Source organism: Notolepis coatsorum (genome assembly GCF_963971535.1).
Source record: "Notolepis coatsorum genome assembly, chromosome: 15".
NCBI lineage: Eukaryota > Metazoa > Chordata > Actinopteri > Aulopiformes > Paralepididae > Notolepis > Notolepis coatsorum.
In genome coordinates, this window is record NC_140179.1 from 19,838,528 (window position 1) to 19,899,475 (window position 60,948).

The 60,948-nt window shown below is 45.2% G+C and overlaps 1 protein-coding gene across 1 annotated transcript; it reads left to right on the plus strand.

Annotated features, from left to right (window-relative positions):
* Window positions 1-28,498: 28,498 nt before the first annotated feature.
* LOC311241773 (uncharacterized protein) lies at window positions 28,499-60,620 on the plus strand. The gene is made up of 2 exons (XM_084330680.1): window positions 28,499-28,746; window positions 58,881-60,620. The coding sequence occupies exons 1-2, from the start codon at window positions 28,554-28,556 to the stop codon at window positions 60,119-60,121; spliced, it is 1,434 nt and encodes a 477-aa protein (XP_084186806.1). The 5' UTR covers window positions 28,499-28,553; the 3' UTR covers window positions 60,122-60,620.
* The last annotated feature ends 328 nt before the right edge of the window (window positions 60,621-60,948 follow it).

Here is a 60,948-nt window from a genome sequence, read left to right on the forward strand (position 1 = left end):
TACCCTGCCCATACCTGTACCTCCCCTCCCCCCTCCTGCTATTACCCTGCCCATGCCTGTACCTCCCCTCCCCCCATGCTGCTATTACCCTGCTCATACCTGTACCTCCCCTCCCCCCTACCCCCATACATGTACCTCCCTCCCTCCATGCTACTATTACCCTGCCTGTTGTGAAGGATCAGATTAAACCGAATATATATATTTATTTATGGATATATATTTAATAGTATTTGTATATCGTTTGATATCCCTTGTATATTCCTTGTACATATACACTGAATATCCCTTTAGTCTACTAACAGCCCATAATAGTTTCATTCTCTCATTGGACAAGAACCTGGCGCCAGCAGCCAAGCCCCTTGGTTCAAGTTCAATCGTGCCGACGAACATGTCGTTACTAGCCCCGGTTCCGCGTAGGAATACGTCTGCCGAAATACGAATGGTACTATTTGTTCACAGCGCATATATATATGGCGCAAGTAAAGTAGAACTTCCCTTAGCCCTTAGTTCTTTACCCTCCAACCTAGTGGCAAGACGTTAAGCCTCACCCACGATACACGTGTGGTGCAGTATGGTCAACTTGGCCTCAGAATGGCATTGAGACATCGTGTGGATTAATAGTTGAATTGTCATAGTTTGGCACTATACCGTCGAGTGGGACGTATTTCTATTAAGTTAATAATAGTCTATTATGTATGGTGCATCGTTCGGTTAGAGTTATAAAGTGAGCAGTACCCCCATCGTTTCCTCGCGTTATCTAGAGTCTTAACCAGGCTGGGCAGACCACGTGTGGTGCTTTCATCCGAGGAGTTCTGGGCAAGGACGAGTGGACCTGCACATTGGATTACCTTACCCGGGCGACGGCGAGCCCTACACGGCTTGGATTATCTACTTGCTTTGGGTGCTTTGATTATGCCATGGATAACAGCCAACACTGGTGAGTGTTGGAACTACCCCCCGAGAGGAGTCTAGGTGAGACGGCGCTCTACCCCGAGTGAGGTCGCCTCACGTCTCTTCGTTGTGGACCGGCAGCTACCGTCTACAAGAGGGCCCAACTGTATTCATCTGTGGACCAAGGTTCTGTGGGCACCGTGTTCAGCACTCTGAATTCTCCCAAGAAATCGTTGGCCAGATGGGATATCGCCAGCGGCTCTCCTAACCCCCCCCCCCCTACTGACTTACAACCAGCGGGACCCCCTTTAGTATATCCAGCTATAATCATTGAGTACCATCGCTATAGTTCCCTAAAGAACCAGGTTGTATACTTGCTTCCTGCGTAACCAGAGATTGGACATTCAATGTTGATTGCCTACGAATACTCATTTGCCTTACAAGTGCATTCAAATCATAAATGTCATTAAGTGAACGTTGTATATACCCTTTGCTATATATTAAATATTCGATTTATACATTTGTGTGGACTTGGTTTCATGGTGGGAAAGTGTTCATCATATCTATATCATGTACTGTGTGGCCAGTAGTTAAAGTACATAAAGCGGTAGTGGTTTAATGATACCATACTTATCAATACAGTCAGGGAATTGTACCCCTCAGTTACAATTGGTCCTTCGAGCCGGAGGGTAACTAGTGTAATATTAATATAGTGTTATTAATATTGAAATGGCCTATGATGAACACTCCACGAAACGGTCCTCCTAACGTAGAACGCCCGCGGCGCAGACGACAGCCACCTCCGTACTTAGAGGATTACGCTGTCAGTCAACTACCTAGCCTTCTACAAACGGTAAACGCGGTAAAAGTAGAAAGTAAAATTATGTCTGACCTTAACGACCAGGTTACCCCGACCACAGAGGCCCTAGTGGGTTCTAATGTAACTGACCAAGCTCACGGTGGGGACCAGGAGGGAGCTGACATGCCTTTACCCCCCGCCAATACCGAAGAAGTAGTCCCCGACCAGCCCCGGGAGGAAGACAACCCTACAGAGAGAGAACTCTGCACGGAACAAGATGAGGAGAGCGCCGAGGAGATAGAGCTCCAGGACTCCCCAACGAGTACAGCCAGGAGCGGCTCACCTCTACAACCGTCTTCCCCCAGCGAAGCGGAGAGGATGCTATCACAGGCGTTCCTCGTCAGCCTGACAGCCTCTACCGAACGCGATCGACTCCAGGGTGAACGCGATCGACTTCAGGGTGAACGCGATCGACTCCAGACACAGCAACGGAGCGAAGAAGAGCGCATACGCCTGGAGATGAGACGCCTTCAGACGGAAGAGAATATGGCAAGAGACCGAGCAGACACCCAGCGTGCCGCTGCCGGTGCCCAAAGAGAAACAGAGCGCGACCTCGCTCTCATCCAGCGCGAAACCGAGCGCGACAGACTACAGGGCGAGCGCGACAGACTACAAGCCGAGCGCGACAAGTTACAAGCGCAGCTAATGGAGCAGCTGATCCTCAAGGCAACACCCTCTCCCTCCGCCAGGGGTTCAAGGAACTCGTCGAGACAACAGTCAAGGGCAGCGTCTCCTAACCGAGCAAGCGACCCTGAACTTGACCAACAGACCAAGCCTATACCCCCCGCAGACCCCCTTCCCCGACCGGTCCAAGCGAGACCCAGCTACAAGGAAGGAGCGGCATACACTGCGGAGAAGCTAAATAAACGACTACAGGATCTAGAGGACCTGATAGAAGAAGAAGAGGGAGAGGAGGAGAACCAAGCCTGACGACCGCACAGTACTCCACCGGACCAGGAGGTCCAGTACAGCCCAGGCTATACCCCCGCGGCGCTGCGCTACAGACCCCCGACTCTATTCACGGGTGAGCATGACGCACGACCAGCCCCGAGGAATAGCACCTGGACCAGCGGGCCATGGTACCCTGCCGGTACCAGCCCACAGAGAGGCGCAAGAGGAGACTCGCCTAGGAGGCCTCTCCCCCAACGCTCGCCGATGTATCAGCCATCCACGGCGTCATACATTGGTACACCGACGTTTCCAGACTTCACCTATGAGAATCGAGCACAGTACACGGAGCTCCGGATGTGCTTAGAGACAATGATGGTGGATGTCGCTGATGAACGCCACAAGTATGCAATATTACTGAAGCACCTGAAAGTACCCCGAGCGCACAATATAGCGCTAGCCTATGCCACCTCTACAACCCCATACACCGCGGCTCTAGCAGCGCTGGACCAGAGATATGGACGTATATGGGATTACGTAATCCAAGAGATAAGGCATATTGACCGCCTACCCCCAGCAACAGACAATCGCTCATTAGACGACCTGTCTATAAAAGTGCAGTCCCTGGTAGGGATGCTGGGAGCGCAACGAGAAAAGGGTATGCACGAGCTATACGCCAACTCTAACGTCGAGAGGATTTTAGAGAAGCTGCCACCCGCCAGACAAGAGCGCTTCAGGCGGCAGAGAGACCACCGTGATCCTAACGGTCCCGAACCATCCCTCCTCGATCTAGCCGACTTCCTGGCGAGAGAAGTCAGCAGCTTACGACTGGATACGTTCGTGCGGAGCACACCAAGCTCCAGAGAGGGACCCAGGAGAATAAACGATGGAAGAAGATCGGTGACTGTCATGCACCAATCAGAATCAGTACCGAGCAGTAAGAACCACAGTACCCCCTCGAGGAAAGAGAAGTGGAAGATGGTGTGCCCGTACTGCGAGAAGGAACACTGGCTGTCACAATGTGACCTGTTCACCAAGATGAATGCAGAAGAAGTGAGTCAATGGATAAAGTCCAACAGGCGCTGTTACCGATGTGCGCGCAGTCACATGGCAGCCGAGTGCCGCCTAAAGAAGAGGTGCAGTCGGTGTGACGGAGCCCACCTAGATGTCCTACACGACAGTAACAGAAGAAAGCCTGCACCTGCACCATCGAGCAGCACCAAGGCAAGTGTCATGTACATTGACCCCGCCAGCAGCAGCGGCGCCCAAGTGCTCTTAAAGGTAGTCCGTGTAACATTGAGCTACCAAGATAAAGTCATGGACACTTACGCCGTCCTTGATGACGGGTCAGAGAAGACCCTTCTGCTCGCGTCCGCTGCGGCCCAGCTGGGACTGCGGGGGAGCGAGAACCAAATGACGATTCGGACAATAAGAAGAGATTTAAAGACGATAAAAGGCGAGAATGTCTCCTTCACTATCGCAGCAAGCGGGCAGCCAGAGCGACGGTATAGGATTACAAATGCTTTCACCAGCCAAGAAATAGGACTATCACAGTACACCTACCCCATCGCCAAACTGATGGATAAATATGTGCACCTGCGTCAACTACCTATCCCGCTCATAGACGGCGCCACCCCGACCCTGCTGATAGGCTCCGACCATGCAGACCTCATAGTCCCGATAGACCGGGTCCATACAGGACCCAGAGGCTGTCCTGCAGCAGTCGAGACCCGCCTGGGATGGACACTACAAGGCCCCCTCGCTAAATCTCTCAACCGAACAGCAGCCACTAGCTGCCTCCACTCCAGAGTGACAGAAGAAGACACCACTCTCCTGCAGCATGTCGAGAGGCTATGGACACTAGAGACAATGCCCTTTAAGAACGAAAAGAAAGACATTCGTTCTAAAGAAGACATTTACGCCATAAACCTCCTCGAGCAAGGGACAAAGAGAGTCACAGTCGGCGGAGTGATGAGATACGCAACTCCACTCCTGAGGCGAGAGGGAATGCCCACCTTTCACGCAAAGAAAGACGCTACGGAGCGGTATCTATTGAACACAGAGCGGCGCCTAGCCAAAGACCCCGCTCAAGAGAGTGTGTACCGCGCTGAGATTGAGAAGCTAATCACAGCGGGACACGTGACAAAGATTGACATTAAAGAGGCCGATCAGACGACCGAATCATGGTATGTGCCGCACCACAAGGTCCACCACAACGGCAAGGATCGCATTGTGTTTAACTGCAGCTACCAGATCGGATCCCAAAATCTGAATAAAGAGCTCTTGCCCGGCCCCACACTCGGCCCCTCTCTACTAGGCGTGCTACTACGCTTCCGCCAGGACAAGGTGGCTATCAGCGGGGATATCAAAGGGATGTTCCTGCAGGTGAGACTAGTGGAGGAGGATAAGCCCCTACTGCGGTTCCTATGGAGAGAGAGGACCGGAGATGAGCACCCAGCCATCTACCAATGGGAAGTCCTCCCCTTCGGAACCACATGCAGCCCGTGCTGTGCTACATTTGCACTACAGAAACACGTCGCAGAGGACCCAGCAGCAGATGAAGAGGTCCGACACAGTGTGAAGAACAGTTTCTACGTGGACAACTGTTTACAAAGCGTTTCGACTCAAGAAGAAGCCGAGGTTCTCCTACTCAAGCTACACGCCTCCCTGATCAAAGGCGGCTTTGATCTCAGGCAGTGGGCCAGCAGCGACCCGCACGTATTGCGCAGCCTCTCCCCCGTGGACAAGGCTGCCAGCAGCGAGACCTGGATGGCGACCATCCCAGGAGAAGCCCAAGAAATGACACTAGGACTAGTCTGGCGCTTCAAAGCAGACTCGCTCCACTATAGACACAAACCCCTGACCACGGAGCAGGGAAGGTCGACGGCGATACCGACCACCAGACGGAGTGTGTACAGAACACTCGCCAGACAATATGACCCGTTGGGATGTATTCTACCTTACACCACCAGGGCAAAGATGATTGTACGAGCACTATGGGACAAGGACCAGGGCTGGGACGACCCAATACCCGCACACCTTGCCTCCACATGGAGAGAGTGGGAGACGGAACTCTGCTCACTCCCAGGCGTCAATATACGCCGCAGCTACTTCCCACCCACAGTGAGGCCAGAGACATGCAAGATGGATCTACACGTCTTCAGCGACGCCTCCGAAGTAGCCTATGGATCTGTGGCCTACTTGCGTGCCCAAGAGAAGGGAGGAGAGATACACACCGCTTTCATCCTGGCTCGCTCAAGAATAGCCCCACAAAAGCAACAATCTATCCCGCGTCTAGAGCTCTGCGCAGCCCTAGCAGGAGCGCATCTAGCCACGTTAATCCAACGTGAACTCACCATTCCGGTGCACAGAACAATCTTGTGGTCAGATTCCACGACAGTACTCACATGGATCAAGTCTGATTCATGCAGATACAAGGTCTTCGTGGGAGTCAGAGTCACAGAGATTCAAGAGTTAACAGAAGCAGCGAGCTGGCGGTATGTGGACACCAAACACAACCCAGCTGACGTCATCACCCGGGGAATGTCCCTAGATGACCTCACCCGTCGCAACATCTACAGTGACGGACCAGAGTTCCTCAAGCTCCCGGAAGAAGAGTGGCCTACGCCCACCCCACGGGAAGCGAGTAAAGAGGAGGCTGAGAACAAGAAACCTATGTTCTGTGGACTGAGCACAGTCGCCTCCACAGACCCCAACATAGATGATTGCCTCACCCTACAGAGTGCGCAACTAAAGACATTTCTGCGGCACCACCCAGAGATTCAGCCCACTGCCGACATTTCAGCAGCTGACTACGAAGAAGCAGAACTTCTTCTACTACAACGAGCCCAGAGAGACTCGTTCCCTGACGAGCTAGACTGTCTACAGGGAGGAAAGCCCGTCCCATCAGACAGCAGATTGCTCCACCTGGCACCCGAGAGCGACGCCCATAATCTCATCAGAGTGGGTGGTCGTCTGCGGAGAGCCCCCGACCTACCGGATGACGTTAAGTACCCGATAGTCTTGAACAGCCGACACAAGGTCACAGAGCTGATCATAAAGAAATACGACGAGGATGTGCACCACGCAAGGGCCGAGAGAGTCTTCGCGGAGATCAGACGTCGCTATTGGATACTTCAAGGAAGAGAAGCGGTGCGACGCTTCCAGCGAACCTGTCTAGACTGCCGAAAGTGGCGCGCGCAGCCCAGCATACCCCGGATGGCTGACCTACCCCCCTGTCGCCTCCGACTCGGCGACAAGCCCTTTCACTCCACAGGCATGGACTGTTTTGGCCCGTTGTATATAAAGAAAGGAAGAGGAACCGAGAAGCGGTGGGGTATTGTATTCAAATGCATGACCACCAGAGCGATACATATCGAACTCCTTCCAACCATGAGCACAGACTCATTCCTTATGGCCTTCCGAAGATTCACATCACGGAAAGGAAAACCGTCTACATTGTTGTCTGATCACGGGACAAACTTCAAAGGCGGAGAAAGAGAGCTGAGAGAGAGCTTCCAAGCTATGGGCCCAGAACTTAAGACCCACCTCGCTCCATCCCAGATTGACTTCCAGTTTAATCCCCCGAACGCACCCCACTTCGGTGGAACCTGGGAACGAGAAGTACGTTCTATAAAGACAGCCCTGTACGCCGTGCTTGGGGCCCAGACTGTAGCGGAAGAAGTCCTAATGACAGTCCTCACGGAGATCGAGGGAGTATTGAACTCCAAGCCCCTCGGCTACGTCTCCAGTGATATAGCAGATGTCGACCCAGTCACCCCCAACACACTCTTGATGGGGCGGCTGGACCCCGCGCTACCCCAGACAATGTACAGGCCTGAAGAAGCGAACGGCCGAAGAATGTGGAGGTACAGTCAAGTACTAGCTGACAAGTTTTGGAACAGCTTTCTACTCCACTACCTACCGTCTCTACAGACCCGCCAGAAGTGGGTAAAAGAGAGAGACAATTTGACAGAAGGAACAGTCGTCATGATTATCGACCAGTCACTACCCAGAGCTATGTGGCCGGCTGGCCGCGTAAGCAAAGTGATCACCGGTGCCGATGGCAAGGTCCGAGCAGCTGAGGTGCTCGTCCAAGGGCGAACTTACACACGACCCGTGGCGAGGCTAATAGAACTGCCCAGACTCCCAGACACTATCGATGACGACCATGACCCCATGACTTTGTGAGTTGACTGACCCTTACAGCGGACCTTGAGTGGTAGACAGTGCGGTTAATCTGTCTCTGCTTAGCTAATTAGGTGGGCCTAATTAGGGGGCGGCTGTTGTGAAGGATCAGATTAAACCGAATATATATATTTATTTATGGATATATATTTAATAGTATTTGTATATCGTTTGATATCCCTTGTATATTCCTTGTACATATACACTGAATATCCCTTTAGTCTACTAACAGCCCATAATAGTTTCATTCTCTCATTGGACAAGAACCTGGCGCCAGCAGCCAAGCCCCTTGGTTCAAGTTCAATCGTGCCGACGAACATGTCGTTACTAGCCCCGGTTCCGCGTAGGAATACGTCTGCCGAAATACGAATGGTACTATTTGTTCACAGCGCATATATATATGGCGCAAGTAAAGTAGAACTTCCCTTAGCCCTTAGTTCTTTACCCTCCAACCTAGTGGCAAGACGTTAAGCCTCACCCACGATACACGTGTGGTGCAGTATGGTCAACTTGGCCTCAGAATGGCATTGAGACATCGTGTGGATTAATAGTTGAATTGTCATAGTTTGGCACTATACCGTCGAGTGGGACGTATTTCTATTAAGTTAATAATAGTCTATTATGTATGGTGCATCCTTCGGTTAGAGTTATAAAGTGAGCAGTACCCCCATCGTTTCCTCGCGTTATCTAGAGTCTTAACCAGGCTGGGCAGACCACGTGTGGTGCTTTCATCCGAGGAGTTCTGGGCAAGGACGAGTGGACCTGCACATTGGATTACCTTACCCGGGCGACGGCGAGCCCTACACGGCTTGGATTATCTACTTGCTTTGGGTGCTTTGATTATGCCATGGATAACAGCCAACACTGGTGAGTGTTGGAACTACCCCCCGAGAGGAGTCTAGGTGAGACGGCGTTCTACCCCGAGTGAGGTCGCCTCACGTCTCTTCGTTGTGGACCGGCAGCTACCGTCTACAAGAGGGCCCAACTGTATTCATCTGTGGACCAAGGTTCTGTGGGCACCGTGTTCAGCACTCTGAATTCTCCCAAGAAATCGTTGGCCAGATGGGATATCGCCAGCGGCTCTCCTAACCCCCCCCCCCCCCCCTACTGACTTACAACCAGCGGGACCCCCTTTAGTATATCCAGCTATAATCATTGAGTACCATCGCTATAGTTCCCTAAAGAACCAGGTTGTATACTTGCTTCCTGCGTAACCAGAGATTGGACATTCAATGTTGATTGCCTACGAATACTCATTTGCCTTACAAGTGCATTCAAATCATAAATGTCATTAAGTGAACGTTGTATATACCCTTTGCTATATATTAAATATTCGATTTATACATTTGTGTGGACTTGGTTTCATGGTGGGAAAGTGTTCATCATATCTATATCATGTACTGTGTGGCCAGTAGTTAAAGTACATAAAGCGGTAGTGGTTTAATGATACCATACTTATCAATACAGTCAGGGAATTGTACCCCTCAGTTACACTGCCCATACCTGTACCTCCCCTCCCCCCATGCTACTATTACCCTGTCCATACCTGTACCTCCCCTCCCCCCATGCTACTATTACCCTGTCCATACCTGTACCTCCCCTCCCCCCCATGCTACTATTACCCTGCCCCATACCTGTACCCCCTCCCCCCTCCCCCATACCTGTACCCCCCTCCCCCATGCTGCTACCCGTGTCATCGCCCCACTGACCGGTGTCAGTTAACCCTTTCACTGCAACGATTCACAGAAGGTTAACCCTTTCACTGCCACACGACAGAAGGTTAACCCTTTACTATCACACAACCGACGGCGACTATATGACAACGTGTCACATAATATCACAGGACTGTTGGGTTGTGTGGTCAGGAACTGAGAACTGTTAGGACTGTCTGACTCTTAATAACAAACACTGAGAACTGTTAGGACTGTCTGACTAACAAACACTGACACACTGCAGTGCGTTACTACGGTTTGGACCATGGACTATTACTAATGTCTGATTACACATCCTGCCACTAGCTACTGTTCACTACTACTACTATCATTATCACTATTATCATTATTACTTGCACTTTGTTCTATGTTCTATTATTATTACTACCTATCCTACCTGTACCCCCCCCCCCCCCCCCCCATGCTGCGATGACACTTGAATTTCCCCCCAAGGTGATTATTAATAAAGGAACGTTTGACTTGACTTTGGGGGGGGGGGGTGTCTTTACATCTCTCTCTCGTAAGACCACAGTTTGGTTGCGTCATTCACGGGTGATTCCCACTAGGGGTCAGAGCCCAGCTGACGTGCCCCCCCCTCGTGCCCCTCCCCTTCCCCCTCCCCCTCGACAGATCAGGTGTCCGGAACGAAATGCTGAGAGCAGGGAACACTCGTTGGGGCCCTGAATTCATAATGCTTCTCAGAGTAGGAGCGCTGATCCGAGGTCAGTGACCAGGACCGATCGTCTTTGTGACCTTCGTTGAGCGGACAGATGTGAATGAAACTGAATCTAGATCTTTGAGAGCCTTCGTGAACAGAGTCAAGATTACATTTTGCCACATGAAGCAAGTACAGTGGCATACTTATTAACTCCCAGAGAATAACATTTTAGATTACATTACATTACATTCAAATGTTGTTAGGGTTTGTAACCGACCTCAAACGCAACGGCACAGAGAGGAAGTTCAGAGTTAGCCAAAGCAAGGGCGTATTTATTTACAGAGTCACAAGATGGAATGAAGTAGAGCAATCGAACAAACGGGGAATCTGGCATGTGAAGATTGTTGCGGCTCTGCAGATACTCCCAGTAGGTAGTGGTGAGGAATTAGCTAGTGACGTTTGAAGCGGCTCTGCAGATCCTCCCAGCTTTCACTCCCGGTGGAAACGGAGAGAGAGAGAAATCAGAGTTAGCCCAGCGCACACACAGAGGCAGAGAGGTGACTGATCCAGTATAAATCCAAGTGACTTGATCCTCGGTGTACCACACACAAGTTAGCAGAGTCCAGAGAAAAAACAATACGGTATCTTCAGTGTTAATCTAACACAAAAACTAGGTGAGTCCAGTACAAACAAAAACGGGATCTCTTCGGTGTTCACCAAACACACAAAAAACTGATAATCCAAAAGATAGTTTCCAAAAACTCACCAGAGCGCAACGCGAGAAGCGGGCAGATTACGAGGCGTAGCTCCGAACGGGGAACCAGGTTCTCCACAGCAGTTCTCCACAAAAGATCCTGGAGAGCAAAAGACAGCAACAGCGACGGGGAAGGCAGGTATATGCAGGTGTAATTCAAAACGACCCAACATCGATAGTAAGGGGGTCTGAGCATATAAAGCCTACAGGGGCGCTGATTACAAGCTGTGACAGCTGCGGGATGAGATTGATACTTGCTTCAAAAGCGTGTAGCGGGGAAAGCACCAATCAACACGGCACACATTAATCACATAGTACCTTAAAGGAACCGAGCGTGTGGCAGGGAGCGGACCAAAACCTCACAGTACCCCCCCCTCCACGGGAGCCACCCGGCGACCAGCCCGACCCGGCTCGCCCGGATGGGCACGATGGAAGTCGGTGATCAGGCCGAGATCCATGATGAGCTGGCGGGAGACCCAGCTCCGTTCTTCCGGGCCGTACCCCTCCCAGTCCACCAGGTACTGGAAACCTCGACCCCGACGTCGAACGCCCATCAACCGGCGGACCTGCCACTGGGGGTGACCGTCCACCATCTCGGGAGGAGGCGGGTCCGGAGCAGGAGGCATCAGGGGACTGAGAGAGACAGGGTGGGTGTCTTAGTCTAGTGGTGAGAGCTGTGTTTGTATCAGGGTGGGTGTCTTAGTCTAGTGGTGAGAGCTGTGTTTGTATCACCGTGACCACAGTCATTGTTGATTCGACTCCCGCACTATTTGTTTTGGACCTTCGCCAATATGAAATGTAAATATATTACTTATGGCTATAACATAACGTACAGTATGTACCTTTTTTCCTGTAGTGGCGATTATTACTTTATTTAAGTTTTTGAACGAGAGCATGTTGGTCTGAACCTCACCTGTCCAGAGAGAGAGGCCTGTCGGGTCGATACCGGCCCCCTTCACTGTCATAACATTTACATTCCTACACACTACAGGATTCTGGGTCGACCCTTACATAACACACACACACACACACACACACACACACACACACACACACACACACACACACACACACACACACACACACACACACACACACACACACACACACACACACACACACACACACACACACACACACACACACACACACACACACACACACACACACACACACACACACACACACACACACACACACACACACTGATATGTCTATAATCCTCTGAGTCTGCATGAGGTCGCAGGCTTTTCTCACAAGGCAGTTCCTTGTTATTTATCCGTTTCTCTTTCCTTAAGGTGACAGTGAGATGGGTCTTTACCATGCCAGCTGTCAAGGGGGCGTAGTATTGTCCCAATTGAAGGTGAAATTGTCCCAGTTCCAAGCTCAAGAATGGCTGAGGTTCCATGGCTGACATGCGTCCTCGTAGAGTGCTCTGAAAGAGAGAAATCAAGCTGAATTCCGGTGTATTAACTCACAGAATTGATTTCAATCCATATCGGCTATGGAGTTCAATTGTTTTTGCCAGTGACAAAAACACCCCCATAAATCATATAATTGTAATCTACTGTCTGGCTGTAGTTAAGTTTCTTTATTAGTTGTCATACAGAATACAGAATACTTTGCATGAAATGTTTTTTTCTGTGTTGCTCCTGAGAGTGTGCTAGATAATAACAAGATAGTATAAAATAAGTTTATAGTAAGTTTATAGTTTGTGGCTATACTGTAGTTTGTTTCGGTTCAGTGGGCTACTGGTGTGGATTACACCCCTGAATGGCCCTTGAGCGCCCCCTGCTGGTGTAGTGTGAATTACACCCCTGAATGACCCTTGAGCGCCCCCTGCAGGTGTAGTGTGAATTACACCCCTGAATGGCCCTTGAGTGCCCCCTGCTGGTGTAGTGTGAATTACACCCCTGAATGACCCTTGAGCGCCCCCTGCATGTGTAGTGTGAATTACACCCCTGAATGGCCCTTGAGCGTCCCCTGCTGGTGTAGTGTGAATTACATCCCTGAATGGCCCTTGAGCGCCCCCCTGCTGGTGTAGTGTGAATTACACCCCTGAATGGCCCTTGAGCGCCCCCTGCTGGTGTAGTGTGAATTACACCCCTGAATGGCCCTTGAGCGCCCCCTGCAGGTGTAGTGTGAATTACACCCCTGAATGACCCTTGAGCGCCCCCTGCAGGTGTAGTGTGAATTACACCCCTGAATGGCCCTTGAGAGCCCCCTGCTGGTGTAGTGTGAATTACACCCCTGAATGACCCTTGAGCGCCCCCTGCTGGAAACAACAATCTACAGTCCATCAATAGTACTTGGTCACTAATGAGTGGCTTTAACCCTTTCACTGCCGCACTACCAAACGGTTAACCCTTTCACTGCGCCAATACACAGAAGGTTAACCCTTTCACTGCCACACGACAGCAGGTTAACTAAACAAGGTGGTACAGTATAGTTGGAATGGGTTGTAGTTGTCTGGTGTGGTAACTGGTGTGGTAACTGGTCTGGTCTGGTAACTGGTCTGGTAACTGGTCTGGTCTGGTAACTGGTCTGGTAACTGGTCTGGTCTGGTAACTGGTCTGGTAACTGGTCTGGTAACTGGTCTGGTCTGGTAACTGGTCTGGTAACTGGTCTGGTAACTGGTCTGGTAACTGGTTTGGTAACTGGTCTGGTAACTGGTCTGGTAACTGGTTTGGTAACTGGTCTGGTAACTGGTTTGGTAACTGGTCTGGTAACTGGTCTGGTAACTGGTTTGGTAACTGGTCTGGTAACTGGTCTGGTAACTGGTTTGGTAACTGGTCTGGTCTGGTAACTGGTCTGGTAACTGGTCTGGTAACTGGTTTGGTAACTGGTCTGGTCTGGTAACTGGATGGATTGTGCCGAGAAAGGACTCTACCATCAACACCATGATGGTAATTAAATACGCTATGGTTCTAAAAATCTGAACTATCCCTTTTAAGTGGAGTCGTTTACTGTGGACGAAAGATTGAGTTGTACTTGTACAACCACTGGCTGCCAGCCTGGAACCGCAAACCCTCAACATAAGAGAAGATATGTGTAACGGATATTCTAATACCAGAACCCAAGCGCTGCAGACACAAACAAGATGAGAAGAGGAAAATATAGAAAACCCAACAGCAGGTATATTTACTTTACATAGGTCAATGGAACATGTGAATAATAGGGCTAGGGGTGAACAGGTCAAAATACAAAAAGGAATTTAAAAAAAGGAATAATGTCCAAACAAAAAGCAACGCAGAGCGTTGTCAAAAGCTAAATAAACGAAGTAACAAAATAAACCGCAGGAATAATAAAAGTCCAATTGCCTGGGAACATAAAATATACAAAAACTCACGGCGCAAAATCAAGGAGTATCCAGGTCCAACAAGAGGGGACAGGCAGGAGGAGGAGGAGAGGCTATAAGGACTGGTAGAGAGAGAGAGGGGTAGAGAGAGAGAGGGGGGTAGAGAGAGAGGGGTAAAGAGAGAGAGATAGACTTCACCAAATGGGACAAACACCCAATTGAGACTCTACATGCAGAATTTTGCAAATCCATTCTCCGCACCCAACGGAAAACACCAAATAATGCATGCAGAGCAGAACTAGGAAGATACCCCCTAATTATCAAAATCCAAAAAAGAGCATTTAAATTCTATAATCACCTAAAAGAAAGTGACCCAGACACACTCCACAACATAGCCCTCACCTACAGTGAGACCATTGAGAGATGCCCACTCAGCCAGATGGTTCTGGGACTCTGCTCACAAACACAAGCAGAGCCACCAGACAGAAACCACACTGGACTCAACCAAATGATAAGAAAACAAAAAGAAAACTATCTGACACATTGGAAAGAATCAACCCAAAACCAGAGCAAATTGAAATGCTATTTGGCTCTAAACAGAGAGTACACAGTGGCAGAATACCTGAGCACTGTGACTGACCCAAAACTAAGAAGATCTTTGACTAGGTACAGACTCAGCAAGCACAGCCTAGCCATCGAGAAAGGCCGCCATAGGCAGACCTGGCTCCCAAGAGAAGACAGACTGTGCATAAGAAGAGGTGGAAACCGAGCTCCACTTCTTAACAACCTGCCCACTATACCAAGACATCAGAGACATATACTTCAACCTGCCCACTATACCAAGACATCAGAGACATATACTTCAACCTGCCCACTATACCAAGACATCAGAGACATATACTTCAACCTGCCCACTATACCAAGACATCAGAGACATATACTTCCCACAAATTGCAAACACCCAAAGAGACTTTGAAAACATGGAAAACAACTTAAAACTCCCATACCTACTGCGAGAAATACAACAATGTGCAAACACAGCAGCAAGATTTGTGAGCTGCTGTGACAAGAAAAGGACATCCAACGGAATACAACCACCATAAAGACTGTCAATCACACAAGAAATTCCTTCTGTAATTTTTTTTGTTTTCTCTGTTTGATTGTTTTGTTTGGTTTTGGCAATGTAAACATATCAATGTTTCCCATGTCAATAAAGCCCATTTGAATTTAATTGAATTTAATTGAGAGGGGTGGAGAGAGAGAGGGGGAGGGGGAAACAAAGCGATACAGTGGACAGAAGCCTGGAGGACTGGAGGTGCATGACAATATTCCTTTATTGATCCCCTGGGAGAAATCCGGGCGTCATAGCAGCATGGGGGAGGGGGGAGGGGAGGTATGGGCAGGGTAATAGATGAAAGACATAAATATAGGCAATACAATTAAATCTGAATATAAAAAGAAAAGAAAAAGAAACAGTAATACAAGGTGCAGGTGAGGGTCTGTACGTATGATATACGTCACTCATTGTAGTCCGAGCAGGTTCCGGTGGTTAAGAGTCAGACACACTTAGAGGTCAGACATTCCTAGTAGTTCTGGAGTTCTGTAGCCGTTAGTTCTCCAGCTGCTGGCAGCGATCCAGGCCCACGGTGGTGGAGCCTGATGGCCACCGGCATGAAGGACTGGCCAAGGTGGTTAGTGGAGTGTCGGGGGGTATAAGTCTGTGGCTGATCAGTCTTAACTACCCGGTTTCAACCTCATCACACTCCCTTTACTTTCACTAGAGTAAAAAGTAGGAGAAAATACATTAAAAGGTAACTAGTAATTGTATTGAATTACTCTCCACCTCTGTGCAAGAGCGATCTGCATATCACATACAAAAAGTAATCTTACCAGGGAGCTGATGGGGTGTCTATAACCTTGTGATTCACAAAGGAGAAAACTGCAGCACGTGAGGTCTGGGTAGTACCGTGGTGAGCGGTTTGATACAGTGTCCGTCTGTACAAGATGTCACCGACTTTTCCCACCGTAGACATACCGTGTGAACAATGGCGATCTGTCATCGTAGAGATTAGAACAGAGTTGGGGGTTTTTGCCTTGAGTCTGAAACACACCGATAACAGAGGAGAAATAGAGATTTCTCTTAAATCAAATCAAATCAAATCAAATGTATTTGTAAGGCCCGACAACACACGTTAATGTCCCCATGAGCCGGACACGTCTTCTTTAAACAAGTCAAGAAGAAACATCACAATAAATCAAGAACAAAGACAAAAACACCATGAAATCCAAAATAGAATGTAAAATAAATAAATAAAATGTATGCAACACTCCCAGACATATCCCACGCGAAGGTAAGGAAAAACTCACTAGGAAAAAAGCACCACAGGCAATGTGGAGGAGAGAAACCGTTCAAGGGGGGGATCTCCCTTCTTAGATGTCGGTGATAGTAGTGTTGCTATAAAACAGGCGAAACAGTTGATAAGCATGTACATATACGTGTAATGAAACACAAATAAGTACATGCATTAGCAACTGAACATTTTGAAAGATTCACCTCTCCTCTCACTACCTCTCACCTTCACAACTCCGAATTCAACAATCTCTCTCTCTCTCACTAACAACAACTCCAACCTCAGCTGCACTCAACTTACTCCTGACTAACCTAGTGGCTTTGTAGTGTGTGTGTCTGGGGCGTGTGCACGTGCGATGTGGGTGGACTAATGATGCGCAGGTGTGTTCTATCAGTACTAATCAGCTACCTTATTGTCTCTACTCTTTCCGTGGCAAAACTATCTTCCATCCTTCACATATCCATGAGAAGGGGGGTGAGATCTGCCACAATACACACACACAGACACACACACACACACACACACACACACACACACACACACACACACACACACACACACACACACACACATACATACACACACACATGCACACACACACACACACACACACACACACACACATACATACACACAAATACATACACACACACACACACACACACACACACACACACACACACACACACACACACACACACACACACACACACACACACACACACACACACACACACACACACACACACACAGCACCTCAATTTAGAGTTAAAACAAACAACTTTGTAATTGCCATTTGACGCACCTTAAGTTGCATGTGTATATATAAACTTGCAGTGCACACAACCCACAAGCATTATGTATGTGTACTGTACACACACACACACACACACACACACACACACACACACACACACACACACACACACACACACACACACACACACACACACACACACACACACACACACACACACACACACACACACACACACACACACACCACACACACACAAAGAGAGAGCGGGACCACCTCATTTTCAAGAGTTAACACAAACAATTGTGTTATTATGTAATTGCCATTTGACGCAAGTTGCATGTAGAGTGTGTATACAGTGTACAATAAACACACACACACACACACACACACACACACACACACACACACACACACACACACACACACACACACACACACACACACACACACACACACACACACACACACACACACACCAATCCCTGCTGTCATGTTTAATGCAGCAGAGGGAGAGCAGACTACAGGGAGGTGTAGTCTGACGTCACTTTAGACTACAGCTGTATGTTCACCTGTATCAGGGGAGGCGGGTTGACTTGAATCTGCAGTGATCCTTCAGTAAAGCATGGTTTTCCTCAGTAAACTCAGTCTGATCCCTGAGAGTGGAAACAAATTTTTCATGTCGGGGAGAAAGAAGGCTTCTGGAAGCTCAACAGCCGAGGAGGCTTTTCTTAACCCTTTCACTACCACACTACAGAAGGTTAACCTTCTGTAGTGTGGTAGTGAAAGGTTAACAGTAGGTTATGAATATAACCGTGTTCTATGAGTATAGTGACGCTCAGCGTCTACTGCACATATCTCTCTCCAGTGTTGTGCACTGAATAAAAACTCACAAAATGTACCTTTACATACCAACATCCGTCTGGCCACACCCACATCTGCTACCTATATAAGCAGGGGTGTGGCCACAATCTTTCACCACAAGGCAAGATCAAGGGCCGCAGTGGCGTCTAGACGCTGAGCGTCACTATACTCATAGAACATGGTTATATTCATAACCTACTGTTCTATGTCGTATAAGCTTCCGCTCAGCGTCTACTGCACAACGGGAGCTGAGCGGGAGCTGATGCTCGACAAATGTACCCCACTGAGGCCCCCCACAACCATCAGAACCGGGGAGGACCGAGCCCCTCGACCCTCCCTAATGGAGGGATACCCTCCCTATTGGAGGACGGGAGGGAGACGGATCCGACCGTGCGAAGAGGAACTCACACACACACACACACACACACACACACACACACACACACACACACACACACACACACACACACACACACACACACACACAACAATGGAAATTGTGCTGTTTTCAGTTGACCCCTTTGGCGTCTGTCTCGTCAGCAGTGCTCCAGGCTCGGGTCAAGGGCCTGCTGCCTGGATTGAGGGATCGACCTCTTCTGGTGGTCGTCTCCCCGGTGCGCTGCCTGCTCCCGCTGTAGTGTAGCCTCTTGAGTGCTTCGAGTTACAGCCATGCTGACTGCCTGAGTATGCCAGGGTCAGTGTGCCAGGCGGCGTGCTAGTGGGGGAAGGGCCCGCTCTTGGATGGGCCCTGTCCGAATACGCTGGCGATGTGGGGGGCGGTGTCACTAGTGACCGCCTGGTGAGGTCTTGATGATGTGGCGTCGTTGACCTCTCCGGTCCCCCTTTTTCCGGGGGGATCCAGTCCCTTCTGCTCCGCTGCTACGGCCTTGCCATGGGGTTGAGTTTGCTCATGACCCCGTGATTTTGGGGGCGGTAACAAGGTTTGTTCCTTCCGTTCGTTCCCTGGTGGCATGCGGGTTGTGCGTGTGCGTAGTCGTGGGGTCAAGCCACGGTCTGCTCACCCTGTGCGTTGAGTTGCTCGAGTTCCTCTTCGCACGGTCGGATCCGTCTCCCTCCCGTCCTCCAATAGGGAGGGTATCCCTCCATTAGGGAGGGTCGGGGGGCTCGGTCCTCCACGGTTCTGATGGTTGTGGGGGGCCTCAGTGGGGTATTTGTCGAGCTTCAAGCTCCCGCTCAGCTCCCGTTGTGCAGATGACGCTGAGCGGAAGCTAGTATGAGAACGATCACAGTTCTATGAATACTAGTGACGCTCAGCGTCTAGACGCCACTGCAGCCTTTGATCTTGCCTTGTGGTGAAAGATTGGGAAGGAGGCGAGTGTGGGGCCACACACCTGCTTATGAAGGTAGCGGATAGGGGTGTGGCCAGACGAATGTTGGTATGTAAAGGTACATTGTGAGTTTTTATTCAGTGCATATGCACGAAGTGAGATTAGTGCAGATGACGCTGAGCGTCACTAGTATTCATAGAACTACGGTTATATTCATAACCTATCGTTATGGATGTTATGATCATAGCGTGTGGTTATGGATGTTATGAACATAGCGTGTGGTTATGGATGTTATGAACATAGTGTGTGGTTATGGATGTTATGATCATAGTGGGAATAGTGTCGATGGGGGTGAGCACCCTTTTCTTTTTGTTCAGGCCCCAAAATATCTGAGCACGGCCCTGGTAAGTTGACAACAAAGTCAATCTTCTTCAAATCATCTTCTTGACTGAGCTTTGAGTTATGTTTCTGTATGGATTAATAGATCTGGCTGCCTAAGACCATGTTTATCACTGGGCTTTGACTTATGTTTCTGTATGGATTAATAGATCTATATAACCCTAACCCTAAGACCATGTTTATCAAAGACTGGGCTCCGGGCCTAAAGGTTGACTGTGGGAAAACAGAAGGGGGTCGTGGATTGACCCTGGACTAATTAGAGATGGAACTCATTACATTTACTTTAGCTACTGTCATTAAGTAGAAATTATTCTAATATTCGTTTCTACAGGAAGCCTTGGGACTCATATGTACCCATCAAAATATGCACAAAGACTAGGCCAAAAAAGATGACTCAGGTGATTATATTATTCATTAAGAATAATGAAACATGCATACAATCTTTATGATTTTCATTCAAAAGTAATGCACATAGTAAGTACTTCACTCATACTTTGACTTGAGTCATTTTCTAGACAAGTAACTCCAATTGAAGTAAAAACAAATTATTAACAAAAGAAAAACAGATGTAACAGCTCTCCTCATCATTAAGTAAAACATTACTTTCCAAGTCGGGAAATGAGTTTCTAAAGCTACCGGCTATGATGCCAAAAGGCCCTGCGCTGCAAGACGATGATGCTGGATGAAATACTGAGGAGGCTAGCTGGCCGGCCAGCGCTTTAAAACAAAGGGGACGTTCATCTGCATAATGGCTTGTAAAAAAAGCAGCTTTAGGTCACAAGGAAAGCAGAAAAGTATAGAAGGAATAATCCATAAACAATCCAATATTGTCACAAGGAAAGAAGATATTACCTACCTGGGTTCCATCCTAGAGGCAAATCTTTCCTGTGACAAAATGGCATCCAATGTAATAAAAAAAGTCAACCAACGAACTCGATTCTTGTACCGGATCTCCTCACTGGTAAACAAGAATACCCTGAAGACTCTAACAGGAGCACTCATTCAAGGGTACTACGACTATGCTTGCACCTCATGGTACCAAAGCACCTCAAAGGCGCTAAAAACAAAATTACAAACATCTCAAAACAAACTGGTCAGACTACTGCTTGACCTTACTCCTAGAACCCACCTCACCCCTGCCCACTTTGACAACCTAGGATGGCTTAGAGTAGACGACAGAGTACAGCAACTTGCAATGGGCCTGGTCTACAAGATACACTACACGACCAAGGTACCCATGTACATGTCAAAATACTTCCCAAAGATCAGTGAATACCACGATCACAACACCAGAGGGAGCTCCACAAATCATGTTAAACCCAGATTCGGCTCAAACAAGGGACTAAACACGTTTTGCAATTATGCCACATCAATGTGGAACGCCCTACCCAAAGCTGTAAAGGAATGTGAATCACTACCCACTTTCAAAAACACTCTCAAAAAACACCTAAGGGAGACTGCAACTCGAAACTGGCCCCTGTAAATGTCCGAACACAACCCCCTCCAATGTACAGTAAATTACCAAGTATGGTCTTGTCAATAATCCAATGTACAGTTTTGTTTGTACAGTTGTACAGTGTCGCCCACCCACCCCTCCTACCCAACCCCCCCCCCCCCCCCCCCCCCGCCACTCCTACCCAACCCCCCCCCCCCCCACTCCTACCCCCCCCCCCCCCCACCCACCCAACCACCTCCAATGTACAGTCCCCCCCCACCCCCACCTACCCAATCCAATGTACAGTTTCTACGTCAAATGTATATACTTTTTTTTCTGGACTCTTTTTGTATCACAAACAGTACTGTAATTGCAAATCTGATATGTCATAAATGTATAGATGTAGCAGTTCTGTCTATCTGTATGTCATGTATGTCATATATGTTACGATGAATTGAAAATGGGGGACCCTGATGTAAACAAGACGAAAGTCTTTCTCTGGTCTGCATCCCCTTAACAATTGTATGTATTGAGCTGTACTGTACTGTACCCATTCTGCAATCTGTTAATAAAGTTTTCAAGTTTTCAATCAATCCATTACAGCCGTCGCTTATTGTGTGAGGTCTTGAGAGCTGTAACTAGAGTTGTCTCTGAATGGTTTTCTAAATGACTCCATATGACATTTTGGAACAGGGTCAGACTGTGGTCGTACTGGGCAGATCCCAGGTTTGTGTGTGTGTGTGTGTGCGTGTGCGTGTGCGTGTCCGTGTGCGTGTGCATGTGTGTGTGTGTGTGTGTTTTAGAGTTAGGGTTCACTGTAATGCATTAATGCTTGGTTCTGTATGAGCCTTCTGAGATTGTGCTTCATACAGTAATAAAGACCAAACACTATACAAAATATACAATGTACAAAACTAAAGTACAAAATGCAAAAATGTAATTTAGTAATAAATAGATAAAATATGGTGTAGTGTTAAAACGTGTTTAAAGTGTCTAAAGTGAATGTTTAACTAAAGTGAGTGTGTGCACGTGTGTGTGTGTGTGCGTGTGTGTGTGTGTGTGTGTGTGTGTGTGTGTGTGTGTGTGTGTGTGTGTGTGTGCGTGCGTGTGTGTGTGTGTGTGTGTGTGTGTGTGTGTGTGTGTGTGTGTGTGTGTGTGTGTGTGTGTGTGTGTGAGTGTGTGTGTGTGTGTGTGAGAGAAAGAACTGTGTGTGTGTGTGTGTGTGTGTGTGTGTGTGTGTGTGTGTGTGTGTGTGTGTGTGTGTGTGTGTGTGTGTGTGTGTGTGTGAGAGAGAGAGATTGTTATTTGTGACTTTGACCATACAGATTGGTATTTGTGACTTTGACCATACAGATTGTTATTTGTGACTTTGACCATACAGATTGTTATTTGTGACTTTGACCATACAGATTGTTATTTGTGACTTTGACCATACAGATTGTTATTTGTGACTTTGACCATACAGATTGTTATTTGTGACTTTGACCATACAGATTGTTATTTGTGACTTTGACCATACAGATTGTTATTTGTGACTTTGACCATACAGATTGTTATTTGTGCAGAACATGTCACCAGAGCGCCTTTTTCACATTCTTTCCCCTGGAGAGAGAGAGAGAGAGAGAGAGAGAGAGAGAGAGAGAGAGAGAGAGAGAGAGAGAGAGAGAGAGAGAGAGAGCGTCTCTGTACTTCCCTGAAATCTGACTTGCATGTGTGATGTCACAAATAGGTCCAACCTATCGTGGTCCAATGTGTGGTAACTTGACACCTTTCCCATCAGCATACGTGGAAAGCTGAGTAGTGTCTATATGTCTTGAAGACTATATGTATCCCTCCGCGCAGGCACGTGCATACATAGAGCCCAAGGGGTGCTTGAGCATCTGCCTTTTTGAGCCTCATCAAAAAAGTGCAATTTTTTGAAAAAAAGAATAAAAAAACGTTTTTTTTCGCATATAGACTGCCCTTCCAACTGAAAAATGTCAGGATAGAATCAAAATATTAGGTAAAGAGAGAGAGATGCCCCATATTCCATTGCAGTTTGCACGGCCTCCTCAGCGTGCCTCTTCGCGGACCTATATTTTATGCATAGCGTGGGTGGTGATGATGATGATGATAGAAACCGCTGTGGCGCATACAGTTGAATGCTGGTATTACACTCATTGAGGGACACGAAGAAGTCAAGTCCGATGGGATTTGGGAATCGCAAAAACAAATCGGGATTGGAATAAAAAATGCATTTATATTAAACAATACAGAATATACAGCACTTCTTGGGGTCTGTAGGGTAAGCACGTATTTCCTCCCCCCTGAACATTTATGGAGATGTATGGGCCTTTTAAGTCAGTGATAAAAGTGTCTTTCAAGGATAAGTGAGCTCCTGCACTGATTATTATAGTTCAATATTCAATATTTGATCACCAAAACCCCCCAAAAAGCATAAAAAGGCCCCCCCCCCCCCGCCCGAAAAGGGCCCTTAAAAATCGGGCTTGTGCGCTATGCGCGCTCGGTTAAAACACACACAGGTATAGTGCCCTTTTCAGCCTTTGAGCACCTGCCCCTCTAAAGTCCTGTGCATGTCCCTGAGGCGCCACACGGTTGTTCTATTAATAAACATTGATTTCACAGCGGTGTGCTCCGCCCCTCCCCCAACAGTAGTTTGAGCTGGTGTTGAGAGGGATGAGGGAGCCACGGCGCGTCTCTCCGGTTATTTTGAAACAATTTGGTGGAAAAAAACATATTTATACAAATTGTTACTCAATATAGAACATTTAAGGGTTTAGAATACATCTGGAGGAGACAGTACTGCGTCCCTGTAAATCATGTAGTTTGTGACTATCAGTGTACTGTCCATGCAAAGCACTTGGTTCATTGGGGAAAAGGTTAACTACAGTATATTGTTTGCACTGTTTATTTGTCTCATATTTTATATTCAGATCTAATTCTCATATTCTTTATCCCTTCTCATATTCTTTATATTCTTTATCCCGAATATGAAGTTCTTCCCTCGGGGAGATGGTTCAGAGCAAGTAGATATAAGAGCAAGCGCTACAAGCTATCCTTCCTTCCTACATCCATTGCTCTCCTAAATAACACTAGAGTCAAGTCAAGTCAAGAGTTTTATTTGTCACGGCATACAAGTATACAATGAAATGCGGGTGGTCTTGCCCGCAACGATGTCCAAATACAATAGTAATAATATATAATAGAATCCAATAGAACGACATTGTGCAATAAAACAAGTAAACAGAATAGGGCATATTATCGGTATATGTACATGAGTTATTTACAGAGCATGGTAGGGCATGCTGGGTTCCTGTGGTAGTGCAATACACTGTTAGCTACGGAAGAGGCACTGGGTCTTTATGTACATGCTATATTATACAATCTCAAGTTATACTATACTATTCTTAAAGTGACCTTTCCTTTCGTAAAGTGGCCATAAGTGTGAGCGTGTGCAGCACGAGTGTGTGCTTGCTCATGTTAAAGTGGCTGCTAGTGTGTGAGCGTGTACAGTGTGTGGAGAGTTCAGTGTTCAAGGCTCTGATGGCCTGGGGGAAGAAGCTGAGCCGAAGTCTCTCTGTCCTAGTAGCTGGTGTTCGCAGGCGTCTGCCTGACCTCAGCAGCATGAACAGGCTGTTGTTGGGGTGGTGAGGGTCTTTCATTATTCTGCAGGCTCTGGATTTGCACCTCTTGTTGTATAGAACCTGCAGGGGTGGTAGTGCAATACCCGTCGATTCCTTTGACAGTGGGCTGTCACCTCTTTCTTTCTTGTCCAAGTCCTAATCTGTTGTAATTTAATTAGGGCAGGGTGCAATATGAAGCTTTTTGAAGCTTGTATTATGGTTGCACGTCTCTATGTATTGTCATATTTGTCTGAAGTCCTTTTTACTAACTGAATGAATGAATGATTGTATATATATTATATACAATCTGTTATTGCAGAATGATGCAGCACTGATGTTCCAAGTAAAAAAAAAGTGTATTCTTATCTTATCTTAATTGTATTGCCTATATGTATGCATTTCTACTATTGCCCTGCCCTGTCTGTAGAGATCTGAGAGACTTTTCTGAGACACATCTGGAGGAGCATTTTAAACCTGTCTCACACACATCTGGAGGAGCATTTTAAACCTGTCTGACACACATCTGGAGGAGCATTTTAAACCTGTCTGACACACATCTGGAGGAGCATTTTAAACCTGTCTGACACACATCTGGAGGAGCATTTTAAACCTGTCTGACACATCTGGAGGAGCATTTTAAACCTGCCTGACACATCTGGAGGAGCATTTTAAACCTGTCTGACACACATCTGGAGGAGCATTTTAAACCTGTCTGACACATCTGGAGGAGCATTTTAAACCTGTCTCACACACATCTGGAGGAGCATTTTAAACAGCATCCAAATGTGCTTTGGATCCGATTTGCAAAAATCCCATTTCATGTGGTTTTCTGCTGACTTTGTAAAATCAATCTGGATACAATATGGATATTCCAGAAAACGGATTTGGATTTGTAATATGAGTTTTTCATTGTATTTCATTGTATTTTCTGTCTGTAAACGGTTTGTTTACACCCGGGTTGTTGACGTTGTTTGTAAACACAGGAGTAAAACAGATCTGTTTTTCATCTACAGTTCAGTATCCAAAACGGATTTTATTTATTTAAAATGTTTCATACATTCTTCTTATTTGTCATCTTGTCAATCAGTTTGAATACAGACGTTCCTGTCCTGAATAAAGACTAAACTATTTCTAAATAGATTTCATCCAAATTACTTGTTTTTAATTAATCTAAAGTTCACATTATTTTATAAAAAAATATATATTTTCTGAGCTGATAATGGAGGATTTACCTATAACCTCTTCTGAAAGTGCATCTATGGTTGGACTCTACCTATCTGGCGCCACCAGCTGGAGAAGGACCGGTGGTGCAAGTACTTGTGGTCTACACTCAGCTCAACTGACAGCATGGGCATGTTTCCAGAAGCCAGTCATCTGACAAGTAACCTAAAAAGGTTACTCTTGCTTTTAGCTGATTTTTAAATCCATATTGTCATGTTAATCATGTTTTGCTATTTAAAATAGTTTTTGTGATTTTAAACTCCTGCTTTTCTTTTCTTTACATTCTTTTTGCTTTATTGTCAAATTTTGCTCTGTTAAGCACTTTGAGCTGCATTTTATGTATGAAAGGTGCTATATAAATAAAGATGATTATTAATACATACTACATACTCTCTGTCTCTCTGTCTCTCTGTCTCTCTCTCTCTCTCTCTCTCTCTCTCTCTCTCTCTCTCTCTCTCTCTCTCTCTCTCTCTCTCTCTCTCGCTCATCTTTCTCTCTCTTACACACACATACACACACACACACACACACACACACACACACACACGCACGCACGCATGCACGCACGCACGCACGCACGCACGCACGCACGCACGCACGCACGCACGCACGCACACACACGCACACACACACACACACACACACACACACACACACACACACACACACACACACACACACACACACACACACACACCTCGACATGTACACACTCACAAGCCATAGCCTTCACTCTCTTCAACCCCCCCCCCCCCCTCTCTCTCTCTATCACACATGCACAAACACACACACACACACACACACGCACGCACGCACGCACGCACGCACGCACACACACACACACACACACACACACACACACACACACACACACACACACACACACACACACACACACACACACACAAACACACACATACACACACTTACATGTAACCTATAGGTCTTTATGTTCTACAGAGAGACAGGACACAGATGTGCCCAGTCCCATAAGTCCAAGGTTATTTCATGTAGCACATCCCTTTCATGTTGCACTGTCCTGTAGGTTGTGACCACATTGCTATCCTGCTTGTGAAGTAGGCTTATTGAATGTGGTACAAATTAGTTTTGGAATCTTTTCAGTTTCCACTTAGGGGATCTGAAGAGTCTATGTGAGGCTAGCAGCTGGTATTCTGTGTGTAATACATGTGACAAATAACAAACTCAGCAAGACCGACGGCTTCTCAGTTACAGTGGGTGACAATATTGTCACAAGGAAAGATGAAATTACCTACCTGGGTTCCATCCTAGAGGCTAATCTTTTCTGTGACAAAATGGCATCTAATGTAATAAAAAAAGTCAACCAACGAACTAGATTCTTGTACCGGATCTCCTCTCTGGTAAACAAGAATACCCTGAAGACTCTGGCAGGAGCACTCATTCAAGGGTACTACGACTATGCTTGCACCTCATGGTACCAAAGCACCTCAAAGGCGCTAAAAACAAAATTACAAACATCTCAAAACAAACTGGTCAGACTACTGCTTGACCTTACTCCTAGAACCCACCTCACCCCTGCCCACTTTGACAACCTAGGATGGCTTAGAGTAGACGACAGAGTACAGCAACTTGCAATGGGCCTGGTCTACAAGATATACTACACGACCAAGGTACCCATGTACATGTAAAAATACTTCCCAAAGGTCAGTGAATACCATGATCACAACACCAGAGGGAGCTCCACAAATCATGTTAAACCCAGATTCGGCTCAAACAAGGGACTAAACACGTTTAGTAATTATGCCACATCAATGTGGAATGCCCAACCCAAAGCTGTAAAGGAATGTGAATCACTACCCACTTTCAAAACCACTCTCAAAGAACACCTACGGGAGACTGCAATTCGAAAATGGCCCCTGTAAATGTCCTAACCCAACCCCCTCCAATGTACAGTAAATTACCAAGTATGGTTTTATCAATATTCCAATGTACAGTTTTGCTTGTACAGTGTCCCCCACCCACCCCTCCTACCCAACCCCCCCCCCCACCCAACCACCTCCAATGTACAGTGAGCTGTACTGTACTGTACCCATTCTGCAATCTGTTAATAAAGTTTTCAATCAATCAATCAATCAATCAATCAATCAATCAATCAATCAATCAATCAATCAATCAATCAATCAAACGCCCACACTACATGTTCTAGTTGTGTAATACACAACTTGACAAGCGGGTGGCAGAGCGTCGTTTTGTAGCTACGTCCAAACACCGTACGTTGAACTACTTCCGGTAGCTAGCTCTGTTGTTAGCCAGCCAGCTCGCTGCTGGAAGAAGCTCCATGTTTTAACAACAACTAGGCCTTTCATTTATCATTTCTTTTACAAATTAATGTTCAAAATGCATCAAATGAAGGCGCTGGTCGCGGAGCGGCTGACCGCAGCCGTCCAGGACATCCTGGGGATCGTGGAGAACGTGATAACTTATTACGAGGAGAGAGAGTCCCAGTCCCAGTCTGAGATCGAGCGTCAGAGCAGAATACTGGACCTCCTGCTGAAACCAAACATCACCTTACAGAGAGCAGGTCTGTGGTTTAAAACATCACCTTACAGAGAGCAGGTCTGTGGTTTAAAACATCACCTTACAGAGAGCAGGTCTGTGGTTTAAAACATCACCTTACAGAGAGCAGGTATGTGGTTTAAAACATCACCTTACAGAGAGCAGGTCTGTGGTTTAAAACATCACCTTACAGAGAGCAGGTCTGTGGTTTAAAACATCACCTTACAGAGAGCAGGTCTGTGGTTTAAACATCACCTTACAGAGAGCACGCATGTGGTTTAAACATCACCTTACAGAGATCAGGTCTGTGGTTTAAACATCACCTTACAGAGAGCAGGTCTGTGGTTTAAACATCACCTTACCGAGATCAGGTCTGTGGTTTAAACATCACCTTACAGAGATCAGGTCTGTGGTGTTTTAAATAGATCACCTTACAGAGAGCAGGTCTGTGATGTTTTAAATAATAACCTTACAGAGAGCAGGTCTGTGATGTTTTAAATAGATCACCTTACAGAGAGCAGGTCTGTGGTTTAAAACATCACCTTACAGAGAGCAGGTCTGTGGTTTAAAACATCACCTTACAGAGAGCAGGTCTGTGGTTTAAAACATCACCTTACAGAGAGCAGGTCTGTGGTTTAAAACATCACCTTACAGAGAGCAGGTCTGTGGTTTAAAACATCACCTTACAGAGAGCAGGTCTGTGGTTTAAAATTTAAATATCACCTTACAGAGAGCAGGTCTGTGATGTTTTAAATAGATTACCTTACAGAGAGCAGGTCTGTGGTTTAAAGATCACCTTACAGAGAGCAGGTCTGTGGTTTAAAACATCACCTTACAGAGAGCAGGTCTGTGGTTTAAAACACCTTACAGAGAGCAGGTCTGTGGTTTAAAGATCACCTTACAGAGAGGAAGCAGGTCTGTGGTTTAAACATCACCTTACAGAGAGCAGGTCTGTGGTTTACAGATCACCTTACAGAGAGCAGGTCTGTGATGTTTTAAATAGATCACCTTACAGAGAGCAGGTCTGTGATGTTTTAAATAGATTACCTTACAGAGAGCAGGTCTGTGATGTTTTAAATAGATCACCTTACAGAGAGCAGGTCTGTGATGTTTTAAATAGATTACCTTACAGAGAGCAGGTCTGTGATGTTTTAAATAGATCACCTTACAGAGAGCAGGTCTGTGATGTTTTAAATAGATCACCTTACAGAGAGCAGGTCTGTGATGTTTTAAATAGATCACCTTACAGAGAGCAGGTCTGTGATGTTTTAAATAGAGTTTACAGTTTATTATAACTCTTAACCGTCAAGTAACGGAGCAGGTTAGGCCATGTAATATAATAATATATAAATATCTATTCAGGGTTAGAAAATTCAAGGGCTTTTTTTGCCCCCCCCTTAATTGATTTTCGGGTGCTTTTTTTATTTATTTCGGGGGCACTGAATTTTTATGATAAATTGTTATTAAACATCCTTACATCCAAATGTTTTTACAGTCTTCGTCCTGTGGACAAAAAGATCCACACAAGCTCCTCGAACACTAGCCGTGTTTGCAGCCGGAGTCTCACGACAAGCTTTGCAATAAATGATATGTTGACCGGTAGCATCCTCCTCAACCCCTACCCAGTCTAATCCCCACGACTCCATCGTACTCCGCTTTAAAAAAAAATTATTTGAGGACCTGGGGAATCTGCTTTATGTCAGTTTATTGAGCTTAAAAACAATTGATAGGCAGGCTATATAAAGAATGACATCCTCAAGGCATGTAGATTTATAATATTTTAACTTAAAACTAGGCTACTTTTGCGTATATACAGTCATTAATATATTCCAAATAAAATAAGTCCCTCGAGACTCCGTGCTGCTTCTGACTTGAAATCAAATAGGTGTCTGTGGGCAGTCGGCCCGACATTAACAGCAGTCTGTTATAATCACATTTTTATGAGCTAACGAATTCCGTTATATTTCAGATAATGAAATTAAATGTTTATATCATCAACTATCCAGTTAGTATTTATACTGTCTGTAACGTTTGGCTACTTTAAATCATTGAATGTAGAGAGAGAGCGAGGGGGCGAGAACGAACGAGAGAGCCAGCCCCCCCCCCCTCGGGTTTTGTTCTAGGTTCGCGTTTTGATCGTCTAAGCTGCCGTAGGTGATGACGTCACACTCTAATGTAAACAAGAAGAGTTTAACACACGGAGATGGAAAGTGGATGATATACAGAAACGAATAACCAATAAATATGAAGTTATGTTTAAACTTCTGTTGTCAAGCGTTGTCAATATAACCCACCCCCTTTCCTCACGAATGGAACTAGTGTTGTGGAGTCCGCTTTGACCGGTGTCCAGGGTTAGCTTAGCATAGTCCTAATGTATACCGTGGATAGCAGCTAACGTTAGCCCATTGCTCGTGTCAATTAAATTGCATGTTATTAAAGGTCCGCGCTGGTCTGTCTAATGAAATTACAACTGCAACATTATGCCCTGGTTGTAGGCTAATCATCTCATCGCAGTGTACATCCCTGAAGCGATAAACTCATCCCAATAGTATGCAACTGCAGAGCCGCAGAGCCAGCGGCGCTATCAGGTCCGGTCTGGGGACCGCTCCGCAGCGCCACCCACCCAATGGCTGAATTGCCAATGGCTAAATTGGAGTACTGCACTGTGCGGGCACAACTGTGAGCTCTGCGGCTCTGCAGCTGCACGACTCTCGCTAATCCAGCACCAAGCTCCCGCACCAGTAAACTGTCGGGGGCATTTTGTGCCCCCCTTAAATGATTTTCGGGGGCATTTTGTCCATTTTCATGGGCATTTTGCCCCGAGCCCCCGTTAATTTCGCACCCTGTATGGGTTAGGCAGCATACAGCTCTGTTAATTAAAGGGACAGTTCGGGACATGTTTTACTTTTCAGGGCGCGTTCATTGATTGATTGATTGAATGAAAACTTTATTTAACAGATTGCAGAATGGGTACAATACAGTTCGGCTCAATACACACAATTGTTAAGGGGATGCAGACCAGAGAAAGACTTTCGTCTTGTTTACATCAGGGTCCCCCATTTTCAATTCATAATGGAAGTCCATTCACACGGGGGGACCCTGATGTAAACAAGACAAAAGTCTTTCTCTGGTCTGCATCCCCTTAACAATTGTGTGTATTGAGCCGAACTGTACTGTACCAATTCTGCAATCTGTTAATAAAATGTTCACTCACTCACACCTAAGTCCGTTACGAACAGTATGCTGTGAAAAGGGGGCTTCAAACTTGCAGGAATATTTCTTTTTTTTAAAGCAAAAGTTTTTATTGGTGAAGCAAGTTTGTACAATTACAAAGTCAGAATTATTCATTCACCCTTTTTTCCCTTTTTTTTGTATAATCTACCCCACCCATCCCACCCCCAAACCCACCCCCAAACCCACCCCACGAATCAACAGGTAGGGTTACATACATAACATGCAACCAGAGAAAAGGTTAAATTACAGACAATAATAACAATTGCTACTTACAATGATACAATTAAATTTCTTTCATTTTGGTAATGTTTGTCCTTTTCATCTGAGACCGGAGCTGAAGAGCTGTAGCTTACTTTCACTCTGGGTTCCTGCAGCTGCAGGAATAAAAGTGTAGTGTATGGAGTTATGAGAGACTTCTCAAGCTAAGCTGGCAACACGTATCCATTGATTGAACATTTTATTATCAGATTGCAGAATGGGTACAATACATCAGTACAACTCAATACACACAATTGTTAAGGGGATGCAGACCAGAGAAAGACTTTCGTCTTGTTTACATCAGGGTCCCCCATGTTCAATTAATAATAATAACATATATGACATACACGACATACAGATATACATTTACATTTACATTTACATTTAGTCATTTAGCTGACGCTTTTATCCAAAGCGACTTACAAGTTCTGTACGACAAGCCATCAGGAAGGGCACAACTCTATCAGCTGAGTAACAATGTTCATCCAAGTGTTGAGTGCTACAGTGTAGGTTAGTTTATTAGGACAAGTGCATGACAGTATGGTTAGTTAGGGTTAGGTTTTTTTTTTTTTTTTTTTTTTTTTTTTTTTTTTTTTAATTCAGATAATGGTTGAAGAAGTGCGTCTTTAGTCGACGGCGAAAGATTGGACGTGTTTCGGCTGTCCTAACTGGGGTGGGTAGTTCATTCCACCATTGTGGGGCAAGGACTGAGAATAGGCGACTTCTCTTTGATGACCCTCCCGGAGCTTGGATAGGAGTAGGTCTGAGGCGGCCAGAAGATGCAGAGCGTAGGGGTCTTGAGGGTGTGTAGTTAGAGACCATTGACCGGAGGTAGGCGGGAGCAGTTCCCTTTGCCGCACGGTATGCTAGGTCGAGGGCCTTGAAGCGGATTCGTGCAGCAATGGGGAGCCAGTGCAGGTCCCTAAGAAGTGGGGTGACATGGGCCGACTTCGGTAGGTTTGAGATCAGGCGGGCCGCTGCGTTCTGAATGAGTTGAAGAGGCTTAGTGGCAGTGGCCGGGAGGCCAGCGAGCAGTGCGTTGCAGTAGTCGAGGCGGGAGATGACTGTTGATTGGACGAGGAGTTGGGTGGCTTCTTTTGTCAGGAAGGGGCGGATCCTTCTGACGTTGCTCAGGAGGAATCGGCAGGTTCTGGTTGTCGCTGCGATGTGAGCAGAGAAGTTCAACTGGTCGTCGAGGACAACACCAAGGTTCTTGGCGGTCGGGGACGCGGTCACAGCTGCATTCTCGACTGTGATGGAAAGGTCGGTCAGGGGGGAGGATTTGGCCGGCAGGTGGAGCAATTCTGTTTTGCTTAGGTTCAGTTTGAGGTGGTTGGTCGTCATCCAGGCGGAGATGTCGGACAGACAGGCCGAGATCCGCTCAGAGACGTGGATATCTGAGGGAGGGAAGGAGAGGAAGAGTTGAGTATCGTCGGCATAACAGTGGTAGGAGAAGCCATGAGACGTGATAATGTTACCCAGTGATTTAGTGTAGAGGGAGAAGAGAAGGGGTCCTAAAACCGAGCCCTGGGGGACACCCGTCCGCAGGGGGCGGGTGGCCGACAGGGTCCCTCTCCATGACACTTGGTAGGAGCGGTCATTGAGGTATGATGACAACCATGTCAGCGCAGAGCCAGCCACTCCCATTCCTGCGAGGGCCGCGAGGAGGATCTGGTGGTTGACTGTGTCGAAGGCTGCAGATAGATCTAGGAGAATCAATCATATATACAGATATATATCATGACATTTATGACATTACAGGTATACAGTACTGTTACATTTGTGACATACAAGATATGCAAATATACAGTACTGTTAAACAGAGATCCTAACAGAAAATATATACATAATAATACGAGGGGGAGGGAACTGTACATTAGGAGGGGGTGGGTTCGGACATTTACATGGGGCCAGTTTCGAATTGTAGCCTCCCGTAGGTGCTCTTTGAGAGCGGTTTTGAAGGTGGGTAGGGATTCAGATTGATGTTGGTGACAAATGTTCATTGATTTAATTAATGTCACTACAAATATTCAAATTTAAGTTTTGTTTTATTTGTCACATAAGGTACATGTACATTATAGTGAAATTATTGGTTCTGTATGAGCCTCCTGAGAGTGTGCTTCATACAGAAAAAAAGTTAAAGAATAAAGACCAAAACACTATACAAAATATACAATATACTGTACATATACATACAATATACTGTACATATACTGTATATATGTATGTATGTATATTGAAAATTTTTGTTTTGGTTACACTTGTTTACGTACTTGACTTTCTATTTTACACTATCTTGTTATTTTATCTAGCACACTCAGGAGCAAAACAGAAAGAAGCATTTCATGCAAAAGTATTCTGTATTTCTATAACTACCGGTAATAAATAAACTTGAAACTTGAAACAATGTACAAAACTAAAATGTACAAAATGCAAAAAAACAAAATGAAATGCTCAAATTAGGTAGAATAACTGTGTAAATGTATAATATAATCAATAGATAATAAATAGATCATATGGTCAGGTGTAATGTTTAAAGTGACCATGTTCCAATTAACTTTCAGTAATTAATTACGCCCATTGTCTAGGTCAGGAGGTTATTGTCACCTGAATCATGAATAGAATAGAAATACTTTATTCATCCTGAGGGTGCATGCACAATATTGGTTTAGTATCACTCACATTATTTGGCTATTTTGAACAATACCAGCTGTGAAAATAATATGATGAGTATGATTCTATGGCAATTTAAAAATAGACAGTAATAAAAGAGTAAAATTGAATAGACAGTAAAATAATGCAATAGTGCAGTGCAATAAAATAATTCTCATCTACAGTACTCTCATTTACAGTACAATAAATCAATACAAATAAAATAGCCCTCATTTACAATACATTTACATTACATTTTTTACATTACATTTAGTAATTTAGCTGACGCTTTTATCCAAAGCGACTTATAAGTTCTGTACGACAAGTCATCAGGAAGGGCACAACTCTATCAGCTGATGTAACAATGTTCATCAAAGCGTTAAGTGCTACAGTGTAGGTTAGTATATTAGGACAAGTGCATGACAGTAAGGTTAGTTAGGGTTATATTTTTATTAAAAAAAAATCAGATAATGGTTCGCGTCTTTAGTCGACGGCGAAAGATTGGACGGGTTTCGGCTGTCCTAACTGGTGGGTACTGTAGTTCATTGTGGGGCAAGGACCGAGAATAGGAGGCTTCTCCTTGATGACCCTCCCGGAGCTCGGATAGGAGTAGGTCTGAGACGGCCAGAAGATGCAGAGCGGGGTCTTGAGGGTGTGTAGTTAGAGACCATTGACCGCACGGTATGCCAGATCGAGGGCCTTGAAGCGGATTCGTGCAGCAATGGGGAGCCAGTGCAGGTCCCTAAGAAGTGGGGTGACATGTTTGGGACCGGCTTGGTTGACATTAGCAGCCAACGTTAGTTTAGGTCATCAAACTGTCATATGTGCTCCTAAATAATTTTCGATACCGGTACCCAACAGTACCCTTTTTCTGTACTTTAGTCTCTAAAAATGCTGGGGGCTTGCATTTTTTCGCATAAAAAACACTACGCTCGTCTCCTCAGCTTTCAGAAATATGCTGGGCTTGACCGTATGCTGTGCTTGACCGTAAACCGTTCCAGTTCGACTGATTGTGTGTGCGTATTGGCTTCGGTGATTCGGTACAGGGGTTTAACGGCTTCAGCTGGGTTTTGATGATCAGTTAATCAATGCAGATAACATTTTGTGCGTTTATGTGTACTGTCGTGAGTTTGTGAGTCACGTTGGTCTTATTTCAGCCTCCGTTATACGTTATTTGTTCCGTATTTCGTTTCATATCCGTGTGTCTCGTATGTGCGCGCTGTGTAGTTTGTTTGTTTACGTTGGTAACACAGGTCGCTAAGGAATTCGAGTTTACGTGCAGCCATTTTAGATGACAGTATTTCCTAGTGGTGGGGGAAAATACTTTGCGTGCCGATACTGTATCGATACAGGGACGCCAAGTATCGGTATTTAATTATTTATTAAAACATTTAAAAAAAGATTTTTAATTTTTTGTATTTCTTTTTTTTTTAATAAGGAAGTTGCATTGTTCATTTCAATACCTGTAATAGTACAGTAGTCCGCACACATGTGCATTCAGTTATGTTGGAATATGACTGTACAAACAGTTCAGTTTGTCAGGTACATGCAACAGAGATTACAGTGTTTACATCTGTCTGCTTGACCATGTTCTGCAATAAAAATGATTGAAGTGAGATGAACAGACTGAACAGACTTTATTAGATAAAACATGTTGACAAAGTTTTACTTTGCAGTTGAAAAAAGGTAATGAATCGCAATATATCGCAATATTAATATTGCAATACTCAGCATATCGCAATATATTTAGTATCGCAATACTATCGTATCGTGACTCAAGTATCGTGATAGTATCCAGGGGAGGAAATTAGGCCACTTTACTGGCCAAATGCTAGTATTTTTTACATTTGGCTGGTAAAAAAAATCAGATACCCGCCAGTTGGCTGGTAAGCCAAAAAGTTAGTTTCCTCCCCTGCTAGCGAGTATACAAAAAAATAAAACATTCTGCAATCACTGCACTGGCAAACGGTGCGCGTCTTCTGAGTGTTCGCTTTAGTTGACAGTGCCACGAGAGCACTGCACAAGACCCGCGGACATATAATGTTTAATAAACGTTTGCGCAGTACTGGCCAACCCGCGGACATATAATAATAAAAGTCCCGCGGTACTAGGCTAGCCATCAGGAGCACTTGCAAACAGATAACGTTAAACACAGCAGAAGATGGAAAACAGACAGACTGACCAACGGGGAACTGCATCCAACCCTAGTACAACCCTCGAGTATAAGTTACTAAGGACACATTTAAATCACAGAGGTGTAATGTTAGTCTACTGGAACTGTATACAGTGGTTAGCTTCTAGTTAGCGTTTTAGCTATAGCTGCTTGCTAGCTAACGTTAGCCCCGTGTGCTCAAAGCAGCCAGCTAGGTGTATCTGTTATGACTATAATGTTTCCAAAAAAGCACCGGACTAAGACGTAAGGTTAGACATTTTATTTCATGCTCAAAAGCCCCTGGCTTGCACATCGCAGTCACGAAAGGGGCTAGCTCAACCAGTGCACTGTGCACAACAGCAGACCAACCCAACTGACGTTACCACAACACTTGACGGTACTTCACAGCACTGTCGTAAGACCACCGTGCTGTCTTAAAGGCACAGTGTGCCTACCCAGATGCATACACAACATTGACGCGGCTTGACATACAAAGAAGTAATTATCACAATTAGCGATTTTTTTTGTCTGGTAAAAAATCTGTTTGGCTGGTAAAAAAAAATCAGATACTCGCCAGTTGGCTGGTAAGCCAAAAAGTTAGTTTCCTCCCCTGATAGTATCGTATCGTGAGGCCTCTGGTGATTCCCACCCCTAGTATTTCCGGGTTCACAGAGGATTGTGCGGTGACGTAATGAGAAGTGCGCCGTGCCGTATCAAACGGTTAGATTGTATCGACGGCGTGCCCGCGAGTCTAGGTCTGCATGTGCACGTTTAGGTTTGAACCGTTGAAGAAAGAGCACGTTTAGGTTGAAAGAACGGCCCTAATGTCAAAGTGTTTCAATATAAGCGTCTTGTATCTTAAGATACCACAGTTATGTTGTGGATGTAAATTAACGTGTGCTTATGTAGAAACAATGCAAGATAACGAGACCTTTTCATTATAACGTCTTGCAACTATGGTTATGATTACGATATCAAGTATTTATTCCCAGAATTTTTATTTGAATCTTTTTATAAAAAAAATCATAATTTATACCGTCATTTCTGTGATGTCAGAAAGGTATGACGGTATGTAAAAAATTATACCGCCCAAGCGTAGTGCATTCCAGTTGACATTTCTGACAGGCATTTTCCAAAGTTCATGATTCAAAACGTATACCGTCGGCGCCTACAGTCTTTCTCCGACAGTGAGGGAGTCTCTCTCTCTCTCGCTCTCTCACTCTCCTCTCCTCTCTCTCTCTCTAGGTGGTGTATTTATCAGTTTCTCTCATCAGCAGCTGTAACAGAATAATTGTATTATGTTTCAACAGCATCAAAATATACATTTTACAGGGCTCTACAGTGCGACAATTTCACTTGCATTTGCTCGCAATTGTCATTTCATAATAGACACAGAGCAGAGCGGACCTTCAATTCTAGAAGCTATGACATCTAGCTCGAGTCTTCAGCCCTGTGTTTGACAGCTGTGTGACAACTTCTCTCGCGAGTCGTGCTGTTTCTATGTGTAATGTAAACTCCACGAGCAACGGGTCCAATTGTATAACATGCTTTTCATCCTCGCCATTCTGGAATGCCCACATAGCGCTAAAACCTTAACTAATGTTAGCTGTTAACGCTAACTAAGCTATCCCTGGGAACGCTCAGAGGCATCCAATAGTGAGGGAAGGGGGGCTGAGTCCACCGGATGTTGCATTTAACGGGGCTAACTCCTGTGTGACGTTTCCCCGGGACGGCCGCGACCTTTCGTCAGACCGGGGAGTCGGGGACCTCAGTTCACCTCAGAGCTTTGGTCTGAGATGAGACTCACACTGGTTTGCGTGAGCAGTTTCACCGGTCCACGAAGGCAGCTCTCCGAGCTACCCTTAGCGATGGTATTTGGGTCGACAGTAGAGATGTTCCGTTACCATTTTTTCCTCCCCGATCCGATCGGCCAATACAGATACTGATCCGATACCAATGCATACATTTAAAAAAAAAAAAAATTTATATTATATTATATAAATTATATATATATATATATTTTTTTACAGATACTGTTTTATACAGTTTTTTTTAGTAATAACTAGAAAGTAATGGTATTTATTCAACAACAGGTGATTGTATAGATTAGTATTAGTATCATTAATTGACAACTATGCTCAATGAGTTCACCCACGGAAAGGTTGTTGGGACATTGGTACCGCACGGACATTATACGTTGTTGCACTTGCTACCCAGTCTGCTCCGGTTCCGTTAGCTAGTAGCAGAGGCTCTGGCTAGTAGTAATGTGTATGTTGTGATTTTCGATGCAAAATAAATATTCAACATTCTCTTTTGAGACTCCGCCTCAGACTCTTATCATTTGGCACTAAAAGCTAAACATTGTCACCGGTATGGCTGTCCGCATTATGTCATTAATTGCGTGCATGTGTGCGAGAGGTGACGGCACTTAGGTTAAGCCAGTTAACACGAGCTAGATGGAAAGACAAACAATGTAACGTTAGTGGTGAAAAAGTTATTTACCTTGGAATACTCCTTTGCCAACTTGCTGCACTTTGCTTGCAGGTCTGCAGCCATTATTGCTGGATTATGAATAGCTCCAACTTTAGCCAAGGTAACGTTAAGCTAAAACTAGCTTTTCAGGTAGCTCTTCAGCTAATGCTAATAACACCAGCAAGCGAATACATCAGAGCTCCCCGTCAACACCGCTCTGTCGGGACGATGGCATTTAAGAAAGTATCTGCTGTTAAAATGACAAACAGCATTGACACTTTAATTCACGGTCGATTAAAAACACGTTTGTTTTATAATGCTCACTCTCAGCAGGAGGATACCGCACGTGTTGTTGATAAATTACGGCATATGGTATCGGAGCATAGAATTTACGTGTAGTCGCCGATACCGATACCAGCATTTTAGGCTGGTATCGGTATCGGACCAACTCTAGTCGACAGGCTCCCGTGGGTCATGTTGGGTCTCAGGACCGCCCCCAAGGAGGAGCTGGTCTATGGCCAAGGTTCCGCTGCGTGTTTCTGGGGAGTTTGTGCCTGACACCACAGACCCCTGGTCTGTGACCCAACAGCGGGCTTCGCTCTTGGAAGACGCTAGGGCATTTGCGCCGGCCCCCACCTTGCAGCATGGTTTGCCACGGATTTGTATCCCGCCCGGCCTCCAGGCGACGGAATATGTGTTCGTACGGTATTATGGTATTACGGTATTACAGCTTGGTTTGGTAACCTGTCTGTACAATTAAAGTCCAAACTGGTCCGTCTGATGCAGACTGCATGGACGATCATAGGGGTGAAAGGTCACCCATCCCTGCAGTCTATTGTCTTAAGGCAAGCCAATAGAATAGTCTCGGACCCCTCCCATGTTTTACATGCCGAGTACGAGCTACTGCCCTCTGGGAGGAGGTTTAGAGTCCCATGCTCAGACTAAATACTAGGTTTAAAAACTCCTTTATTCTAGGGATGCCCCGATCGATCGGCCACCGATCGTTATCGGCCGATAATCAGTATAAATATGCGATCGGGGAATTCCGATAATGAGTCATATTCGCCGATCGCGGAAACTGTTTGTAAACAAAGAGGTGCGGCTCCTCTGCTCGAGTCTGTAGTGCATTCGACCTGCGCTAACATTAGCTACCTAGCTATCGTTACTGTTTAAACAAAATTACCCAGTCAACTATTCACGTTTAGTAGGCATTGTCTAACGGTATTTAGCCGGCTAGCTACCGATAGCTCCTGATATCAACAAATGATCCAGAAAATCTAGTAGTCCATGTTCATACCTCCGGTAGCTTGCGTTAGCTTGCGTTAGCTGACGTTAGTTTACTGTTCAAAACGAAATGTCCCATTGAACTAAAGTTCTGTCTTAACGTCATCTAGCCGGCTAGCAGTAGCTACAGATAGCTCTTGATATCAATGTCTTATAACATTGATTTAATGCGTATTCGAGCTGAGGGCTTGCTGAATGTGAAATGACCAAAGCATAACGTTACCAATAGGGTCCCGCTGCAGCGCCGGAGAATCCTTTTGAGCTGGAGGCTACTAGAATACACACAGACAGTGGAGCTGTTTGCAGATAGCGAGCATTTTGACTTGTTGCGTGGTGGCGATGTCTCGCAGATAATACAAGTACAAGTCTAATTATATAATATATATATTTTATAAAAAAAAAAAAAAAAAAAAAACTTTTTATATAAAATAATTTTTAATTTCTTTTTAATCAAAAACTATCGGTATCGGATCGGTATCGGCCGATATGGCTCACGACGATCGGTGATCGGTATCGGTGGCAAAAAACGTGATCGGGGCATCCCTACTTTATTCCGATCTCAGTTAAACTTTTAAATAGTGCCAGATAAAGGGCAACTATCGAATAACTGATATTTGGTTATATTATCGATATTCGATAACCGATATTTGTTTTTTTTGGGTATACTATTATATTATATTATACTAGTATATTTTGGTATACTATTCTAATGTGGTGTTGCCAGACATCCTGCTGTGCAGGTACTTTACTGTATCTTTTATATTGTGTATCTCCTCTGTTTGGAGTCAGTTGTGTTGTGTCATGTTTCTGTATGTATGTGTCTGTGGCTGTAGTGGGTGTAAGCCCAAGACAAATTTCCCAGCTGATGGGACAATAAAGTGACTCTTGACTTGACTTGTAGTGAAAGGTTTCCTTCTGTAGTGAAAGGTTATTGTAGTGTAGTGAAAGGTTAACCGTCTGTAGTGTGGTAGTGAAAGGGTTAACAGTCTGTAGTGTGGTAGTGAAAGGTTAACCTTCTGCAGTGTGGTAGTGAAAGGGTTAACCGTCTGTAGTGTGGTAGTAAAAGGTTAACCTTCTGTAATATGGTAGTGAAAGGTTAAACTTCTGTAGTGTGGTAGTGAAAGGTTAACCTTATGTAGTGTGGTAGCAGGGTTAGAAATTAACATTTTTTTTCAAGGGCTTTTTTTGCCCCCCTTAATTGATTTTCGGGGGCTTTTTTTTGTATTTCGGGGGCACTGAATTTTTATGATGAAAATTAACATAAGGATTATAAAACATTGTTGACACTTTTTTTTACAGTCTTCGTCCCTATGTTTGATAATGTAATGTTAATGTCTCCATATATAGGGCTCTACGCTAACCTTTTTCCCAAGGAGCACATGTGCTCCTAAATAAAATGTTAATAAATAAAATCTAAATAAAAATTTAGGAGCACACAAAGAAATTTAGGAGCACAGTGAAAATTGTTCAAGTAACACAGAGTTTATTAACTATTTATCTCATGCATTATTATACTGTGCGTGTGCACACTATGAATTGAAAATGGGGGACCCTGATGTAAACAAGACGAAAGTCTTTCTCTGGTCTGCATCCCCTTAACTTGTGTGTATTGAGCTGTACTGTATTGTACCCATTCTGCAATCTGTTAATAAAGTTTTCAATCAATCAAACGCAAAGGATATCGGTTGTCAAGCTGCTTTTGTATGTTGTAGTGTTGTTATGATACCAACATTTTGACTTTGATACAGATAGGAAAGGTAATGGAATATATTATTAGATGACAGAACATTGAAAATTCCGTTTTTGGGTGGAACGTTTGTTGCAAGGAGGGAGGAGGCGGGGACCGCTGCGTGTTACACACAACACGGAGAAATGGTCTAGCTGCTTCGGTGCGTCGTTAACGTTAACGTCGGAAGAAATTCCCCACTAAGCCCTAAATTCAGAGCAGAGCAGTATCCTAATGACTTTTATGCTTCAGTCGATAAGGTGTTTTGCGAATTCTGTCAACATACCGTGGGGACTGGACCCGCAAAAACACGTGCGAATATCACTTCAAAAGCCATGTCAGCCGGATTCCTCTCTTTCTCCTCGTCTCTCTTTTGCTCAAAATAAAAATGAATGGGCTTCATGGCTGGCTGATTTTTTTGCGTTGTCTGATTCTGAATGTATAACTTGCCTAAGCCGGTACCGTGACTTTGTTTTCGGGCGCTACTGTGATTGGACGTTTATGCGCCTTGTGTAATGTGGGACTATTATAACAGCGGAGCTGTTTTGTAATCGTCACTCGTCTCGAGTAAATGATTTTTCCGGGTGGCGCACACACACATATTATTAGGGCCAAATACAAGGGAAATGCTCGCACTGTAGATCATATATATAATTATATATATAATTAGTAAACTGTCGGGGGCATTTTCTGCCCCCCTTAACTGATATTCGGGGGCATTTTGTCAATTTTCAAGGGCATTTTGCCCCGAGCCCCCGTTAATTTCGAACCCTGTGTGGTAGTGAAAGCATTAACCTTCTGTAATGTGATAGTGAAAGGTTAACCTTCTGTAGTGTGGTAGTGAAATGTTAACTGTACAGTGTGGTAGTGAAAGGTTAACCGTCTATAGTGTGGTAGTGAAAGGTTAACCGTCTGTAGTGTGGTAGTAAAAGGTTAACCTTCTGTAATATGGTAGTGAAAGGTTAAAGTTCTGTAGTGTGGTAGTGAAAGGTTAACCTTCTGTAGTGTGGTAGTGAAAGGTTAACCTTCTGTAGTGTGGTAGTGAAAGGTTAACCTTCTGTAGTGTGGTAGTAAAAGGTTAACCTTCTGTAGTGTGGTAGTGAAAGGTTAAACTTCTGTAGTGTGGTAGTGAAAGGTTAACCTTCTTCTGTAATATGGTAGTGAAAGGTTAAACTTCTGTCGTGTGGTAGTTAAAGCATTAACCTTCTGTAATGTGATAGTAAAAGGTTAACCTTCTGTAATATGGTAGTGAAAGGTTAAACTTCTGTCGTGTGGTAGTTAAAGCATTAACCTTCTGTAATGTGATAGTGAATGGTTAACCTTCTGTAGTGTGGTAGTGAAATGTTAACTGTACAGTGTGGTAGTGAAAGGTTAACCGTCTATAGTGTGGTAGTGAAAGGTTAACCTTCTATAGAAAACTAACTTTTTGGCTTACCAGCCAACTGGCGGGTAGATGATTTAGCCAAAAATAAATCGTGTATGTGTCCCCCACCGGCAGCCCTTTCTTCTCATCTAAACTGCAGAGACAAAATGGGTGATTATTTATTAGCTTGTTAAACTGATGTTACCGTAACCACCAGTCCCCACCCCACCTACCTGAGTGTTGTTGTAGCTAGAGCTGCCGCGGTATTGATATTTTCCTTACCGCACGAATTTGCGAAATATTTCCTACCGCCGCGGTAATTACCGCACAGTGCGCACAAAAAAAAAAAAAAGTTTGAATGCATTTTTTTTTTTTTTAGTAGTCTACTCTTATAGCCTGCCTCTAGTCTAATGGCGCTTTTCCACTGCATAGTACCTACTCGACTCGACCCGCTTTAGGCACCTGGTACTTCGTTCCTTTTCCACTGCAGCCAGGTACTACTCCGTTTGTCTCCGTGTGGGAATGCAGGCGGGGCCGCTCGCTTGTGTACACTGAAAGCTCCGTGGGCATAGATGTCCGAGGGCTTGCAGCAAGCCAGAGTTTAACACAGTTTCAATCAATCAATCAATCAATCAATAACAACATTAACCAGACTCTCGTTGCGTCTATTCTGCCAAAGCTAACGTTACCTCTCATTGTGTATTCTACCAAGCAAACCCGGGTTTAACGTTACCTCTCGTGTATATCGGCTGACGAAATGCATCCTTAGCGAGGCAGTAAAGATGGCGGCGCCGGCGTTCTGTTTTTGTTCAGACTGAGGCTACAAAGTGTGACGCGTCTCTCTTCTGACCAGTCAGTGGTCTGCAATGTTTCACATGACTTTTCTGGTACCACTTCTACCCAATAGGGTCGCTTGGAACCGAGTAGGGTATATCTGCAGAGCCGCAAGCCGCAAGCCAACTTTATTATTATGATAAAAAACAGCGGTGACGCGGTATACAGCCTAACTCTGCGGTGAGCGTGATGCAACAGCGATACCGCGGTAATGCGGTTATCGCGGCAGCTCTAGTTGTAGCCAGCGGGTAAATCGCGATTTTTTTATTTGTTTGTCATGACAAACCAATTACATAATCCAACATATGTGTAAAGGCACAACATATTCCAGTTAACGGTATATATTTTTTAATGATTTGTTACAGCGTAGTCGTTCTATATGAATTGAAAATGGGGGAGCCTGATGTAAACAAGACAAACGTCTTTCTCAGGTCTGCATCCCCTTAACAATTGTGTGTATTGAGCCGTACTGTATTGTACCCATTCTGCAATCTGTTAAATAAAGTTTTCATTCATTCATTCATTCAGTCAATACTTCCATGCGTATAAATTGAGGAAGCAAGCGAGTCCGCGGCCGCTCGCTCTGCCGCGCGCGGCAGCGGCAGAGCGGTGGATAGGGGGGCGGGTCACGTGGGGGTCGCGGCCAATCAGAGGAACCCGGAAACCGAATTCCGTTGCGGAAAGGATACACGCGCCCAGGAAGGGGAGGGGGGAATTGGCATGCCGATTAAATTGGGATGGGAGAAAAACACAGAAAAACAGAAGGAGAAAAAGTGGATAAAAAAAAAGTATAATAAATCGCAAATTACTTTGGGTATGCAATCGTCAGGCGTTTTATGCTAAATGTGGGGTATGCTTGGGGATAACTATATATAAAACGTTATACACTGTGTTATCTTCATTTGAAGGGTAAATTGGTTTTGCGGCTCCAGATGAATTTTATTTTGTGGGAGGGGGGGAAATGGTTCTTTTGATAGTAAAGGTTGCTGACCCCTGGTCTATAGTGTGGTAGTGAAAGGTTAACCTTATGTAGTGTGGTAGTGAAAGGTTAACCGTCTGTAGTGTGGTAGTGAAAGGTTAAAGGGGACATGCGTTGCTATTCCTAGCACTATTTGGGCAACTTTACACAATTCCTGTTAGTCTATTGAAGACATCTGTAAGGTTTTTTTCCAAAAAATGCATTGTTTTATATATATATATATATATTTTTTTTTTGATCTTTTTCCCCCTCCATTTTCCTCCGATTTTCTCCCATCCCAATGTTAGTCGTTATGCCAATTCCCAATCCCCTTCCTGGTCGCTGCGCACTTACCCCCCACAGTCGGTCTGGGAGAGTGGAGGCTACCACGTGCTTCCTCCGACACACGTCCAGCCAATCAACCGCTTCTTTTCACCTGGCAGCGCGGATTCTCACTGAGATTGATTGATTGATTGATTGAAAAGTTTATTAACAGATTGCAGAATGGGTACAGTACAGTACAGCTCAGTACATACAATTGTTAAGGGGATGCAGACCAGAGAAAGACTTTCGTCTTGTTTACATCAGGGGCGTAGCGTGTGGAAGGATCACACTATCCCACTCAGGTCCTATCCGCGCTTAGCAGGCGCCCCGACCAAACTGTAGGAGTCGCTGTTTACAACGACCCGGACCCACCCCGCCAGCTTCTCCCACCCTCTAATACTGCCAATTGTATTAGTGTGAAAGGCCAGCCAAGCTGGTGACAACCCCGGAGCTGTGAGCTGGATTCGAACAGGCGAATCCAGCCGCTCCGGGGTTTGGTGACGAACGCAATCTCAGTTACGCGACCTGACCGCCTATATTTCTAATCAAGTACTCAAAACCATAATTTTTCAGCTTCAAGATTTCAGGCTGTTATGGCCCTGCCCATAAGCACTTTGAGTGACAGTCAGTCCACACAGTCTGCGACTGGTAGAGAGAGAGGCCGTTATTGACAAGGCCCCCTCTCTCCCTCCCTCCCTCTCTCTTCCTTTCTCTCCCTCTCGGGTGTGCCGCGAGGCAGCTTGTGGGGGGGGGGGGCCTCCCTTCCTCCCTCTTTCTTCCTTTTTTTCTTTCTTTCAATCTCCCGTTTGCGGGTGTGTGCCGCGCGGCAGGCCCCCCCCCCCCCCCCCAAGTGCTCTCTATCTCTCTCTCTCTCTCTCTCCCTCCAGAGTGCATGCAGAGTATGAGGAAGTGGTTTCCACTCGCTGTGTACAGTCAGTCTAGGTAAATTGTGGGCGGGCATTAGCTACAACCACAGAGCCAATCACATCACTGTCTGCTACCCAGAGCCTGAGTAACGTCATTCAGGCCTTCAAATCAGGATGGCCTAATTTACTGGAGCAGGAAATGATCTGAGCTGAATCAGAGCAATCCGCCAATATGGTATTTAGACACTAAAACACATTGATACTAACTCCTATTACTATAATACAATGCTAGAGACTGAAAAATGACATTTATAATGCATGTCACCTTTAACCTTCTGTAGTGTGGTAGTGAAAGGTTAACCTTCTGTAGTGTGGTAGTGAAAGGTTAACATTCTGTAGTGTGGTAGTGAAAGGTTAACCTTCTGTAGTGTGGTAGTGAAAGGTTAACCTTCTGTAGTATGGTAGTGAAAGGTTAACCTGTAGTGTGTTAGTGAAGGGTTAACCTTCTGTAGTGGTAGTGAAAGGTTAACCTTCTGTAGTGTGGTAGTGAAAGGTTAACCTTCTGTAGTGTGGTAGTGAAAGGGTTAACCTTCTGTAGTGTGGTAGTGAAAGGTTAACCTGTAGTGTGGTAGTGAAAGGGTTAACCTGTAGTGCAGGGAACAAAATAAGTACCCGCCACCCGCCAATGGCGCGCAGATTCAAGGGTTGGCGACTAACAATGAGAGGTCTGCCCGCCACCTGGCGTGTAGTTCATATCATGTAGTTCATATTTTGAAAAAATCCTGTGCGGGTCTCATTTCCGCCCCAAGCGCAGCTCCAGTCATAATATCGATGGCTCCGTCAGCTAGCAACGTTCGGTTCATATGATACTCTTATTTTGAAAAAACTCTGTGGCAACTCGACGAGTCATATCCGCCCAGTCCGTGCTATTGTCTGCGGCGCAGGTCGGTCAAGCAGAGGAGCAGCGATACACAACAGTGCGGCTATTTTGCGATCCGAAATAAGTCTGTGGTGTTTTTTTTTCTCACAACGGGTCAAATGCATCTAACACGCTTTGCATCGTCGCCATTCCTTTATGCCCACATCGCCCGAAATGAACGTTACATTAGCGTAAGCTAACAAGCTAATCCTGATCAGAGGCAGAGCCATAGAGAACAGCAGACAGTGTGGACTGGGGAAAGGGTGTGTGTGTGTGCGTGCGTTTGGAAAGACGACGAAGTCAGTCAGGAGTATATTATAGTAAACTGAGGATTACTGAGGATGGACAGATAATGTTGATATTCAAATATAAAAAAGTTTTGAGAGGAGTGGAAGTTTGAAGACAGACTAGACTACAATATGATGCGGGGGTGGTGAGTTGAAACAGTGTGAATTAATGAAAACTTTATTTAACAGATTGCAGAATGGGTACAGTACGGCTCAATACACACAATTGTTAAGGGGATGCAGACCAGAGAAAGACTTTCGTCTTGTTTACATCAGGGTCCCCCATTGTGTGTGTGTGTCCCAACCGACCATACTTCTGTTTCAATAAATTATTTGCATTTAAAACTATTAACGCTGACTCATTCCTTCAGTCCACTCAAAATTATGCTAATATTCCTTATGTTGTTTATGATATTAATTGAAAATAGCATATGAGAGTATTATAGTAATAATAACACATGGCGATATACTAAAAAGCTATTTATAATTTTTGGCTGGTAAAAAATCTGCCTGGCTGGTAGTTTTTTAAATCTACCAGCCAAATGGCTGGTAAGTCAAAAAGTTAAGTTTGTTCCCTGCGTAGTGGTAGTGAAATGTTAACCTTATCTAGTGCGGTAGTGAAAGGTTAACCTTCTGTAGTGTGGTAGTGAAAGTTTAACCTTCTGTAGTGTGGTAGTGAAAGGTTAACCTTCTGTAGTGTGGTAGTGAAAGGGTTAACCTTCTGTAGTGTGGTAGTGAAAGGTTAACTTTCTGTAGTGTGGTAGTGAAAGGTTAACCTTCTGTAGTGTGGTAGTGAAAGGGTTAACCTTCTGTAGTGTGGTAGTGAAAGGTTAACCTTCTGTAGTGTGGTAGTGAAAGGTTAACCTTCTGTAGTGTGGTAGTGAAAGGGTTAACCTTCTGTAGTGTGGTAGTGAAAGGTTAACCTTCTGTAGTGTGGTAGTGAAAGGTTAACCTTCTGTAGTGTGGTAGTGAAAGGTTAACCTTCTGTAGTGTGGTAGTGAAAGTAGGGCTGGGTGATAAAACGATAACGGTAATTATCGCGATATATTTTAATAATCGATAACGATTGATAATAAAAAATTATCAATAATTTTAATTTAATTTTTATTATTAATTGTATTGTGACCTGCAACAGGGCAGCTTTAAAACCAGAGACAGTGGACAGACTTGTCTTTCTTGCCTGCAACTTAACCTCTTCCACCCGTGCGGTCCATCGGCGGTCCGCAAACGACATCTGTCTAGACTGTCTGACAAATTGGACTCCGCCATTTGAAATATAAGATTTGGCACAATCCATAAATGTGCGAATTGGCTATAATAAGGTAATTTATAAGCCTGCTATTCTATATTCTATAATAATATTTCAAATTTCATTGGTCCGGATGGGAGAATTCAGTACTGTATCTACAAAACCTTCTGTTTAATCATCTTCCCTTTATTAATTTCCTTAGATTTTTTGTACACGTGATCTCAAGAAGGTACTGAACGAGATCAGTGGCAGTTTTTAGCATGGTGTTATTCACTGTCGAAAAAATTATATTCTCCTTTGGTTCATTACAATTGACTCAAGCCTAGTAACAGACACAATATTTGATTACACTGAGTGACCATAAAGACTGACATCCACATAAAAAGTGGCAAACCTCAGCTTAGCTTCAGGGCCAGTTCAATATACAGGCCATCCCTATATTGTCAACACGGCTCCTTAAAGGATAACTCCACTATTTTGGGAAATTAGCTTATTTAACATCTTCCCTCAAGTTCAAGTTCAAGTTCTTTAATAGTTGTCATACAGAAGTACAGAATACTTTCATACAAAATGCTTCTTACTGTTACGCTCCAGAGACTGTGCTAGACAAGATAGTATCAAATAACATAATAACATAATATAGCATGAATTTAGAAGAAGAAAATGAGGTCACAGTGTTCGGTATAGACATATGTACAATGTTCTGAGTTACCATATAATATACAATACACAATACTATGCAGTGTACTAATGTACAGTACTATCTAGTGCAAAGCAGAAATGGGATGAGGTACAATTTTAGGTACAATTTACAGTAAGGTGTACGAGTTGTAGTGCAATCCTTCATCCATAAATATAAAGTGTGGGGAGTGGGTGCTACAGTGTGTTTGTTTAAAGTGGGTGTGTGCTATAAGTGTGTGGAGTGGGTGCTACAGTGTGTTTGTTTAAAGTGAGTGTGTGCGTGTGGATGTGTGTGCTATGTGCGTTTGGTGGTTGTTGTTGTGTAGTGTTCATTCATTGTTCGTTTAGCAGCCTGATGGCCTGGGGATAGAAGCTTCTTCTGAGTCTTTCTGTGCTCGCCTTGAGACTCCTGTATCGCTTGCCTGACGGCAGCAGTTCAAAGAGGCAGTTGTTCGGGTGACTGGAGTCTTTAATGATTCTCTTAGCCTTGCCCTTGCAACGCTTGTAGTAAATGTTCTGGAGGGTGGGGAGCCCCCCTCCAATTGTGCGTTCGGCTGAACGTGTCACTCTTTGTAGTCTGCTTTGGTCTTGTGCAGTGCTATTCCCAAACCAGGAGGTGATGTTGCCGGTCAAGATGCTCTCTATTGTACATGAGTAGAAGTTCTTAAGGATCTTCTGGCTGACTTGGAACTTCCTTAGGCGCCTGAGGAAGTAGAGGCGTTGTCGTGCCTTCTTCACAAAACTGTTAATGTGTGTGGTCCATGTCAAGTCCTCGGATATGTAGGCTCCGAGGTACTTAAAGCTGTTGACTCTCTCAACCGGTGCCCCGTCGATGCTGAGGGGGCTGTAGTCCTTGACCCCCGACCTCCTGAAGTCCACAATCATCTCCTTTGTTTTGCTGACGTTCAGGGAGAGGCTGTTTTCCTGGCACCATCCCGCCAGGACCTTGACCTCTTCCAGGTAGGCCCTCTCGTCGTTGGCAGAGATCAGGCCCACCACCACTGTGTCATCAGCAAATTTGACGATTGTATTGCTACTCCGCTGAGCCACACAGTCGTGTGTGTACAGGGAGTAGAGGAGGGGACTCAGAACACAGCCCTGGGGGGCCCCTATGTTGAGGGTGATGGATGAGGAGGTGCAGTTGCCTGCTCTCACCACCTGGGGTCTGCCAGTCAGGAAGTCCAAGACCCACTGGCAGAGGTCATAGCCCAAGCCCAGGTCCCTGAGCTTGGCTATGAGTATGGAGGGGACTATGGTATTGAATGCCGAGCTGTAGTCGATGAATAGCATTCTCACATAGTTCCCCTGCCTCTTGTCCAGGTGTGATGCTGCTGTGTGCAGCACATGGGATATGGCGTCCTCCGTGGACCTGTTGGGGCGGTATGCAAATTGCAGGGGGTCCATGTTGATGGGGAGGGAGGAGCAGATGTAGCCCTTTACTAGCTTCTCGAAGCACTTCATGGCTATGGAGGTGAGAGCTACAGGGCGGTAGTCGTTGAGGCAAGCAGGCTTGGATTTTTTGGGTACAGGGATAATAGTGGACTTCTTCAGGCAGGTGGGGATGACAGCCTGTTCTAAGGACAGGTTAAATATGTCAGTGAATACTGGGGCCAGTTGGTCGGCACAGACTTTTAGGACGCGGCCGGGGATGCCGTCTGGACCTGCTGCCTTCCTGATATTCACTTTTTTAAAGGTCCGCCTCACCTCATGCTCTGTTACCCTGAACACTGCGCCTCCATCAGCAGCCGACCCCCCCCCCCCCCATTGCCGAGGCTTGTGAGCTGGTGTTGTTATTACCAGCATCAAACCTCGCATAGAAGGTATTGAGGTCATTTGCTAAGGAGATGTCACTGTTCAGTTTGAGGGAGGCGCCTTTGTAGTCTGTCATCGTTTTGAGCCCCTGCCACATTTGATTTGACATCCCTGGAGTTAGACAAGAAGATGCATACCTTTTTTGTCTCTGTGCGTGCATTTTAGCTTTGGGAATAGATGCTCCGTTAGCATAGCTTAGCTTCATCACTGGAAGTGAGGCAGGACAGTAGCCTTACAGTGCCTTACAGTGTATTGCAAGGTCTGACATTGACCAAACTTGATATGCATGACCTTGGTGGGCTCTAGGTCAACTCCTGAAAAGGGGGTCAATGTCAGACCTTGCAATCAAAAGTTAGGGGCGCACTGAAATTATGGCAAGGGTTATTAGACCCTAACTTTTGATTGCAAAGTCTGACATTGACCCCCTTTTCAGGAGTTGACCTAGAGCCCACCAAGGTCATGCATATCAAGTTTGGTCAATGTCAGACCTTGCAATACACTGTAAGGCACTGTAAGGCTACTGTCCTCCCCCACTTCCAGTGATGAAGCTAAGCTATGCTAACGGAGCATCTATTCCCAAAGCTAAAATGCACGCACAGAGACAAAAAAGGTATGCATCTTCTTGTCTAACTCCAGGGAAGATGTTAAATAAGCTAATTTCCCAAAATAGTGGAGTTATCCTTTAACAGTCCTGCAATTTTTTTTTAGCATAAAACGCCTGTCGATTGCATACCCAAAGTAATTAGCTATTTATTATACTTTATACTTATAGCACATGTGTGGGTCTGGTCTCTTTTGAAAGGTAACATTCTGAAGTTTCTTACACAATAAATAAAAATCACTTTGAGTGCTAATGTAATAGAGAAACAGAGGTTTGAACACTGAAATAAAATATTTGCTCCTTACTTTTGTGTTGACTTGTTGCCAGATGCCTGTTTTTGGGTTCCAGCTGAGAGGTAGGAGCTGGAAAACATAACCATTCTATAGCTGTAAGTAGTGATGCACGATATATCGGCCGCCGATATAATATCGGCCGATTAGAGCTGCCGCGATTACCGCATTACCGCGGTATCGCTGTTACATCACGGCCACCGCAGAGTAGGCTGAATACCGCATCACCGCTGTTTTTTATAATAATAATAATAAAGTACCCTCCTCTCGTTGGGCTTGCGGCTCTGCAGATATACCCTACTCCTCTATCGAGGTTCCAAGCGACCCTATTGGGTACCAGAAAAGTCACGTGAAACATTGCAGACCACTAATTGGTCAGAAGAGAGACGCGTCACACGTTGGAGCGTCCTGCAGTTTTTTACGTCCTGAATGTCAGCCATTGATCAGAGCTCATCACAATACGGCTAATAACGTTAGCTTTAGCTCCCCGCCGGAGTGGACTACCATCGCTCCTCAGGAGTACTAAACGAGACATAATGATTTTACTGTCTGCAACTAATGTTATAATAAAATCCCTTCGTTCTATACACTTGTCTGATTGAAAACTTTATTAACAGACCGCAGAATGGGACAACTCAGCACGCTCTGAGCAAAGAAAGGAACTGAGATATGAATTGAGTATTTACATTTACATTTAGTCATTTAGCTGACGCTTTTATCCAAAGTGACTTACAAGTTCTGTACGACAAGCCATCAGGAAGGGCACAACTCTATCAGCTGAGTAACAATGTTCATCAAAGTGTTGAGTGCTACAGTGTAGCAGACCACGTGAGCGGATCGGCGCGGCCGAGAAATCCGCTCTTCGCTCTTTAAAGCTTGGTCCGCTCCGCTAATCGCTCATGTTGACCCCGCCCCCAAGTCGCTCTCCGCTCGCTCCCCACTCACCTTGAATCGAGCGCTCCCCGCTCCCCGCGCCAGATCGCTCGGCAGTTTTTCTTTTTCTTTTTTGGAGCATGGTGTAAATGAGCTCAAACTACAACAGTCTACACCCCCTGGGCCCCTTAACAATTGTTTGTATTGAGCCGCATTGTAATTGTAGCCATTCTGCAATGTTAAATAACGTTGTTTATCCATTCACTAGTTCTATTAAGCGATGATAGGCTAGCCGAGCCACAATGCTATGGTCGCTGCCATTAACGTTAGCATGTAAGCTAACGTCAACAACAATGGCGTCGATACCTTTTCTAACAGGAGAGTGAGTGTGGGCGTCATAGATATCTATGGTGGGCGTCTCTACAGTGACGAAGCCTGAACCCTTCTCATTGGTTGAAAATGGCCTTCATGTTTGTACATCGCCATCTGTTGCTTTGACATTGTACTGCATGTATATATTACATCAACAGTGTTAAACCACTGTGAGCGGCCTGGAGTGGATTGGAGCGGAGGAGAACTCTCGCTCCGGACGTCGCGCCGACTCATTTTAAAACCCACTCCTCGCTCACGTCAAAACCGGCCGCTCCGCGCCCCGCGCCGCTCACGCTCCGATCCGCTCACATGCACTGCAGTGTAGGTTAGTTTATTAGGACAAGTGCATGACAGTATGGTTAGTTAGGGTTAGAGTATTGCTTGCCTTGCTATGGTCCGGTAAATACACTGATGTTATTGAACGTATAACTATATAACGTTAATGCCACAAAACGAATGCCTTTATTATAAAGTAGTAACTTTATAGTAATAATAATAAGAAAGGGTCGGGGGGGTAACCACCCCTGCCCGCGACACAGAGTGAACGGCGCACGACCAGAGGGGAAACTTCAAATCCGTGTTTCACTTTCAATAACTAATGCGTGCTTGCCGAATCCCAAACAATATTCATGCTGCAAAGTCATCCTCTAAAGATAGACATTTAGACTAGAGGCAGGCGTGTGAATATCAGGAAGGCAGCAGGTCCGGACGGCATCCCCGGCCGCGTCCTAAAAGTCTGTGCCGACCAACTGGCCCCAGTATTCACTGACATATTTAACCTGTCCTTAGAACAGGCTGTCATCCCCACCTGCCTGAAGAAGTCCACTATTATCCCTGTACCCAAAAAATCCAAGCCTGCTTGCCTCAACGACTACCGCCCTGTAGCTCTCACCTCCATAGCCATGAAGTGCTTTGAGAAGCTAGTAAAGGGCTACATCTGCTCCTCCCTCCCCATCAACATGGACCCCCTGCAATTTGCATACCGCCCCAACAGGTCCACGGAGGACGCCATATCCCATGTGCTGCACACAGCAGCATCACACCTGGACAAGAGGCAGGGGAACTATGTGAGAATGCTATTCATCGACTACAGCTCGGCATTCAATACCATAGTCCCCTCCATACTCATAGCCAAGCTCAGGGACCTGGGCTTGGGCTATGACCTCTGCCAGTGGGTCTTGGACTTCCTGACTGGCAGACCCCAGGTGGTGAGAGCAGGCAACTGCACCTCCTCATCCATCACCCTCAACATAGGGGCCCCCCAGGGCTGTGTTCTGAGTCCCCTCCTCTACTCCCTGTACACACACGACTGTGTGGCTCAGCGGAGTAGCAATACAATCGTCAAATTTGCTGACGACACAGTGGTGGTGGGCCTGATCTCTGCCAACGACGAGAGGGCCTACCTGGAAGAGGTCAAGGTCCTGGCGGGATGGTGCCAGGAAAACAGCCTCTCCCTGAACGTCAGCAAAACAAAGGAGATGATTGTGGACTTCAGGAGGTCGGGGGTCAAGGACTACAGCCCCCTCAGCATCGACGGGGCACCGGTTGAGAGAGTCAACAGCTTCAAGTACCTCGGAGCCCACATATCCGAGGACTTGAAATGGACCATACACATTAACAGTGTGGTGAAGAAGGCACGACAACGCCTCTACTTCCTCAGGCGCCTAAGGAAGTTCCAAGTCAGCCAGAAGATCCTTAAGAACTTCTACTCATGTACAATAGAGAGCATCTTGACCGGCAACATCACCTCCTGGTTTGGGAATAGCACTGCAAAAGACCAAAGCAGACTACAAAGAGTGACACGTTCAGCCGAACGCACAATTGGAGGGGGGCTCCCCACCCTCCAGAACATTTACTACAAGCGTTGCAAGGGGAAGGCTAAGAGAATTATTAAGGACTCGAGCCACCCGAACAACTGCCTCTTTGAACTGCTGCCGTCAGGCAAGCGATACAGGAGTCTCAAGGCGAGCACAGAAAGACTCAGAAGTAGCTTCTATCCCCAGGCCATCAGGCTGCTAAACGAACAATGAATGAACACTACACAACAACAACCACCAAACACACATAGCACACACATCCACACGCACACACTCACTTTAAACAAACACACTGTAGCACCCACTACACACACTTTATAGCACACACCCACTTTAAACAAACACACTGTAGCACCCACTCCCCACACTTTATATTTATGGATGAAGGATTGCACTACAACTCGTACACCTTACTGTAAATTGTACCTAAAATTGTACCTCATCCCATTTCTGCTTTGCACTAGATAGTACTGTACATTAGTACACTGCATAGTATTGTGTATTGTATATTATATGGTAACTCAGAACATTGTACATATGTCTATACCGAACAACTGTGACCTCATTTTCTTCTTCTAAATTCATGCTATATTATATTATGTTATTATGTTATTTGATACTATCTTGTCTAGCACAGTCTCTGGAGCGTAACAGTAAGAAGCATTTTGTATGAAAGTATTCTGTACTTCTGTATGACAACTATTAAAGAACTTGAACTTGAACTTGAACTATATGCTATAAAGAGTAGACTACTACTAAAAAAAATAAATGCATTCAAACTTTTTTTTTTTTTTTTTGTGTGCGTGCGGTAATAACCGCGGCGGTAGGAAATATTTTGCAAATTTGTGCGGTAAGGAAAACATCAATACCGCGGCAGCTCTACGTCCGATATGGCAGTTTTTTTTACACAACGGTATCGGTCCGATATCAAGATGGGGCCGATATGGAAAAAAATAATAATAATACATTTTAAATTTTTTGTTATATTTTTTTTTTACATGTTTTGGCCTTAAATAATTTCTGAAAATAAGTTACAAAAGTTAAAAGAAATGCGCTTTGGAAAATAATTATTTGATTATTTTAAAAAATTGTTTTCTATACAGAGATATCGACATCGGTAAATATCGGTATTGGCCAGAACAGCAATATTAATTAGGGATGCACGATAATTATCGGGCCGATATCAGCAATTATGACGTCATCCCGATAAACTCGATAACGTTATTGATAGCTCCGATAACAGAATACATTTTTTGGTTAAAAGAAATCCGGTGTGGGTGGATTTGGATGAAGGGCGCTTGTTTTTATTATAGCCTCCTCCCGTTTTGCCAGTACTGTGGTAAAACTGATAGCGTGTGGTTTAGGAACAGGGAGTTTTTCACAAATCCAGCGCTCCCCTTCTTGGCTGTGACGTAGTCACGTTACATTCGGAGACAGACAGTCGATCTGCCAATTACGTCCCTCCGCTTGCACCCACCTCTTCTTCTTACCACCAATCAGAAGCTCTCGTTCGTTTATTTACCTCCGGATTGTCGGCCATTATTCTACTCGGAGCTATAACGTTAGCTGCTCCCCGCCAGCCACACTGACAAGTACCAGCGCTTATACATTACTGGCAAATGTCTTGTTGCACTTGTGGCAACGAGCATTGTCAGCATCGACTTTAGTAAAAATAGACCCAGACTTTTTTTGAGGAATTTAAACGTCGCAAACTAATCTTGTTGGCCGTTTTCTATCTCTCCTCCCTGGGTCTCTCTCTGCCTGCGCGAGCCGTGCTCTTACACACACTCACACACACACACACATACACACACACACACACACACACACACACGGGTGCTGTCGAGAGCAGAGCTGTGTGTGTGTGAGTGAGTGAGTGTGTGTAAGAGCACAGCCGGCTGGCTCGCGTAGGCAGAGAGAGACCCAGGGAGGAGAGATAGAAAACGGCCAACAAGATTAGTTTGCGACGTTTAAATTCCTCAAAAAAATAACTCCATAATTTCTCGAGTACCGATAGCAGTACCGATGACGTCGGAGCTTATAAATACAAAAAAAAAAAAAAAAAATTGATTAAAAAAATTATATATATATATACATTTAAAAAAAATTTATAATACAATAAATATCGGTTATCGGCTTGAGGAGCATAAAGATATCGGTGTCAAAAAATCAATATCGTGCATCCCTAATATTAATATCGGTTATCGGTATCGGCCACACTTTTCACATCGGTGCATCACTAGCTGTAAGTCTTATAATCATACAGGTCCAAAGTTGATAAAGATCCCACGGAAAATGTGTGTTTTACAAAGGTTTTTGTAATGTAAAACTTTTATTTAAAAAATAAATAAGAAATTTGGACTAAATCGAGACTAAACGACTAAAATGCTCAGACCTGTAGTTGACTAAAACTGACTAAATGAAAAATAAATGAAGGTGACTAAATAAACGAAAAAGGAGCATTTGACACATGACTAAAGGTGCTCCCATAGTCGAGCAGACTGTACACAGAGCAGACCCCGCGGAGGTCCGCGCGGACTCTTTGAGCCTTCATAGTCGAGCGGACCTCCGCGGACCAATTTCCTACATGTCACGCTGCAGTTTACACAATTGTCCCCACGCTGTTCAACTTCTGTCATGTCGTCGTCATCCGATGTCAAAATAAAGAGTATGTTATCTCCGTTTCCAATATTTCGATAATAAAACGGGCAGTTTTACACACTTCATTTAGAAAAGCCATTCAAACATCTCTCTTGGCACAGAGCGAGTGTTCAGAGTAAAATGCAGATCGGCGTCACATTAAATGCAGTTCGATGTCAAGCAAAACGCTGAGCAGCGTTTTGTGTGACACCAAGTCAGCGGCGCGGATGTCCGCGCGTCAGAAAATAGGAGCTTCCCACCTGTGGGTCTGCTGTCCGCTGAGATCAAAGCTCAAGAGTCCGCGCGGACCTCCGCGGAGTCTGCTCTGTGTACAGTCTGCTGGACTATGGGAGCGCCTTAAGACTAAAACTAAAATTAAAATAGCTGACAAAATGAACTCTGCCTCTATAGCAGAATGATGAGTTCAGCCAGACCTCGCTACCTACTGTAGTGTGGAGAGGATTCTGACTATCTGCTCTCTGTTCCTCCCTCCAGACCCCCCACAGCTCTCCGTCTGTAAAGAGGAGGAGATTTCCCCTGAGCAGCAGGAGAGGAGCCCCAATCTGAGCCAGCAGGAGGGGAGCCCCAGTCTGAGCCAGCAGGAGAGGAGCCCCAGTCTGAGCCAGCAGGAGAGGAGCCCCAGTCTGAGCCAGCAGGAGGGGAGCCCCAGTCTGAGCCAGCAGGACCCAGAGCCCCCACTGATTAAAGAGGAACAGGAGGAAGACTGGACCAGTCAGGAGAGAGAGGAGCTTCAATGGTTGGAGGACACTGATACCAAAGACTTCTTTGCTGTAGCCTGTGTGAGAAGCCATGAGCAACACCAGAGTCAGTTCCCACATCTTTACCAGACTGTAGAGAACAGAGAGGCTCTCCCCAGCACGTCCACTGGGCAGATGGAGACAGAAGCTGATGGAGAGGGCTGTGGATTATCAGCTACCCTGACACCCCACACGAACACTCACACAGGAGACAGACCGCATGTTTGCAATGTCTGCGGTAAAGGATTCAATCAAGTTAAACATATGTATCGACATAAGGCAATTCATACGGGAGAGAAACCATACAGCTGCAGTGTTTGTGGGAAAGGGTTTAGTCGACGTGATTATGTACGGGAACACATGAGGACTCACACGGGAGAGAAACCATACAGCTGCAGTGTTTGTGGCGAAGGGTTTAGACGCCTCTATAATGTAAAATGTCACATGAGGACGCATACTGGAGAGAGACCATACAGTTGCAGTGTTTGTGGGAAAGGGTTTATTCAAGCCTCGATCTTACAGAAACACATGACGACTCACACTGGAGAGAGACCGTACAGCTGCACTCTTTGTGAGAAAGGCTTTATTCGATTCTCAGACTTACAGATGCACATTAAGACTCACACTGGAGAGAGACCATACAGCTGCAGTGTTTGTGGGAAAGAGTTTAGTCGACAAGATGGTGTACAGATGCACATGAAAACACATACTGGAGAGAGACCATACAGCTGCAGTGTTTGTGGGAAAGGATTTATTCAAGCCTCAAACCTACAGAAACACATGAGGACTCACACTGGAGAGAGACCATACAGCTGCAGTTTTTGTGGGAAAGGATTCATTGATTCCTCAAACTTTCAGAAACACATAAAGACTCATACGGGCGAGAAACCATACAGCTGCAGTGTTTGTGCGAAAGGGTTTATTACATCGTCAAACTTAAAGATACACATGAAGACTCATACTGGGGGGAGACCGTAGAGTTGTAATGTCTGTTACGACGACAACTGCAATTAAGTGGATCTGAAGTTACATAAGGTCATCTAAGAGAAGCTGTAGTGTCCTGCGTCCGTTTTGAAGGATGTTGTTAAATATTTTCATCTGGTAAATCCCAAGAAAAGAAGGTACTATTTCTTGCTCTTGTAAAAAAATTATAATAAAAAAGAAAAGGGAATCTTGTGTTATAAAGTGTTATAGTATATATTGTTACTACTTTTCCAGCTAGATTTGAGTCGCAGACAGAAATGTAATCTTTTCTCTAGTATAAACTGTTTTGCTTTTTGTGATTTAGAGAGTTGTATACAGTTGCTTTTGAAATGTGTGGGTGGACTTGTTCTGTTACTGTGTGTTGTGTAGCTCAAAGTGGACTTGTTCTGTTACTGTGTGTGTTGTGCAGCTCAAAGTGCGGAAAAATTGTGTAATTTTGGTTTTTCTTCTTTTTCATTGAATCACCATTGTGGTAAATGCAAGTGATCATTGTGTTGACATGGTTTAACAATAAAGTGGTATAATCTAAACTGACAAGCTGTTAACATGGTTTAACATGTACCCCCTCCCCTTGTGGATAATACTGGGCTTCTTCACATCTCTCTACCGACTACCAGACCGACGCCAACCAGCTCCCCCTAGTGTTAGTCCTCCCACGATGCTTTGCACAAAAGTAAACGGGTCATTGAATGAAACCAATAGTATATCTGCAGAGCCGCAGAGCCCGGAACACTATTCTACAAACGTGTCTAATGTGAAATATATAAGCATGTAAGCAAAACTAGATTTTAGGTCTGTGATGGAAAGTGATCGTTAACACT

What these genes read in the sequence shown, in the direction of transcription:
- LOC311241773 (XM_084330680.1), top strand. Translation starts at nt 28,554, where the DNA reads ATGTTCAAAATGCATCAAATGAAGGCGCTGGTCGCGGAGCGGCTGACC. An exon ending in CATCACCTTACAGAGAGCAG is followed by an intron (nt 28,747 to 58,880) that starts GTCTGTGGTTTA and finishes TCCTCCCTCCAG; the next exon opens with ACCCCCCACAGCTCTCCGTC.